Source organism: Xyrauchen texanus, unplaced genomic scaffold (genome assembly GCF_025860055.1).
Source record: "Xyrauchen texanus isolate HMW12.3.18 unplaced genomic scaffold, RBS_HiC_50CHRs HiC_scaffold_158, whole genome shotgun sequence".
Classification (NCBI taxonomy): Eukaryota; Metazoa; Chordata; class Actinopteri; order Cypriniformes; family Catostomidae; genus Xyrauchen; species Xyrauchen texanus.
Window position 1 is genome coordinate 5,001 of NW_026265960.1, and position 55,472 is coordinate 60,472.

Consider the following 55,472-nt stretch of genomic DNA (forward strand, 5'->3'; position numbering starts at 1 on the left):
CACGTGCTGGTGGTTGGGAGCAGAGGGATTCAAGCCTTTAAGTTGCATTTTTAAACTTTGAAGGGTCGTTACAAATGTAAATCTTTGTGCGCTCCCTAGACGTTTACAATTCGAGAGCCCGCTGGTGGATTGTTCCCTTCAATCGATTCCTTGAGTTTTCTTCAGTTGGTCTTAAAAAGGCTTTGAAGTGTGAAAACCCGTCGCAAAACCACAAAGTTACAATTTTAACTCACTGGAGCCTCAGCCATTTCACGTATCGCTATTTATTGTTATTATATTGTTTTTAAAGCTCCTCTTGTCACAATAAAATTCATCATCCCTTCACTTGTGAACTCATTTCTAAAATGCAACGGTTATCCGGCTTCATCAAGTTGGCAGAGGTGTGGACTCGAGTCGCGTGACTTGGACTTGACTTGGACTTGACTCGGACTCGAGTCACTAATTTGATGACTTGCGACTCGACTCGATAGAATTAAAAAAGACTTGCGACTCGACTTAGACTTTGACAGCAATGACCTGCAACTTGACTTGGACTTCAGCCGTCTGACTTGGAAATACTTATACTTTTTAAAACCAAAGATAAGAGTTGTATAATTAAAAAATTTGCAGTAAATCAACGATTAATTTCCCAAATAGACGATTCATTTGATTTTCAAATCTGCATTTCAACGCTCCATATTCAACCAATCAGCTTCCACGAAAGCTGGACCAAGTTTGAAGACCATGGCTCATTTAAGGACTAGGACACAGCAAAAATTATACCAAAGGTGATATAATTGGGATATATTGAATACAGCGTTAAAGGCAACAAAAGGATTGCGACATGTAGAACCTGTGGTTACAAAATTACAGACACCTCGTCGACAACGTCCAATTTTGTGAGGAATCTGAAAATCCACAGACAGAGGTAAGTTGATTTACAGGCTAACAAAGTCTGCATATTGAACCGCAAACTTTTACTGCGGTCGGTAGCATTTAACGTTTTATAGCAATTGGTGTAATGGACAAAATCTTCCCGGTGTTTTATTACCCTGTTGTATGACCTCGATAAAGGAACGCCATTTATTGTGACCACACACGTTGGTGCTTTTTGAGCATAACTGGTTAAAATGTGCATGTAAACACACTCATTCTTTTGCGGACGTGCTGGTCCTCTGTCACGCGTTTAGCTATATTTATTTAATTATATTGGTCGTGGTTCTAAAAATCACAAATCCGATCATTTACTCGGTTTGCGGCACTTTACAGTATAGAACTCGTATATGCAACTTAAATGTCTGCCCTTAGCCACTGCCTGGTAATATTTCAGATTTCACTCACCAGTTCAGCACGTTCAGCGTCCTTTCACAGCGTGTTTATAGTAAAAGTTTGGTTTGCCTTAATGTGTGTCCAAAGATAAGATCCATGTATCATCTTTATTACCCTCTTTGGTCTTTACGGGTAGATATCGATAAAAAAAAAGAAAGATAAAATTAGATTTTAAATTAGAAACTTCTAGATAAAATTAGTATACATTTACTATAGTAATTAATACTCTGACACTAATTTGGGCAAAGCGCACTAATGACTTCTTTAAGACTTGAAGCTAAAAGTTGACGATTTGTAAATTGACTTGGACTTGACTTGGGACTTGCCTGCCTTGACTTGGGACTTGCCTGCCTTGACTTGGGACTTGCCTGCCTTGACTTGGGACTTCACTCGGGACTTTAATGCAATGACTTGAGACTTACTTGTGACTTGGAAAACAATGACTTGGTCCCACCTCTGCAAGTTGGACACGTGGAGAGTTGCAATGTCAAGTCACTTTTTCTGGTTGACTGTAACTTCTATATTATGTCTTTGACGGGCATAAAAAACAAAAAATCATTGAAAAGTCAAAAAATGCTTTCATTGTTCAACCTTATATTATTTTTATTATTTATTATTATTTTTTGGCTGTTCATGTTCTGCAATTTTGGACACAATTTAATGTAAGACCTTGGCATGATTATTAATAAAAAAAATAAATAAAAAAAAGTTATCTTTAAGGAAATCTGAATTGATGTGTTGTTATTGTAATCGATGACTCAGCGATTGAACCGCGAATGGGCTTTATTGGATTTCGCAGATTTCATTTCAAAGGGCAAAACGCCCCTAACAAGTGTGTCATCTCATTATCGTGGCAAGATTCGATGCCGTTTTTATTCTTAAAAGTTTTTCAAGTCCTTCGGTTATTTTCTGATGCATTTGTTTTTGGAACAATTTCTTTAATAGGCTATATTTACTGGACTCAAGTCTGCTCTGCTCGCAACACAATAATCTCCTCCTCACAAGCATGCCCCGATAAGTTTCATGAAATGATAATAATAATAAAGGATTGAGTTTATCCCACCCAACAATTCCTACAAAAACATTTCAGCGTTCTTGTGAAAAATGCGTTCATTACCACGTCTCCATTACAGTCGTATTCATGCAAATCTTAAAGGCGTGCATGTGACATTTTTAAACCACTCACAACCTACGTGCAAAAGACTCTTCTACCTTTTCAGCGCTACATTTCCATTGCTCTCTTCTTCTGTTCATCTCTCCTCGTCACATGAATGCAGACGGAATTCTGAATTCGATGACACCAAGCTTGGCAAAATCGGACCGACCGTCCTAAAGATTTATCTGTGAAACAATCCAGCCAATCAGATTCGATATGCAAATGAGGGTGGACATAATGAGGGTGGAAGTCGTTTTTACCTCTATACCTACAGACTTTTTAACCCCAGAGGGCTAGGGGTTAGGGTCAACTAGTGATTTAACCCCAACTAACCCCAGCGGACTGGGGCTAACCCTAGTGGACTGATGGAGAATTACACTTTACTACTTACAAATTTAAACCTATGCAATATTTGAAGCAGTTTATTTTCAAAACATTTTGTTTTCTACAAAATATCCTTCTGTTATTTGTTTTTCATTTATTTCATTTTTGGAAACATATCTTTGATCAAATTAACTGGACTCAAAAATACTCCTCACATACAAGTAAAAGAAATATTGTGAAATAATAATAATAATGATAAAAAAGTTTAAACATTATTTAAAAGCTTTATTAGTTAGTTAGTTAATTAGTTACATAGAGACACACAAAACCAGACACAGACAGACAGACAGACAGACTGATAGATAGACAGAGAGACAGACAGACAGATAGTCAAGTCAATTTTATTCAGTATAGCGCCTTTCACAACACACATCGTTTCAAAGCAGCTTTACAGAAGATCAGCATTAACAGACGATAAAACTGTAATGTCGATGAATCATCATTGTGCAATTAGATAAAATACGATTCTTAATCGTGTTTAAAAATAATTAAATAATAATTGTATTAATAACCCCAGTGAGCAAGCTGTAGGCGACTGTGGCAAGGAACACAAAACTCCATAAGATGTGGATTAATGGAGAAAAATAACCTTGGGAGAAACCAGACTTACTGTGGGGGCCAGTTCCCTCTGGCTAACATCATGAATATAATGTAAATATTACTTGTGTATAGTTAAAATCATGGTTTAAAATTATTAAACTAAGTAAGGGTTAAGGGTCATTGTTTAAACATTGATTGTGTTTGAACTGTAAGATTAATGACCACAGGCTTTGAAGTCCATCTAGATTAATTGCAGAAGTTCACATAGATGCAATTGTCCTTGTTAATTGGCTGATGAAGGCTTTTGTTGGCAATAGCTAGTCTATGCATTCCATTTCAAGATCGTAGTCCATCAATAGACCGAGGTGATGCAGGTTGGAGTTGGTATCAGTTCATCCTCTGAAGTCCATCATAATAGACCGAAGTGATGTTTGGCTGGCACCGGCTGCATTTAGTCATCATCATTCAGCGACATGAAGCAGTGGAGTCCAACACGAAGCAGGAATGGTGCTGGATCCAGCCGGTTCTGGTGACCTCAGGATAGGAGTCCCGAGGTTGAGACAAGGAAACAAATAAAAAGATGTAAGCATAGATGCCATAAAATGTATTGCAGAGTTAGAGATCATGATCACTGTTTCTGGTTCCGGAGACCCAACTAAAGCAGCCTAATTGTGGGTTGGAGGATAAATTAGGTGTATGTCTGGCTAAATAGATGAGTCGTTAGTCTAGACTTAAACTGAGAGGGTGTGTCTGCATCTCGAACAGTGTTTGGGAGACTATTCCATAGTTTAGGAGCCAAATATGAAAAGGATCTACCTCCTTTTGTGGATTTTGATATTCTAGGAACTATTAACAGGCCAGAATTTTGCGATCGTAATGAACGTGATGGAATATAGCGTGACAGAAGATCATTTAAGTACTGCGGAGCTAGACCATTCAAAGCTTTGTATGTAGTTAACAGAATTTTAAAATGCTGATGCATTTTGAACCAATTGAAGTTTATTTATTGATCTTGCTGGACATCCTCCCAGTAATGCATTACAATAATCTAGTCTTTAGGTCATGAGCGCATGAATTAGTTTTTCGGCATCAGCAACAGAGAGCATATGCCTTCATTTAGCACTATTTCTGAGGCGGAAGAATGCTGTGCTACAAACATCTGTAATTTGATTTTCAAAGGACAGATTGTATCAAACATAACACCTAAGTTTTTCACTGTTGAAGATGATGTAACAGAACATCCATCTAGAGTCAAATTATATTTTAGCGGCTTATTTTTAGAGGTTTTTGGTCCAATAATTAGAACCTCTGTTTTGTCAGAATTGAGTAGAAGGAAATTTCTGGCCATCCAATCTTTTATTTAATTGATACACTCTGCTAATTTTGAGAATTGTGAAATCTCATCAAGTTTTGAAGAAATATAAAGTTGTGTATCGTCAGCATAGCAGTGGAAACATATTCCACGATTCCTGATAATATCTCCCAGGGAAGCATATACATGGAGAAAAGCAGAAGCCCTAAAACTGATCCCTGTGGCACTCCATATTTAACTTTTGTTTGGTTTGACGATTCCTCATTTACATAGACAAAGTGGTAGTGGTCTGCTAAATATGACCTAAACCATGCTAATGCAACTCCACAAATTCCAACATAATTCTCCAGCCTATTCAAGAGAATGTCGTGATCTATCGTGTCGAATGCAGCACTTAGATCTAAAACTACTAGAAGAGAAATGCAGCCGCGATCAGATGATAGATAGAAAGATAGATAGATAGATAGATAGATAGATAGAAAAGACAGATATATAGATAGACAGACATATAGACAGACAGACAGAGATAGATAGAAAAGACAGATAGACAGACAGACAGATAGATAGATAAGACAGACAGACACAAAGACAGACTGACAGACAGATAGATAAGACAGATAGATAGAAAGAAAAGACAGACATATAGATAGACATATAGATAAACAGAAAGATAGACAGATAGATAGATAGATAGATAGATAGATAGATAGATAGATAGATAGACAGATAGACAGATAGACAGATAGATAGGATACATACATACATACATACATACATACATACATAGACAGACAGATAGACAGACAGACAGATAGATAGACAAAGAGACAGACAGTGAATAGATAGATAGACAGAGAGTGGAGAGAGACAAAAAGTGGTGTAACATGTGCTCTCTTAGGTTCATTAAAGACCAGAAGTGCTGCTGCATTCTGGATCATTTGGAGAGGTCTAATAGCACATGCAGGAAGGCCTGCAATGAGAGCGTTACAGTAGTCCAGTCTAGTTATGACAAGGCGACTGAACGAGCAGTTGTGTGGCATGTACAGAGAGGAAGGATCTTATCTTCCTGATATTGTCGAGTGTAAATCTACATGATCTTGCAGTCTTTGAAATGTGGTCAGTGAAATTTAGCTCATCATCAATGGTTACCCCTAGATTTCTGACCGTTTTGGAAGGTGAAACTGTAGTTGGACCCAGCTGCACGGTGATGTTGTGTTCAACAGCAGGGTTGGCTGGAAAGACAAGGAGTTCGGTCTTGGCTGAGTTGAGTTGAATGTGGTGTTCCTTCATCCAGGCTGAGATGTCTGCCAGACAGGCAGCGATTCGAGCAGTCACTGTGGTGTCGTTGGGCTGGAAAGACAAGTAGAGTTGCGTGTAATCAGCATAGCTGATAGATAGATAGATAGATAGATAGATAGATAGATAGATAGATAGATAGATAGATAGATAGATAGATAGATAGACAGACAAAGAGACAGACAGACAGACAGACAGACAGACAGATAGATAGATAGATAAGACAGATAGATAGAAAGAAAAGACAGACATATAGATAGACAGACAGACAGACAGACAGACAGACAGACAGATAGATAGATAGATAAGACAGATAGATAGAAAGAAAAGACAGACATATAGATAGACAGACAGACAGACAGACAGACAGACAGACAGATAGATAGAATACATACATAGACAGACAGATAGACAAACAGACAGAGATAGATAGAAAAGACAGATAGACAGACAGACAGACAGACAGACAGACAGATAGATAGGACAGATAGATAGAAAGAAAAGACAGACATATAGATAGACAGACAGACATATAGACAGACAGACAGACAGACAGATAGATAGACAGACAGACAGACATATAGATAGACAGACAGACAGACAAGAAAAGAAAAGACAGACATATAGATAGACAGACAGACAGACAGACAGACAGACAGACAGATAGATAGATAAGACAGATAGATAGAAAGAAAAGACAGACATATAGATAGACAGACAGACAGACATATAGACAGACAGACAGACAGACAGACAGACAGACAGACAGATAGATAGAATACATCTCAGTGATCAGAACTACACTAGATGGGACAGACATCCAACAGAAGCCCTACACACAGAATTCTGCAAATTAATTTTGAAATTACAAAGGAAAACACCCAATAATGCATGCAGGGCAGAATTAGGACGATTCCCATTGATCATTAACATACAAAAAAGATCTCTAAATTTTTGGATGCATTTAAAATCAAGTCCCACAGAGTCGCTTCATTATAAAGCTACAAACCCAAGAACTGAACCCTGAAAACAGTCCCTCAGTCAGCTGGTTCTGAGACTCACTAACCCGGTTAACAGTACTAACAGTAACCAGCCTCAGACCAGCACTGCTTTACAACCAAACATCAGAATAAATCAGATCATCAAACAATCTCAAATCACCTATCTGGAACATTGGGATCAAGAAACTAAAACACAAAGCAAATTACAATTCTATCGGACTCTAAAATCAAAGTATGAATTGGAAGAGTATCTCCTGACTGTCAGAGATACAAAGCAGAGACAGATCCTGAGCAAGTACAGGCTCAGTGAGCACAGTCTCGCCATCGAGAGAGGCAGACACAGAAAAACATGGTTACCCAGAGAAGAAAGGGTGTGTGCTCACTGTACGACAGGTGAGGTTGAGACAGAGGTGCACTTTCTCCTTCACTGCCCAAAATTTAAAAATACAAGGGACATTTATATGGATAAATTAACACACAGCATAGACACATTTATAACAATGACAGAACAAGAACAAATTAATATAATACTTGGAGAGGGACACACAGCAGCACTGGCTGCAAGATACGTTTTAACGTGTCACAGTCTGAGAGACAGTGGGTGAATCTGTGTTATGTGTTTTACCCCGTGTGTCACCCCAATGTTCCCCACAGTGACCCTCAGTGTATGTGTGTATATTCATTTATGTGTCAGTATATGTCAGTTCTCTTCAGTTATTTAAACACTGTGGTCTTCAGCAGTTCTGAACCTGTTCTGTATTTATTTTTATATGTGTTAAATTTGTTAAACTAAATGTATAGATTAAGATGTAGTTCTGCTTTGGCAATATTGTATTGTTTACATTCATGCCAATAAAGCCCCTTTGAATTGAATTGAATTGAATTGATAGATAGATAAGACAGATAGATAGAAAGAAAAGACAGACATATAGATAGACAGACAGACAGACAGACAGACAGACAGATAGATAGATAGATAAGACAGATAGATAGAAAGAAAAGACAGACATATAGACAGACAGACAGACAGACAGACAGACAGATAGATAGAAAGAAAAGACAGACATATAGATAGACAGACAGACAGACAGACAGACAGACAGATAGATAGATAAGACAGATAGATAGAAAGAAAAGACAGACATATAGATAGACAGACAGACAGACAGACAGACAGACAGACAGATAGATAGATAGATAAGACAGATAGATAGAAAGAAAAGACAGACATATAGATAGACAGACAGACAGACATATACAGACAGACAGACAGACAGACAGACAGACAGATAGATAGAATACATACATAGACAGACAGATAGACAAACAGACAGAGATAGATAGAAAAGACAGATAGACAGACAGACAGATAGATAGATAAGACAGACAGACACAAAGACAGACTGACAGACAGATAGATAGAAAGAAAAGACAGACATATAGATAGACATATAGATAGACATATAGATAGACAGAAAGATAGACAGATAGATAGATAGATAGATAGATAGATAGATAGATAGATAGATAGATAGATAGATAGATAGATAGATAGGATACATACATACATACATACATACATAGACAGACAGATAGACAGACAGACAGATAGATAGACAAAGAGACAGACAGTGAATAGATAGATAGACAGAGAGTGGAGAGAGACAAAAAGTGGTGTAACATGTGCTCTCTTAGGTTCATTAAAGACCAGAAGTGCTGCTGCATTCTGGATCATTTGGAGAGGTCTAATAGCACATGCAGGAAGGCCTGCAATGAGAGCGTTACAGTAGTCCAGTCTAGTTATGACAAGGCGACTGAACGAGCAGTTGTGTGGCATGTACAGAGAGGAAGGATCTTATCTTCCTGATATTGTCGAGTGTAAATCTACATGATCTTGCAGTCTTTGAAATGTGGTCAGTGAAATTTAGCTCATCATCAATGGTTACCCCTAGATTTCTGACCGTTTTGGAAGGTGAAACTGTAGTTGGACCCAGCTGCACGGTGATGTTGTGTTCAACAGCAGGGTTGGCTGGAAAGACAAGGAGTTCGGTCTTGGCTGAGTTGAGTTGAATGTGGTGTTCCTTCATCCAGGCTGAGATGTCTGCCAGACAGGCAGCGATTCGAGCAGTCACTGTGGTGTCGTTGGGCTGGAAAGACAAGTAGAGTTGCGTGTCATCAGCATAGCTGATAGATAGATAGATAGATAGATAGATAGATAGATAGATAGATAGATAGATAGATAGATAGATAGATAGATAGATAGATAGATAGATAGATAGATAGACAGACAGACAAAGAGACAGACAGATAGATAGATAGATAGACAGACAAAGAGACAGACAGACAGACAGACAGATAGATAGATAGATAGATAGACAGACAAAGAGACAGACAGACAGACAGACAGACAGACAGACAGATAGATAGACAGACAAAGAGACAGACAGACAGACAGACAGACAGACAGACAGATAGGTAGATAGACAGACAAAGAGACAGACAGACAGACAGACAGACAGACAGACAGATAGATAGATAGACAGACAAAGAGACAGACAGACAGACAGACAGACAGACAGACAGATAGATAGATAGATAGATAGACAGACAGACAGACAGACAGACAGACAGACAGACAGACAGATAGATAGATAGATAGATAGATAGATAGATAGATAGATAGATAGATAGATAGATAGATAGATAGATAGATAGATAGATAGATAAGACAGACAAAGAGACAGACAGACAGAGAGATATTTAGGTAGATAGAAAGATAGATTTACGACTTGCAGATACAAATATATACACACATATACACATAGTGAATTTATTTTGATTAGTTATTTTTATATTTGTTAAACTAAATGTAATTATAGATTAAGGTGTAGTTCTTTTTACACAGCCTCTGCTTTGGCAATACTGTATCGTTTATATTCATGCCAATAAAGACCCTTTGAATTGAATTGAATAGTGGACATATTGAAAACTGCACTGTGCAAAACTGCTAAAAAGTGGATATTTTAACAGAGAATCACAGACAGTTTCAATGCTGAACCTTTAGGGGCGTCCACGTGTTTTTAAACATGCAGATTTTATAAATATCTATATGGCCAGTTAAATGGACAGCCTTTGCGGTCTCTCATCCGTGTCTAGAAAAGCACTTCATAAATTAAATGAATTATTACTATTATTAATGTTATTATTAGTAGTATTATAGTTTTCTTGTTATTATCCTTATAAGTCCATCAATACAATTTTCTCGTGTTATTGTATAATTCCACCTGAATTATTCACTTTAATACTGTGCTTGCAAAATTTAGAATGACATTAAAAATCATTTCTGCAACAGTACATCTCAGATGTAAAAAACTCTTTATCATTTGTGAGCACTTTTCCATAGACTCACATTGTATACCAGTGGGGGAAAACAATAAAGGGCCAAGGAGTACGTTTTAGGCCGCTGTGTTGGCTACTGAACGAGCGATCGTTCCCAAACTTTGCACACACAATCGGGGTCTTTCCACGAGAAACATATTACACTTTTGTGTGCCCAGGCCCATGGGAACCCGTTTTATTACAGTAATAATATGCTTAATATAGTCTGATTCTATTAAGCCTCTGTTAAATGATTACATTTAAGGCCGCCGCGTTGGCTACTGAACGAGCGATCATTCCCAAACTTTGCACACACAATCGGGGTCTTCCCACGAGAAACATATTACACTTTTGTGTGCCCAGCCCCATGGGAACCCGTTTTATTACAGTCAAAATATGCTTAATATAGGCGGCATGCTTAATATGGAGTGGTGGTGGCGTAGTGGACTAAAGCACATCACTTGTAATCAGAAGGTCACTGGTCCGATCCCCATAGCCACCACCATTGTGTCCTTGAGCAAGACACTTAATCCAAGTTGCTCCGGGAATTGTCCCTGTAAAATCTGGTTGTGGTTCGAAAAATCACAAATCCGATCATTTACTCGGTTTGCGGCCCTTTACAGTATATAACTCGTATATGCAACTTAAATGTCTGCCCTTAGCCACTGCCTGGTAATATTTCAGATTTCACTCACCAGTTCAGCACGTTCAGCGTCCTTTCACAGCGTGTTTATAGTAAAAGTTTGGTTTGCCTTAATGTGTGTCCAAAGATAAGATCCATGTATCATCTTTATTACCCTCTTTGGTCTTTACAGGTAGATATCGATAAAAAAAAAGAAAGATAAAATTAGATTTTAAATTAGAAACTTCTAGATAAAATTAGTATACATTTACTATAGTAATTAATACTCTGACACTAATTTGGGCAAAGCGCACTAATGACTTCTTTAAGACTTGAAGCTAAAAGTTGACGATTTGTAAATTGACTTGGACTTGACTTGGGACTTGACTGCCTTGACTTGGGACTTGACTGCCTTGACTTGGGACTTGACTGCCTTGACTTGGGACTTCACTGGGACTTTAATGCAATGACTTGAGACTTACTTGTGACTTGGAAAACAATGACTTGGTCCCACCTCTGCAAGTTGGACACGTGGAGAGTTGCAATGTCAAGTCACTTTTTCTGGTTGACTGTAACTTCTATATTATGTCTTTGACGGGCATAAAAAACAAAAAATCATTGAAAAGTCAAAAAATGCTTTCATTGTTCAACCTTATATTATTTTTATTATTTATTATTATTTTTTGGCTATTCATGTTCTGCAATTTTGGACACAATTTAATGTAAGACCTTGGCATGATTATTAATAAAAAAATAAAATAAATAAAAAAAAAAAAAAGTTATCTTTAAGGAAATCTGAATTGATGTGTTGTTATTGTAATCGATGACTCAGCGAGTGAACCGCGAATGGGCTTTATTGGATTTCGCAGATTTCATTTCAAAGGGCAAAACGCCCCTAACAAGTGTGTCATCTCATTATCGTGGCAAGATTCGATGCCGTTTTTATTCTTAAAAGTTTTTCAAGTCCTTCGGTTATTTTCTGATGCATTTGTTTTTGGAACAATTTCTTTAATAGGCTATATTTACTGGACTCAAGTCTGCTCTGCTCGCAACACAATAATCTCCTCCTCACAAGCATGCCCCGATAAGTTTCATGAAATGATAATAATAATAAAGGATTGAGTTTATCCCACCCAACAATTCCTACAAAAACATTTCAGCGTTCTTGTGAAAAATGCGTTCATTACCACGTCTCCATTACAGTCGTATTCATGCAAATCTTAAAGGCGTGCATGTGACATTTTTAAACCACTCACAACCTACGTGCAAAAGACTCTTCTACCTTTTCAGCGCTACATTTCCATTGCTCTCTTCTTCTGTTCATCTCTCCTCGTCACATGAATGCAGACGGAATTCTGAATTCGATGACACCAAGCTTGGCAAAATCGGACCGACCGTCCTAAAGATTTATCTGTGAAACAATCCAGCCAATCAGATTCGATATGCAAATGAGGGTGGACATAATGAGGGTGGAAGTCGTTTTTACCTCTATACCTACAGACTTTTTAACCCCAGAGGGCTAGGGGTTAGGGTCAACTAGTGATTTAACCCCAACTAACCCCAGCGGACTGGGGCTAACCCTAGTGGACTGATGGAGAATTACACTTTACTACTTACAAATTTAAACCTATGCAATATTTGAAGCAGTTTATTTTCAAAACATTTTGTTTTCTACAAAATATCCTTCTGTTATTTGTTTTTCATTTATTTCATTTTTGGAAACATATCTTTGATCAAATTAACTGGACTCAAAAATACTCCTCACATACAAGTAAAAGAAATATTGTGAAATAATAATAATAATGATAAAAAAGTTTAAACATTATTTAAAAGCTTTATTAGTTAGTTAGTTAATTAGTTACATAGAGACACACAAAACCAGACACAGACAGACAGACAGACAGACTGATAGATAGACAGAGAGACAGACAGACAGATAGTCAAGTCAATTTTATTCAGTATAGCGCCTTTCACAACACACATCGTTTCAAAGCAGCTTTACAGAAGATCAGCATTAACAGACGATAAAACTGTAATGTCGATGAATCATCATTGTGCAATTAGATAAAATACGATTCTTAATCGTGTTTAAAAATAATTAAATAATAATTGTATTAATAACCCCAGTGAGCAAGCTGTAGGCGACTGTGGCAAGGAACACAAAACTCCATAAGATGTGGATTAATGGAGAAAAATAACCTTGGGAGAAACCAGACTTACTGTGGGGGCCAGTTCCCTCTGGCTAACATCATGAATATAATGTAAATATTACTTGTGTATAGTTAAAATCATGGTTTAAAATTATTAAACTAAGTAAGGGTTAAGGGTCATTGTTTAAACATTGATTGTGTTTGAACTGTAAGATTAATGACCACAGGCTTTGAAGTCCATCTAGATTAATTGCAGAAGTTCACATAGATGCAATTGTCCTTGTTAATTGGCTGATGAAGGCTTTTGTTGGCAATAGCTAGTCTATGCATTCCATTTCAAGATCGTAGTCCATCAATAGACCGAGGTGATGCAGGTTGGAGTTGGTATCAGTTCATCCTCTGAAGTCCATCATAATAGACCGAAGTGATGTTTGGCTGGCACCGGCTGCATTTAGTCATCATCATTCAGCGACATGAAGCAGTGGAGTCCAACACGAAGCAGGAATGGTGCTGGATCCAGCCGGTTCTGGTGACCTCAGGATAGGAGTCCCGAGGTTGAGACAAGGAAACAAATAAAAAGATGTAAGCATAGATGCCATAAAATGTATTGCAGAGTTAGAGATCATGATCACTGTTTCTGGTTCCGGAGACCCAACTAAAGCAGCCTAATTGTGGGTTGGAGGATAAATTAGGTGTATGTCTGGCTAAATAGATGAGTCGTTAGTCTAGACTTAAACTGAGAGGGTGTGTCTGCATCTCGAACAGTGTTTGGGAGACTATTCCATAGTTTAGGAGCCAAATATGAAAAGGATCTACCTCCTTTTGTGGATTTTGATATTCTAGGAACTATTAACAGGCCAGAATTTTGCGATCGTAATGAACGTGATGGAATATAGCGTGACAGAAGATCATTTAAGTACTGCGGAGCTAGACCATTCAAAGCTTTGTATGTAGTTAACAGAATTTTAAAATGCTGATGCATTTTGAACCAATTGAAGTTTATTTATTGATCTTGCTGGACATCCTCCCAGTAATGCATTACAATAATCTAGTCTTTAGGTCATGAGCGCATGAATTAGTTTTTCGGCATCAGCAACAGAGAGCATATGCCTTCATTTAGCACTATTTCTGAGGCGGAAGAATGCTGTGCTACAAACATCTGTAATTTGATTTTCAAAGGACAGATTGTATCAAACATAACACCTAAGTTTTTCACTGTTGAAGATGATGTAACAGAACATCCATCTAGAGTCAAATTATATTTTAGCGGCTTATTTTTAGAGGTTTTTGGTCCAATAATTAGAACCTCTGTTTTGTCAGAATTGAGTAGAAGGAAATTTCTGGCCATCCAATCTTTTATTTAATTGATACACTCTGCTAATTTTGAGAATTGTGAAATCTCATCAAGTTTTGAAGAAATATAAAGTTGTGTATCGTCAGCATAGCAGTGGAAACATATTCCACGATTCCTGATAATATCTCCCAGGGAAGCATATACATGGAGAAAAGCAGAAGCCCTAAAACTGATCCCTGTGGCACTCCATATTTAACTTTTGTTTGGTTTGACGATTCCTCATTTACATAGACAAAGTGGTAGTGGTCTGCTAAATATGACCTAAACCATGCTAATGCAACTCCACAAATTCCAACATAATTCTCCAGCCTATTCAAGAGAATGTCGTGATCTATCGTGTCGAATGCAGCACTTAGATCTAAAACTACTAGAAGAGAAATGCAGCCGATGATCAGATGATAGATAGATAGATAGATAGATAGATAGATAGATAGATAGATAGATAGATAGATAGAAAAGACAGATATATAGATAGACAGACATATAGACAGACAGACAGAGATAGATAGAAAAGACAGATAGACAGACAGACAGATAGATAGATAAGACAGACAGACACAAAGACAGACTGACAGACAGATAGATAAGACAGATAGATAGAAAGAAAAGACAGACATATAGATAGACATATAGATAAACAGAAAGATAGACAGATAGATAGATAGATAGATAGATAGATAGATAGATAGATAGATAGATAGATAGATAGATAGACAGATAGATAGATAGATAGGATACATACATACATACATACATACATACATACATAGACAGACAGATAGACAGACAGACAGATAGATAGACAAAGAGACAGACAGTGAATAGATAGATAGACAGAGAGTGGAGAGAGACAAAAAGTGGTGTAACATGTGCTCTCTTAGGTTCATTAAAGACCAGAAGTGCTGCTGCATTCTGGATCATTTGGAGAGGTCTAATAGCACATGCAGGAAGGCCTGCAATGAGAGCGTTACAGTAGTCCAGTCTAGTTATGACAAGGCGACTGAACGAGCAGTTGTGTGGCATGTACAGAGAGGAAGGATCTTATCTTCCTGATATTGTCGAGTGTAAATCTACATGATCTTGCAGTCTTTGAAATGTGGTCAGTGAAATTTAGCTCATCATCAATGGTTACCCCTAGATTTCTGACCGTTTTGGAAGGTGAAACTGTAGTTGGACCCAGCTGCACGGTGATGTTGTGTTCAACAGCAGGGTTGGCTGGAAAGACAAGGAGTTCGGTCTTGGCTGAGTTGAGTTGAATGTGGTGTTCCTTCATCCAGGCTGAGATGTCTGCCAGACAGGCAGCGATTCGAGCAGTCACTGTGGTGTCGTTGGGCTGGAAAGACAAGTAGAGTTGCGTGTAATCAGCATAGCTGATAGATAGATAGATAGATAGATAGATAGATAGATAGATAGATAGATAGATAGATAGATAGATAGATAGATAGATAGATAGATAGATAGATAGATAGATAGATAGACAGACAAAGAGACAGACAGACAGACAGACAGACAGATAGATAGATAGATAAGACAGATAGATAGAAAGAAAAGACAGACATATAGATAGACAGACAGACAGACAGACAGACAGACAGACAGACAGATAGATAGATAGATAAGACAGATAGATAGAAAGAAAAGACAGACATATAGATAGACAGACAGACAGACAGACAGACAGACAGATAGATAGAATACATACATAGACAGACAGATAGACAAACAGACAGAGATAGATAGAAAAGACAGATAGACAGACAGACAGACAGACAGACAGACAGACAGATAGATAGGACAGATAGATAGAAAGAAAAGACAGACATATAGATAGACAGACAGACATATAGACAGACAGACAGACAGACAGATAGATAGACAGACAGACAGACATATAGATAGACAGACAGACAGACAAGAAAAGAAAAGACAGACATATAGATAGACAGACAGACAGACAGACAGACAGACAGACAGACAGATAGATAGATAGATAAGACAGATAGATAGAAAGAAAAGACAGACATATAGATAGACAGACAGACAGACATATAGACAGACAGACAGACAGACAGACAGACAGACAGACAGACAGATAGATAGAATACATCTCAGTGATCAGAACTACACTAGATGGGACAGACATCCAACAGAAGCCCTACACACAGAATTCTGCAAATTAATTTTGAAATTACAAAGGAAAACACCCAATAATGCATGCAGGGCAGAATTAGGACGATTCCCATTGATCATTAACATACAAAAAGATCTCTAAATTTTTGGATGCATTTAAAATCAAGTCCCACAGAGTCGCTTCATTATAAAGCGCTACAAACCCAAGAACTGAACCCTGAAAACAGTCCCCTCAGTCAGCTGGTTCTGAGACTCACTAACCCGGTTAACAGTACTAACAGTAACCAGCCTCAGACCAGCACTGCTTTACAACCAAACATCAGAATAAATCAGATCATCAAACAATCTCAAATCACCTATCTGGAACATTGGGATCAAGAAACTAAAACACAAAGCAAATTACAATTCTATCGGACTCTAAAATCAAAGTATGAATTGGAAGAGTATCTCCTGACTGTCAGAGATACAAAGCAGAGACAGATCCTGAGCAAGTACAGGCTCAGTGAGCACAGTCTCGCCATCGAGAGAGGCAGACACAGAAAAACATGGTTACCCAGAGAAGAAAGGGTGTGTGCTCACTGTACGACAGGTGAGGTTGAGACAGAGGTGCACTTTCTCCTTCACTGCCCAAAATTTAAAAATACAAGGGACATTTATATGGATAAATTAACACACAGCATAGACACATTTATAACAATGACAGAACAAGAACAAATTAATATAATACTTGGAGAGGGACACACAGCAGCACTGGCTGCAAGATACGTTTTAACGTGTCACAGTCTGAGAGACAGTGGGTGAATCTGTGTTATGTGTTTTACCCCGTGTGTCACCCCAATGTTCCCCACAGTGACCCTCAGTGTATGTGTGTATATTCATTTATGTGTCAGTATATGTCAGTTCTCTTCAGTTATTTAAACACTGTGGTCTTCAGCAGTTCTGAACCTGTTCTGTATTTATTTTTATATGTGTTAAATTTGTTAAACTAAATGTATAGATTAAGATGTAGTTCTGCTTTGGCAATATTGTATTGTTTACATTCATGCCAATAAAGCCCCTTTGAATTGAATTGAATTGAATTGATAGATAGATAAGACAGATAGATAGAAAGAAAAGACAGACATATAGATAGACAGACAGACAGACAGACAGACAGACAGATAGATAGATAGATAAGACAGATAGATAGAAAGAAAAGACAGACATATAGACAGACAGACAGACAGACAGACAGACAGATAGATAGAAAGAAAAGACAGACATATAGATAGACAGACAGACAGACAGACAGACAGACAGATAGATAGATAGATAAGACAGATAGATAGAAAGAAAAGACAGACATATAGATAGACAGACAGACAGACAGACAGACAGACAGACAGATAGATAGATAGATAAGACAGATAGATAGAAAGAAAAGACAGACATATAGATAGACAGACAGACAGACATATAGACAGACAGACAGACAGACAGACAGACAGATAGATAGAATACATACATAGACAGACAGATAGACAAACAGACAGAGATAGATAGAAAAGACAGATAGACAGACAGACAGATAGATAGATAAGACAGACAGACACAAAGACAGACTGACAGACAGATAGATAGAAAGAAAAGACAGACATATAGATAGACATATAGATAGACATATAGATAGACAGAAAGATAGACAGATAGATAGATAGATAGATAGATAGATAGATAGATAGATAGATAGATAGATAGATAGATAGATAGATAGATAGATAGATAGGATACATACATACATACATAGACAGACAGATAGACAGACAGACAGATAGATAGACAAAGAGACAGACAGTGAATAGATAGATAGACAGAGAGTGGAGAGAGACAAAAAGTGGTGTAACATGTGCTCTCTTAGGTTCATTAAAGACCAGAAGTGCTGCTGCATTCTGGATCATTTGGAGAGGTCTAATAGCACATGCAGGAAGGCCTGCAATGAGAGCGTTACAGTAGTCCAGTCTAGTTATGACAAGGCGACTGAACGAGCAGTTGTGTGGCATGTACAGAGAGGAAGGATCTTATCTTCCTGATATTGTCGAGTGTAAATCTACATGATCTTGCAGTCTTTGAAATGTGGTCAGTGAAATTTAGCTCATCATCAATGGTTACCCCTAGATTTCTGACCGTTTTGGAAGGTGAAACTGTAGTTGGACCCAGCTGCACGGTGATGTTGTGTTCAACAGCAGGGTTGGCTGGAAAGACAAGGAGTTCGGTCTTGGCTGAGTTGAGTTGAATGTGGTGTTCCTTCATCCAGGCTGAGATGTCTGCCAGACAGGCAGCGATTCGAGCAGTCACTGTGGTGTCGTTGGGCTGGAAAGACAAGTAGAGTTGCGTGTCATCAGCATAGCTGATAGATAGATAGATAGATAGATAGATAGATAGATAGATAGATAGATAGATAGATAGATAGATAGATAGATAGACAGACAGACAAAGAGACAGACAGATAGATAGATAGATAGACAGACAAAGAGACAGACAGACAGACAGACAGATAGATAGATAGATAGATAGATAGATAGATAGATAGATAGACAGACAAAGAGACAGACAGACAGACAGACAGACAGACAGACAGACAGATAGACAGACAAAGAGACAGACAGACAAAGAGACAGACAGACAGACAGACAGACAGACAGACAGACAGACAGATAGGTAGATAGACAGACAAAGAGACAGACAGACAGACAGACAGACAGATAGATAGATAGATAGACAGACAAAGAGACAGACAGACAGACAGACAGACAGACAGACAGATAGATAGATAGATAGATAGATAGATAGATAGATAGATAGATAGATAGATAGATAGATAGATAGATAGATAGATAGATAGATAGATAGATAAGACAGACAAAGAGACAGACAGACAGAGAGATATTTAGGTAGATAGAAAGATAGATTTACGACTTGCAGATACAAATATATACACACATATACACATAGTGAATTTATTTTGATTAGTTATTTTTATATTTGTTAAACTAAATGTAATTATAGATTAAGGTGTAGTTCTTTTTACACAGCCTCTGCTTTGGCAATACTGTATCGTTTATATTCATGCCAATAAAGACCCTTTGAATTGAATTGAATAGTGGACATATTGAAAACTGCACTGTGCAAAACTGCTAAAAAGTGGATATTTTAACAGAGAATCACAGACAGTTTCAATGCTGAACCTTTAGGGGCGTCCACGTGTTTTTAAACATGCAGATTTTATAAATATCTATATGGCCAGTTAAATGGACAGCCTTTGCGGTCTCTCATCCGTGTCTAGAAAAGCACTTCATAAATTAAATGAATTATTACTATTATTAATGTTATTATTAGTAGTATTATAGTTTTCTTGTTATTATCCTTATAAGTCCATCAATACAATTTTCTCGTGTTATTGTATAATTCCACCTGAATTATTCACTTTAATACTGTGCTTGCAAAATTTAGAATGACATTAAAAATCATTTCTGCAACAGTACATCTCAGATGTAAAAACTCTTTATCATTTGTGAGCACTTTTCCATAGACTCACATTGTATACCAGTGGGGAAAACAATAAAGGGCCAAGGAGTACGTTTTAGGCAGCTGTGTTGGCTACTGAACGAGCGATCGTTCCCAAACTTTGCACACACAATCGGGGTCTTTCCACGAGAAACATATTACACTTTTGTGTGCCCAGGCCCATGGGAACCCGTTTTATTACAGTAATAATATGCTTAATATAGTCTGATTCTATTAAGCCTCTGTTAAATGATTACATTTAAGGCCGCCGCGTTGGCTACTGAACGAGCGATCATTCCCAAACTTTGCACACACAATCGGGGTCTTCCCACGAGAAACATATTACACTTTTGTGTGCCCAGCCCCATGGGAACCCGTTTTATTACAGTCAAAATATGCTTAATATAGGCGGCATGCTTAATATGGAGTGGTGGTGGCGTAGTGGACTAAAGCACATCACTTGTAATCAGAAGGTCACTGGTCCGATCCCCATAGCCACCACCATTGTGTCCTTGAGCAAGACACTTAATCCAAGTTGCTCGGGGAATTGTCCCTGTAAAATCTGGTTGTGGTTCGAAAAATCACAAATCCGATCATTTACTCGGTTTGCGGCCCTTTACAGTATATAACTCGTATATGCAACTTAAATGTCTGCCCTTAGCCACTGCCTGGTAATATTTCAGATTTCACTCACCAGTTCAGCACGTTCAGCGTCCTTTCACAGCGTGTTTATAGTAAAAGTTTGGTTTGCCTTAATGTGTGTCCAAAGATAAGATCCATGTATCATCTTTATTACCCTCTTTGGTCTTTACAGGTAGATATCGATAAAAAAAAAGAAAGATAAAATTAGATTTTAAATTAGAAACTTCTAGATAAAATTAGTATACATTTACTATAGTAATTAATACTCTGACACTAATTTGGGCAAAGCGCACTAATGACTTCTTTAAGACTTGAAGCTAAAAGTTGACGATTTGTAAATTGACTTGGACTTGACTTGGGACTTGACTGCCTTGACTTGGGACTTGACTGCCTTGACTTGGGACTTGACTGCCTTGACTTGGGACTTCACTCGGGACTTTAATGCAATGACTTGAGACTTACTTGTGACTTGGAAAACAATGACTTGGTCCCACCTCTGCAAGTTGGACACGTGGAGAGTTGCAATGTCAAGTCACTTTTTCTGGTTGACTGTAACTTCTATATTATGTCTTTGACGGGCATAAAAAACAAAAAATCATTGAAAAGTCAAAAAATGCTTTCATTGTTCAACCTTATATTATTTTTATTATTTATTATTATTTTTTGGCTATTCATGTTCTGCAATTTTGGACACAATTTAATGTAAGACCTTGGCATGATTATTAATAAAAAAATAAATTAAATAAAAAAAAAAAAAGTTATCTTTAAGGAAATCTGAATTGATGTGTTGTTATTGTAATCGATGACTCAGCGAGTGAACCGCGAATGGGCTTTATTGGATTTCGCAGATTTCATTTCAAAGGGCAAAACGCCCCTAACAAGTGTGTCATCTCATTATCGTGGCAAGATTCGATGCCGTTTTTATTCTTAAAAGTTTTTCAAGTCCTTCGGTTATTTTCTGATGCATTTGTTTTTGGAACAATTTCTTTAATAGGCTATATTTACTGGACTCAAGTCTGCTCTGCTCGCAACACAATAATCTCCTCCTCACAAGCATGCCCCGATAAGTTTCATGAAATGATAATAATAATAAAGGATTGAGTTTATCCCACCCAACAATTCCTACAAAAACATTTCAGCGTTCTTGTGAAAAATGCGTTCATTACCACGTCTCCATTACAGTCGTATTCATGCAAATCTTAAAGGCGTGCATGTGACATTTTTAAACCACTCACAACCTACGTGCAAAAGACTCTTCTACCTTTTCAGCGCTACATTTCCATTGCTCTCTTCTTCTGTTCATCTCTCCTCGTCACATGAATGCAGACGGAATTCTGAATTCGATGACACCAAGCTTGGCAAAATCGGACCGACCGTCCTAAAGATTTATCTGTGAAACAATCCAGCCAATCAGATTCGATATGCAAATGAGGGTGGACATAATGAGGGTGGAAGTCGTTTTTACCTCTATACCTACAGACTTTTTAACCCCAGAGGGCTAGGGGTTAGGGTCAACTAGTGATTTAACCCCAACTAACCCCAGCGGACTGGGGCTAACCCTAGTGGACTGATGGAGAATTACACTTTACTACTTACAAATTTAAACCTATGCAATATTTGAAGCAGTTTATTTTCAAAACATTTTGTTTTCTACAAAATATCCTTCTGTTATTTGTTTTTCATTTATTTCATTTTTGGAAACATATCTTTGATCAAATTAACTGGACTCAAAAATACTCCTCACATACAAGTAAAAGAAATATTGTGAAATAATAATAATAATGATAAAAAAGTTTAAACATTATTTAAAAGCTTTATTAGTTAGTTAGTTAATTAGTTACATAGAGACACACAAAACCAGACACAGACAGACAGACAGACAGACTGATAGATAGACAGAGAGACAGACAGACAGATAGTCAAGTCAATTTTATTCGTATAGCGCCTTTCACAACACACATCGTTTCAAAGCAGCTTTACAGAAGATCAGCATTAACAGACGATAAAACTGTAATGTCGATGAATCATCATTGTGCAATTAGATAAAATACGATTCTTAATCGTGTTTAAAAATAATTAAATAATAATTGTATTAATAACCCCAGTGAGCAAGCTGTAGGCGACTGTGGCAAGGAACACAAAACTCCATAAGATGTGGATTAATGGAGAAAAATAACCTTGGGAGAAACCAGACTTACTGTGGGGGCCAGTTCCCTCTGGCTAACATCATGAATATAATGTAAATATTACTTGTGTATAGTTAAAATCATGGTTTAAAATTATTAAACTAAGTAAGGGTTAAGGGTCATTGTTTAAACATTGATTGTGTTTGAACTGTAAGATTAATGACCACAGGCTTTGAAGTCCATCTAGATTAATTGCAGAAGTTCACATAGATGCAATTGTCCTTGTTAATTGGCTGATGAAGGCTTTTGTTGGCAATAGCTAGTCTATGCATTCCATTTCAAGATCGTAGTCCATCAATAGACCGAGGTGATGCAGGTTGGAGTTGGTATCAGTTCATCCTCTGAAGTCCATCATAATAGACCGAAGTGATGTTTGGCTGGCACCGGCTGCATTTAGTCATCATCATTCAGCGACATGAAGCAGTGGAGTCCAACACGAAGCAGGAATGGTGCTGGATCCAGCCGGTTCTGGTGACCTCAGGATAGGAGTCCCGAGGTTGAGACAAGGAAACAAATAAAAAGATGTAAGCATAGATGCCATAAAATGTATTGCAGAGTTAGAGATCATGATCACTGTTTCTGGTTCCGGAGACCCAACTAAAGCAGCCTAATTGTGGGTTGGAGGATAAATTAGGTGTATGTCTGGCTAAATAGATGAGTCGTTAGTCTAGACTTAAACTGAGAGGGTGTGTCTGCATCTCGAACAGTGTTTGGGAGACTATTCCATAGTTTAGGAGCCAAATATGAAAAGGATCTACCTCCTTTTGTGGATTTTGATATTCTAGGAACTATTAACAGGCCAGAATTTTGCGATCGTAATGAACGTGATGGAATATAGCGTGACAGAAGATCATTTAAGTACTGCGGAGCTAGACCATTCAAAGCTTTGTATGTAGTTAACAGAATTTTAAAATGCTGATGCATTTTGAACCAATTGAAGTTTATTTATTGATCTTGCTGGACATCCTCCCAGTAATGCATTACAATAATCTAGTCTTTAGGTCATGAGCGCATGAATTAGTTTTTCGGCATCAGCAACAGAGAGCATATGCCTTCATTTAGCACTATTTCTGAGGCGGAAGAATGCTGTGCTACAAACATCTGTAATTTGATTTTCAAAGGACAGATTGTATCAAACATAACACCTAAGTTTTTCACTGTTGAAGATGATGTAACAGAACATCCATCTAGAGTCAAATTATATTTTAGCGGCTTATTTTTAGAGGTTTTTGGTCCAATAATTAGAACCTCTGTTTTGTCAGAATTGAGTAGAAGGAAATTTCTGGCCATCCAATCTTTTATTTAATTGATACACTCTGCTAATTTTGAGAATTGTGAAATCTCATCAAGTTTTGAAGAAATATAAAGTTGTGTATCGTCAGCATAGCAGTGGAAACATATTCCACGATTCCTGATAATATCTCCCAGGGAAGCATATACATGGAGAAAAGCAGAAGCCCTAAAACTGATCCCTGTGGCACTCCATATTTAACTTTTGTTTGGTTTGACGATTCCTCATTTACATAGACAAAGTGGTAGTGGTCTGCTAAATATGACCTAAACCATGCTAATGCAACTCCACAAATTCCAACATAATTCTCCAGCCTATTCAAGAGAATGTCGTGATCTATCGTGTCGAATGCAGCACTTAGATCTAAAACTACTAGAAGAGAAATGCAGCCGCGATCAGATGATAGATAGAAAGATAGATAGATAGATAGATAGATAGATAGATAGAAAAGACAGATATATAGATAGACAGACATATAGACAGACAGACAGAGATAGATAGAAAAGACAGATAGACAGACAGACAGATAGATAGATAAGACAGACAGACACAAAGACAGACTGACAGACAGATAGATAAGACAGATAGATAGAAAGAAAAGACAGACATATAGATAGACATATAGATAAACAGAAAGATAGACAGATAGATAGATAGATAGATAGATAGATAGATAGATAGATAGATAGATAGATAGACAGATAGACAGATAGATAGATAGATAGGATACATACATACATACATACATACATACATACATAGACAGACAGATAGACAGACAGACAGATAGATAGACAAAGAGACAGACAGTGAATAGATAGATAGACAGAGAGTGGAGAGAGACAAAAAGTGGTGTAACATGTGCTCTCTTAGGTTCATTAAAGACCAGAAGTGCTGCTGCATTCTGGATCATTTGGAGAGGTCTAATAGCACATGCAGGAAGGCCTGCAATGAGAGCGTTACAGTAGTCCAGTCTAGTTATGACAAGGCGACTGAACGAGCAGTTGTGTGGCATGTACAGAGAGGAAGGATCTTATCTTCCTGATATTGTCGAGTGTAAATCTACATGATCTTGCAGTCTTTGAAATGTGGTCAGTGAAATTTAGCTCATCATCAATGGTTACCCCTAGATTTCTGACCGTTTTGGAAGGTGAAACTGTAGTTGGACCCAGCTGCACGGTGATGTTGTGTTCAACAGCAGGGTTGGCTGGAAAGACAAGGAGTTCGGTCTTGGCTGAGTTGAGTTGAATGTGGTGTTCCTTCATCCAGGCTGAGATGTCTGCCAGACAGGCAGCGATTCGAGCAGTCACTGTGGTGTCGTTGGGCTGGAAAGACAAGTAGAGTTGCGTGTCATCAGCATAGCTGATAGATAGATAGATAGATAGATAGATAGATAGATAGATAGATAGATAGATAGATAGATAGATAGATAGATAGATAGATAGATAGATAGATAGATAGACAGACAAAGAGACAGACAGACAGACAGACAGACAGATAGATAGATAGATAAGACAGATAGATAGAAAGAAAAGACAGACATATAGATAGACAGACAGACAGACAGACAGACAGACAGACAGACAGATAGATAGATAGATAAGACAGATAGATAGAAAGAAAAGACAGACATATAGATAGACAGACAGACAGACAGACAGACAGACAGACAGATAGATAGAATACATACATAGACAGACAGATAGACAAACAGACAGAGATAGATAGAAAAGACAGATAGACAGACAGACAGACAGACAGACAGACAGATAGATAGGACAGATAGATAGAAAGAAAAGACAGACATATAGATAGACAGACAGACATATAGACAGACAGACAGACAGACAGATAGATAGACAGACAGACAGACATATAGATAGACAGACAGACAGACAAGAAAAGAAAAGACAGACATATAGATAGACAGACAGACAGACAGACAGACAGACAGACAGACAGATAGATAGATAGATAAGACAGATAGATAGAAAGAAAAGACAGACATATAGATAGACAGACAGACAGACATATAGACAGACAGACAGACAGACAGACAGACAGACAGACAGATAGATAGAATACATCTCAGTGATCAGAACTACACTAGATGGGACAGACATCCAACAGAAGCCCTACACACAGAATTCTGCAAATTAATTTTGAAATTACAAAGGAAAACACCCAATAATGCATGCAGGGCAGAATTAGGACGATTCCCATTGATCATTAACATACAAAAAGATCTCTAAATTTTTGGATGCATTTAAAATCAAGTCCCACAGAGTCGCTTCATTATAAAAGCTACAAACCCAAGAACTGAACCCTGAAAACAGTCCCTCAGTCAGCTGGTTCTGAGACTCACTAACCCGGTTAACAGTACTAACAGTAACCAGCCTCAGACCAGCACTGCTTTACAACCAAACATCAGAATAAATCAGATCATCAAACAATCTCAAATCACCTATCTGGAACATTGGGATCAAGAAACTAAAACACAAAGCAAATTACAATTCTATCGGACTCTAAAATCAAAGTATGAATTGGAAGAGTATCTCCTGACTGTCAGAGATACAAAGCAGAGACAGATCCTGAGCAAGTACAGGCTCAGTGAGCACAGTCTCGCCATCGAGAGAGGCAGACACAGAAAAACATGGTTACCCAGAGAAGAAAGGGTGTGTGCTCACTGTACGACAGGTGAGGTTGAGACAGAGGTGCACTTTCTCCTTCACTGCCCAAAATTTAAAAATACAAGGGACATTTATATGGATAAATTAACACACAGCATAGACACATTTATAACAATGACAGAACAAGAACAAATTAATATAATACTTGGAGAGGGACACACAGCAGCACTGGCTGCAAGATACGTTTTAACGTGTCACAGTCTGAGAGACAGTGGGTGAATCTGTGTTATGTGTTTTACCCCGTGTGTCACCCCAATGTTCCCCACAGTGACCCTCAGTGTATGTGTGTATATTCATTTATGTGTCAGTATATGTCAGTTCTCTTCAGTTATTTAAACACTGTGGTCTTCAGCAGTTCTGAACCTGTTCTGTATTTATTTTTATATGTGTTAAATTTGTTAAACTAAATGTATAGATTAAGATGTAGTTCTGCTTTGGCAATATTGTATTGTTTACATTCATGCCAATAAAGCCCCTTTGAATTGAATTGAATTGAATTGATAGATAGATAAGACAGATAGATAGAAAGAAAAGACAGACATATAGATAGACAGACAGACAGACAGACAGACAGACAGATAGATAGATAGATAAGACAGATAGATAGAAAGAAAAGACAGACATATAGACAGACAGACAGACAGACAGACAGACAGATAGATAGAAAGAAAAGACAGACATATAGATAGACAGACAGACAGACAGACAGACAGACAGACAGATAGATAGATAGATAAGACAGATAGATAGAAAGAAAAGACAGACATATAGATAGACAGACAGACAGACAGACAGACAGACAGACAGATAGATAGATAGATAAGACAGATAGATAGAAAGAAAAGACAGACATATAGATAGACAGACAGACAGACATATAGACAGACAGACAGACAGACAGACAGACAGATAGATAGAATACATACATAGACAGACAGATAGACAAACAGACAGAGATAGATAGAAAAGACAGATAGACAGACAGACAGATAGATAGATAAGACAGACAGACACAAAGACAGACTGACAGACAGATAGATAGAAAGAAAAGACAGACATATAGATAGACATATAGATAGACATATAGATAGACAGAAAGATAGACAGATAGATAGATAGATAGATAGATAGATAGATAGATAGATAGATAGATAGATAGATAGATAGATAGATAGATAGATAGATAGATAGATAGGATACATACATACATACATAGACAGACAGATAGACAGACAGACAGATAGATAGACAAAGAGACAGACAGTGAATAGATAGATAGACAGAGAGTGGAGAGAGACAAAAAGTGGTGTAACATGTGCTCTCTTAGGTTCATTAAAGACCAGAAGTGCTGCTGCATTCTGGATCATTTGGAGAGGTCTAATAGCACATGCAGGAAGGCCTGCAATGAGAGCGTTACAGTAGTCCAGTCTAGTTATGACAAGGCGACTGAACGAGCAGTTGTGTGGCATGTACAGAGAGGAAGGATCTTATCTTCCTGATATTGTCGAGTGTAAATCTACATGATCTTGCAGTCTTTGAAATGTGGTCAGTGAAATTTAGCTCATCATCAATGGTTACCCCTAGATTTCTGACCGTTTTGGAAGGTGAAACTGTAGTTGGACCCAGCTGCACGGTGATGTTGTGTTCAACAGCAGGGTTGGCTGGAAAGACAAGGAGTTCGGTCTTGGCTGAGTTGAGTTGAATGTGGTGTTCCTTCATCCAGGCTGAGATGTCTGCCAGACAGGCAGCGATTCGAGCAGTCACTGTGGTGTCGTTGGGCTGGAAAGACAAGTAGAGTTGCGTGTCATCAGCATAGCTGATAGATAGATAGATAGATAGATAGATAGATAGATAGATAGATAGATAGATAGATAGATAGATAGATAGATAGACAGACAGACAAAGAGACAGACAGATAGATAGATAGATAGACAGACAAAGAGACAGACAGACAGACAGACAGATAGATAGATAGATAGATAGATAGATAGATAGATAGATAGATAGATAGATAGACAGACAGACAGACAGACAGACAGACAGACAGACAGACAGATAGACAGACAAAGAGACAGACAGACAAAGAGACAGACAGACAAAGACAGACAGACAGACAGACAGACAGACAGACAGATAGGTAGATAGACAGACAAAGAGACAGACAGACAGACAGACAGACAGATAGATAGATAGATAGACAGACAAAGAGACAGACAGACAGACAGACAGACAGACAGACAGATAGATAGATAGATAGATAGATAGATAGATAGATAGATAGATAGATAGATAGATAGATAGATAGATAGATAGATAGATAGATAGATAGATAGATAGATAAGACAGACAAAGAGACAGACAGACAGAGAGATATTTAGGTAGATAGAAAGATAGATTTACGACTTGCAGATACAAATATATACACACATATACACATAGTGAATTTATTTTGATTAGTTATTTTTATATTTGTTAAACTAAATGTAATTATAGATTAAGGTGTAGTTCTTTTTACACAGCCTCTGCTTTGGCAATACTGTATCGTTTATATTCATGCCAATAAAGACCCTTTGAATTGAATTGAATAGTGGACATATTGAAAACTGCACTGTGCAAAACTGCTAAAAAGTGGATATTTTAACAGAGAATCACAGACAGTTTCAATGCTGAACCTTTAGGGGCGTCCACGTGTTTTTAAACATGCAGATTTTATAAATATCTATATGGCCAGTTAAATGGACAGCCTTTGCGGTCTCTCATCCGTGTCTAGAAAAGCACTTCATAAATTAAATGAATTATTACTATTATTAATGTTATTATTAGTAGTATTATAGTTTTCTTGTTATTATCCTTATAAGTCCATCAATACAATTTTCTCGTGTTATTGTATAATTCCACCTGAATTATTCACTTTAATACTGTGCTTGCAAAATTTAGAATGACATTAAAAATCATTTCTGCAACAGTACATCTCAGATGTAAAAAACTCTTTATCATTTGTGAGCACTTTTCCATAGACTCACATTGTATACCAGTGGGGAAAACAATAAAGGGCCAAGGAGTACGTTTTAGGCAGCTGTGTTGGCTACTGAACGAGCGATCGTTCCCAAACTTTGCACACACAATCGGGGTCTTTCCACGAGAAACATATTACACTTTTGTGTGCCCAGGCCCATGGGAACCCGTTTTATTACAGTAATAATATGCTTAATATAGTCTGATTCTATTAAGCCTCTGTTAAATGATTACATTTAAGGCCGCCGCGTTGGCTACTGAACGAGCGATCATTCCCAAACTTTGCACACACAATCGGGGTCTTCCCACGAGAAACATATTACACTTTTGTGTGCCCAGCCCCATGGGAACCCGTTTTATTACAGTCAAAATATGCTTAATATAGGCGGCATGCTTAATATGGAGTGGTGGTGGCGTAGTGGACTAAAGCACATCACTTGTAATCAGAAGGTCACTGGTCCGATCCCCATAGCCACCACCATTGTGTCCTTGAGCAAGACACTTAATCCAAGTTGCTCGGGGAATTGTCCCTGTAAAATCTGGTTGTGGTTCGAAAAATCACAAATCCGATCATTTACTCGGTTTGCGGCCCTTTACAGTATATAACTCGTATATGCAACTTAAATGTCTGCCCTTAGCCACTGCCTGGTAATATTTCAGATTTCACTCACCAGTTCAGCACGTTCAGCGTCCTTTCACAGCGTGTTTATAGTAAAAGTTTGGTTTGCCTTAATGTGTGTCCAAAGATAAGATCCATGTATCATCTTTATTACCCTCTTTGGTCTTTACAGGTAGATATCGATAAAAAAAAAGAAAGATAAAATTAGATTTTAAATTAGAAACTTCTAGATAAAATTAGTATACATTTACTATAGTAATTAATACTCTGACACTAATTTGGGCAAAGCGCACTAATGACTTCTTTAAGACTTGAAGCTAAAAGTTGACGATTTGTAAATTGACTTGGACTTGACTTGGGACTTGACTGCCTTGACTTGGGACTTGACTGCCTTGACTTGGGACTTGACTGCCTTGACTTGGGACTTCACTCGGGACTTTAATGCAATGACTTGAGACTTACTTGTGACTTGGAAAACAATGACTTGGTCCCACCTCTGCAAGTTGGACACGTGGAGAGTTGCAATGTCAAGTCACTTTTTCTGGTTGACTGTAACTTCTATATTATGTCTTTGACGGGCATAAAAACAAAAAATCATTGAAAAGTCAAAAAATGCTTTCATTGTTCAACCTTATATTATTTTTATTATTTATTATTATTTTTTGGCTATTCATGTTCTGCAATTTTGGACACAATTTAATGTAAGACCTTGGCATGATTATTAATAAAAAATAAATTAAATAAAAAAAAAAAAAAGTTATCTTTAAGGAAATCTGAATTGATGTGTTGTTATTGTAATCGATGACTCAGCGAGTGAACCGTGAATGGGCTTTATTGGATTTCGCAGATTTCATTTCAAAGGGCAAAACGCCCCTAACAAGTGTGTCATCTCATTATCGTGGCAAGATTCGATGCCGTTTTTATTCTTAAAAGTTTTTCAAGTCCTTCGGTTATTTTCTGATGCATTTGTTTTTGGAACAATTTCTTTAATAGGCTATATTTACTGGACTCAAGTCTGCTCTGCTCGCAACACAATAATCTCCTCCTCACAAGCATGCCCCGATAAGTTTCATGAAATGATAATAATAATAAAGGATTGAGTTTATCCCACCCAACAATTCCTACAAAAACATTTCAGCGTTCTTGTGAAAAATGCGTTCATTACCACGTCTCCATTACAGTCGTATTCATGCAAATCTTAAAGGCGTGCATGTGACATTTTAAACCACTCACAACCTACGTGCAAAAGACTCTTCTACCTTTTCAGCGCTACATTTCCATTGCTCTCTTCTTCTGTTCATCTCTCCTCGTCACATGAATGCAGACGGAATTCTGAATTCGATGACACCAAGCTTGGCAAAATCGGACCGACCGTCCTAAAGATTTATCTGTGAAACAATCCAGCCAATCAGATTCGATATGCAAATGAGGGTGGACATAATGAGGGTGGAAGTCGTTTTTACCTCTATACCTACAGACTTTTTAACCCCAGAGGGCTAGGGGTTAGGGTCAACTAGTGATTTAACCCCAACTAACCCCAGCGGACTGGGGCTAACCCTAGTGGACTGATGGAGAATTACACTTTACTACTTACAAATTTAAACCTATGCAATATTTGAAGCAGTTTATTTTCAAAACATTTTGTTTTCTACAAAATATCCTTCTGTTATTTGTTTTTCATTTATTTCATTTTTGGAAACATATCTTTGATCAAATTAACTGGACTCAAAAATACTCCTCACATACAAGTAAAAGAAATATTGTGAAATAATAATAATAATGATAAAAAAGTTTAAACATTATTTAAAAGCTTTATTAGTTAGTTAGTTAATTAGTTACATAGAGACACACAAAACCAGACACAGACAGACAGACAGACAGACTGATAGATAGACAGAGAGACAGACAGACAGATAGTCAAGTCAATTTTATTCAGTATAGCGCCTTTCACAACACACATCGTTTCAAAGCAGCTTTACAGAAGATCAGCATTAACAGACGATAAAACTGTAATGTCGATGAATCATCATTGTGCAATTAGATAAAATACGATTCTTAATCGTGTTTAAAAATAATTAAATAATAATTGTATTAATAACCCCAGTGAGCAAGCTGTAGGCGACTGTGGCAAGGAACACAAAACTCCATAAGATGTGGATTAATGGAGAAAAATAACCTTGGGAGAAACCAGACTTACTGTGGGGGCCAGTTCCCTCTGGCTAACATCATGAATATAATGTAAATATTACTTGTGTATAGTTAAAATCATGGTTTAAAATTATTAAACTAAGTAAGGGTTAAGGGTCATTGTTTAAACATTGATTGTGTTTGAACTGTAAGATTAATGACCACAGGCTTTGAAGTCCATCTAGATTAATTGCAGAAGTTCACATAGATGCAATTGTCCTTGTTAATTGGCTGATGAAGGCTTTTGTTGGCAATAGCTAGTCTATGCATTCCATTTCAAGATCGTAGTCCATCAATAGACCGAGGTGATGCAGGTTGGAGTTGGTATCAGTTCATCCTCTGAAGTCCATCATAATAGACCGAAGTGATGTTTGGCTGGCACCGGCTGCATTTAGTCATCATCATTCAGCGACATGAAGCAGTGGAGTCCAACACGAAGCAGGAATGGTGCTGGATCCAGCCGGTTCTGGTGACCTCAGGATAGGAGTCCCGAGGTTGAGACAAGGAAACAAATAAAAAGATGTAAGCATAGATGCCATAAAATGTATTGCAGAGTTAGAGATCATGATCACTGTTTCTGGTTCCGGAGACCCAACTAAAGCAGCCTAATTGTGGGTTGGAGGATAAATTAGGTGTATGTCTGGCTAAATAGATGAGTCGTTAGTCTAGACTTAAACTGAGAGGGTGTGTCTGCATCTCGAACAGTGTTTGGGAGACTATTCCATAGTTTAGGAGCCAAATATGAAAAGGATCTACCTCCTTTTGTGGATTTTGATATTCTAGGAACTATTAACAGGCCAGAATTTTGCGATCGTAATGAACGTGATGGAATATAGCGTGACAGAAGATCATTTAAGTACTCGTGGAGCTAGACCATTCAAAGCTTTGTATGTAGTTAACAGAATTTTAAAATGCTGATGCATTTTGAACCAATTGAAGTTTATTTATTGATCTTGCTGGACATCCTCCCAGTAATGCATTACAATAATCTAGTCTTTAGGTCATGAGCGCATGAATTAGTTTTTCGGCATCAGCAACAGAGAGCATATGCCTTCATTTAGCACTATTTCTGAGGCGGAAGAATGCTGTGCTACAAACATCTGTAATTTGATTTTCAAAGGACAGATTGTATCAAACATAACACCTAAGTTTTTCACTGTTGAAGATGATGTAACAGAACATCCATCTAGAGTCAAATTATATTTTAGCGGCTTATTTTTAGAGGTTTTGGTCCAATAATTAGAACCTCTGTTTTGTCAGAATTGAGTAGAAGGAAATTTCTGGCCATCCAATCTTTTATTTAATTGATACACTCTGCTAATTTTGAGAATTGTGAAATCTCATCAAGTTTTGAAGAAATATAAAGTTGTGTATCGTCAGCATAGCAGTGGAAACATATTCCACGATTCCTGATAATATCTCCCAGGGAAGCATATACATGGAGAAAAGCAGAAGCCCTAAAACTGATCCCTGTGGCACTCCATATTTAACTTTTGTTTGGTTTGACGATTCCTCATTTACATAGACAAAGTGGTAGTGGTCTGCTAAATATGACCTAAACCATGCTAATGCAACTCCACAAATTCCAACATAATTCTCCAGCCTATTCAAGAGAATGTCGTGATCTATCGTGTCGAATGCAGCACTTAGATCTAAAACTACTAGAAGAGAAATGCAGCCGCGATCAGATGATAGATAGAAAGATAGATAGATAGATAGATAGATAGATAGATAGATAGATAGATAGATAGATAGATAGATAGATAGATAGAAAAGACAGATATATAGATAGACAGACATATAGACAGACAGACAGAGATAGATAGAAAAGACAGATAGACAGACAGACAGATAGATAGATAAGACAGACAGACACAAAGACAGACTGACAGACAGATAGATAAGACAGATAGATAGAAAGAAAAGACAGACATATAGATAGACATATAGATAAACAGAAAGATAGACAGATAGATAGATAGATAGATAGATAGATAGATAGATAGATAGATAGATAGACAGATAGATAGATAGATAGATAGATAGATAGATAGATAGATAGATAGATAGATAGATAGATAGATAGATAGATACATACATACATACATACATACATACATACATAGACAGACAGATAGACAGACAGACAGATAGATAGACAAAGAGACAGACAGTGAATAGATAGATAGACAGAGAGTGGAGAGAGACAAAAAGTGGTGTAACATGTGCTCCCTTAGGTTCATTAAAGACCAGAAGTGCTGCTGCATTCTGGATCATTTGGAGAGGTCTAATAGCACATGCAGGAAGGCCTGCAATGAGAGCGTTACAGTAGTCCAGTCTAGTTATGACAAGGCGACTGAACGAGCAGTTGTGTGGCATGTACAGAGAGGAAGGATCTTATCTTCCTGATATTGTCGAGTGTAAATCTACATGATCTTGCAGTCTTTGAAATGTGGTCAGTGAAATTTAGCTCATCATCAATGGTTACCCCTAGATTTCTGACCGTTTTGGAAGGTGAAACTGTAGTTGGACCCAGCTGCACGGTGATGTTGTGTTCAACAGCAGGGTTGGCTGGAAAGACAAGGAGTTCGGTCTTGGCTGAGTTGAGTTGAATGTGGTGTTCCTTCATCCAGGCTGAGATGTCTGCCAGACAGGCAGCGATTCGAGCAGTCACTGTGGTGTCGTTGGGCTGGAAAGACAAGTAGAGTTGCGTGTCATCAGCATAGCTGATAGATAGATAGATAGATAGATAGATAGATAGATAGATAGATAGATAGATAGATAGATAGATAGACAAAGAGACAGACAGACAGACAGACAGACAGATAGATAGATAGACAGACAGACAGACAGACAGACAGACAGACAGACAGATAGATAGATAGATAGACAGACAGATAGACAGACAGACAGACAGACAGACAGACAGACAGACAGACAGATAGATAGATAGATAGATAGACAGACAGACAGACAGACAGACAGACAGACAGACAGACAGACAGACAGACAGATAGATAGATAGACAGACAGACAGACAGACAGACAGACAGACAGACAGATAGATAGATAGATAGACAGACAGACAGACAGACAGACAGACAGACAGACAGACAGATAGATAGATAGATAGATAGAAGAGACAGACAGACAGATATATAGATAGATAGATAGATAGATAGATAGATAGATAGACAGACAAAGAGACAGACAGACAGACAGATATTTAGGTAGATAGAAAGATAGATTTACGACTTGCAGATACAAATATATACACACATATACACATAGTGAATTTATTTTGATTAGTTATTTTTATATTTGTTAAACTAAATGTAATTATAGATTAAGGTGTAGTTCTTTTTACACAGCCTCTGCTTTGGCAATACTGTATCGTTTATATTCATGCCAATAAAGACCCTTTGAATTGTATTGAATTGAATAGTGGACATATTGAAAACTGCACTGTGCAAAACTGCTAAAAAGTGGATATTTTAACAGAGAATCACAGACAGTTTCAATGCTGAACCTTTAGGGGCGTCCACGTGTTTTTAAACATGCAGATTTTATAAATAAATATATGGCCAGTTAAATGGACAGCCTTTGCGGTCTCTCATCCGTGTCTAGAAAAGCACTTCATAAATTAAATGAATTATTACTATTATTAATGTTATTATTAGTAGTATTATAGTTTTCTTGTTATTATCCTTATAAGTCCATCAATACAATTTTCTCGTGTTATTGTATAATTCCACCTGAATTATTCACTTTAATACTGTGCTTGCAAAATTTAGAATGACATTAAAAATCATTTCTGCAACAGTACATCTCAGATGTAAAAAACTCTTTATCATTTGTGAGCACTTTTCCATAGACTCACATTGTATACCAGTGGGGAAAACAATAAAGGGCCAAGGAGTACGTTTTAGGCAGCTGTGTTGGCTACTGAACGAGCGATCGTTCCCAAACTTTGCACACACAATCGGGGTCTTTCCACGAGAAACATATTACACTTTTGTGTGCCCAGGCCCATGGGAACACATTTTATTACAGTAAAAATATGCTTAATATAGTCTGATTCTATTAAGCCTCTGTTAAATGATTACATTTAAGGCCGCCGCGTTGGCTACTGAACGAGCGATCGTTCCCAAACTTTGCACACACAATCGGGGTCTTCCCACGAGAAACATATTACACTTTTGTGTGCCCAGCCCCATGGGAACCCGTTTTATTACAGTCAAAATATGCTTAATATAGTCGAGCCTATATAAAGCCTCTGTGAAAGAAGTGCGTTTTAGGCGGCGTGTTGGCTACTGAGCGAGCGATCGTTCCCAAACTTTGCACACGCTATCGGGGTCTTTCCACGAGAAACATATTACACTTTTGTGTGTCCGCCCCAGGGAACCCCTATTATTACCGTATAAATATGCTTAATATGGTCGGGCCAATATAAAGCCTCTGTGAAAGGAGCACGTTTTAGGCGCCGTGTTGGCTACTGAACGAGCGATCGTTCCCAAACTTTGCACACGCTATCGGGGTCTTTCCACGAGAAACATATTACACTTTTGTGTGTCCGCCCCAGTGGAACCGTTTTATTACATTTATGCTTAATATAGGCGGCATGCTTAATATGGAGTGGTGGTGGTGGTGTAGTGGACTAAAGCACATCACTGGTAATCAGAAGGTTGCTGGTTCGATCCCCACAGCCACTACCATTGTGTCCTTGAGCAAGACACTTAATCCAAGTTGCTCGGGGAATTGTCCCTGTAATAAGTGCACTGTAAGTCGCTTTGGATAAAAGCGTCTGCCAAATGCATAAATGTAAATGTCAATTTCTGCTTGGCACCGCTGAGGTCACAAAGAGCTGCCGCTAGCATGTCAGGGAGTCACTTTACCTGATCGAGCTCACTCACAGACTGTGTCTGACCGCATGGCTACCTGTCGGTGCATCACAAAATGGGTGGTTTTCATCCCTATATCCCATAACCTAACCTAACTTCTTAACATAACCAACTTCTAAGCTAATAAAAGTCAAATGTATCATCAAGGCACCATGCTTACACAAATTAAGATTGCATCACTTTATTCATCTTTAACTGTAAACTTAACCAACTTCTGAACATGACACATTTCCAAACTAAATGCAAGTCACACTGATCAAAAAGACACAACATTTACACAATATAGAGCAAGTTAGACCGTAGGAGAAGTCTGTATTTGAGTCTAAATCAAAACTCTTAAGACCGATCGAGGACAAAGCCAATCAGACAGCTAGAGGATCACATATAGAACACGTATACAACGTTTAAAAAAAAATCGGACCAACGGAACCAAAGTTAAAGAAGATGGCGTGTTTGCCATCGGTGGTTTCTATCCTCTGTCCTGCTCTGGCCTGACCGAGGGCTGCCACGGGCCCCGAAAACACTCCACTCAAACCTCACCCGATCGACTCCAAACGCCCCCAAGCGCGCTCCTAGCACGGTCCCCGGGCGCCACCGGGCGCCAGCGGGAACCAACCACGCTGTCAAATTCGCTACAGCACGCACCATATATAATGCGGGCCATAGCGAAGCCCCGTATCTCCATGGCGTACCTCCCAGAGTCACGGGGCCAATGCTGGTCTTCTCGGCAACCCCAGGCCCACACCGCCAGCACCTTCAGAACAGCAGCCACCCACAGACAAACATTTTTCTATAGACTGACATTGTATGGACTGCCGCCCAGCGGCGGGGCTAAGCTATTACCACGTGCTGGTGGTTGGGAGCAGAGGGATTCAAGCCTTTAAGTTGCATTTTTAAACTTTGAAGGGTCGTTACAAATGTAAATCTTTGTGCGCTCCTAGGCGTTTACAATTCGAGAGCCCGCTGGTGGATTGTTCCCTTCAATCGATTCCTTGAGTTTTCTTCAGTTGGTCTTAAAAAAGGCTTTGAAGTGTGAAAACCCGTCGCAAAACCACAAAGTTACAATTTTAACTCACTGGAGCCTCAGCCATTTCACGTATCGCTATTTATTGTTATTATATTGTTTTTAAAGCTCCTCTTGTCACAATAAAATTCATCATCCCTTCACTTGTGAACTCATTTCTAAAATGCAACGGTTATCCGGCTTCATCAAGTTGGCAGAGGTGTGGACTCGAGTCGCGTGACTTGGACTTGACTTGGACTTGACTCGGACTCGAGTCACTAATTTGATGACTTGCGACTTCGACTTCGATAGAATTAAAAAAGACTTGCGACTCGACTTAGACTTTGACAGCAATGATTGCAACTTGACTTGGACTTCAGCCGTCTGACTTGGAAATACTTATACTTTTTAAAACCAAAGATAAGAGTTGTATAATTAAAAAATGTGCAGTAAATCAACGATTAATTTCCCAAATAGGCGATTCATTTGATTTTCAAATCTGCATTTCAACGCTCCATATTCAACCAATCAGCTTCCACGAAAGCTGGACCAAGTTTGAAGACCACGGCATGCATTTAAGGACTAGGACACAGCAAAAATTATACCAAAGGTGATATAATTGGGATATATTGAATACAGCGTTAAAGGCAACAAAAGGATTGCGACATGTAGAACCTGTGGTTACAAAATTACAGACACCTCGTCGAACAACGTCCAATTTTGTGAGGAATCTGAAAATCCACAGACAGAGGTAAGTTGATTTACAGGCTAACAAAGTCTGCATATTGAACCGCAAACTTTTACTGCGGTCGGTAGCATTTAACGTTTTATAGCAATTGGTGTAATGGACAAAATCTTCCCGGTGTTTTATTACCCTGTTGTATGACCTCGATAAAGGAACGCCATTTATTGTGACCACACACGTTGGTGCTTTTTGAGCATAACTGGTTAAAATGTGCATGTAAACACACTCATTCTTTTGCGGACGTGCTGGTCCTCTGTCACGCGTTTAGCTATATTTATTTAATTATATTGGTCGTGGTTCTAAAAATCACAAATCCGATCATTTACTCGGTTTGCGGCACTTTACAGTATAGAACTCGTATATGCAACTTAAATGTCTGCCCTTAGCCACTGCCTGGTAATATTTCAGATTTCACTCACCAGTTCAGCACGTTCAGCGTCCTTTCACAGCGTGTTTATAGTAAAAGTTTGGTTTGCCTTAATGTGTGTCCAAAGATAAGATCCATGTATCATCTTTATTACCCTCTTTGGTCTTTACGGGTAGATATCGATAAAAAAAAAGAAAGATAAAATTAGATTTTAAATTAGAAACTTCTAGATAAAATTAGTATACATTTACTATAGTAATTAATACTCTGACACTAATTTGGGCAAAGCGCACTAATGACTTCTTTAAGACTTGAAGCTAAAAGTTGACGATTTGTAAATTGACTTGGACTTGACTTGGGACTTGCCTGCCTTGACTTGGGACTTGCCTGCCTTGACTTGGGACTTCACTCGGGACTTTAATGCAATGACTTGAGACTTACTTGTGACTTGGAAAACAATGACTTGGTCCCACCTCTGCAAGTTGGACACGTGGAGAGTTGCAATGTCAAGTCACTTTTTCTGGTTGACTGTAACTTCTATATTATGTCTTTGACGGGCATAAAAACAAAAAATCATTGAAAAGTCAAAAAATGCTTTCATTGTTCAACCTTATATTATTTTTATTATTTATTATTATTTTTTGGCTATTCATGTTCTGCAATTTTGGACACAATTTAATGTAAGACCTTGGCATGATTATTAATAAAAAATAAATTAAATAAAAAAATAAAAAAGTTATCTTTAAGGAAATCTGAATTGATGTGTTGTTATTGTAATCGATGACTCAGCGAGTGAACCGTGAATGGGCTTTATTGGATTTCGCAGATTTCATTTCAAAGGGCAAAACGCCCCTAACAAGTGTGTCATCTCATTATCGTGGCAAGATTCGATGCCGTTTTTATTCTTAAAAGTTTTTCAAGTCCTTCGGTTATTTTCTGATGCATTTGTTTTTGGAACAATTTCTTTAATAGGCTATATTTACTGGACTCAAGTCTGCTCTGCTCGCAACACAATAATCTCCTCCTCACAAGCATGCCCGATAAGTTTCATGAAATGATAATAATAATAAAGGATTGAGTTTATCCCACCCAACAATTCCTACAAAAACATTTCAGCGTTCTTGTGAAAAATGCGTTCATTACCACGTCTCCATTACAGTCGTATTCATGCAAATCTTAAAGGCGTGCATGTGACATTTTTAAACCACTCACAACCTACGTGCAAAAGACTCTTCTACCTTTTCAGCGCTACATTTCCATTGCTCTCTTCTTCTGTTCATCTCTCCTCGTCACATGAATGCAGACGGAATTCTGAATTCGATGACACCAAGCTTGGCAAAATCGGACCGACCGTCCTAAAGATTTATCTGTGAAACAATCCAGCCAATCAGATTCGATATGCAAATGAGGGTGGACATAATGAGGGTGGAAGTCGTTTTTACCTCTATACCTAACCCTAACCCTAACCCTAACCCTAACCCTAACCCTAACCTAACCCTAACCCTAACCCTAACCCTAACCTAACCTAACCCTAACCCTAACCCTAACCCTAACCCTTTAAAATAAATATCCCCACAAGCCTGTATGCGCAGGAGGGGCATCGAAATGTTGTAATCCTATCTAAAAAATTCCATATCACTCCCCCACAACTTTGCCTGCTCAACAGGGGTTTGACTTTTATTCCATCGGGTAGAACGAGCAGAAAACGCCTCGAAATGCAGACGCGATACGACCTGCAACAATACCACAGGAGACTTAAATTGGCAGCCTATTTCCAAAATGAGACTGACTCAAATCCCCTCCGCTCACACCCAAATCGGACTGGGTCCCACCCTCAGACAAACTACCTGCAGATCTCCGCGACGTTATTCGAAAAGGATCTGGAATATCTTAAAAAACATTTTAGACCGTCCCAGGAAGAGCTTAACCTCACTCTGGAGGAAACGAACGCTCTAAAACAGTTAAAGGGCAATAAACAGATCGTCATTAAACCTGCAGACAAGGGCAGTGCGATAGTCATATGGGACCGAGAACAATATTTATGGGAGGGATATAGACAATTGAATGACCTAAAATATTACCAGAAATTGGATAGACCCATTTTTTTAGACACTGTACCTATGGTTAAAAATATAACCCAAACCCTATATCAGAAAAAACACATCAACGCAAAACAAAAGTCTAACCCTAACCCTAACCCTAACCCTAACCCTAACCCTTTTGTCCACTTCCCTGCTCGCGGGTGGGTTCTTAGTGGTCAGCGGAGGGAAGGACTGAGCATAACCAGGTCTGTGCCCTTTATTGGACCCAGGCCTTGGATTTTATATTTACCTAACCCTAACCCTAACCCTAACCTAACCCTAACCCTAACCCTAACCCTAACCCTAACCCTAACCCCCTAACCCTAACCCTAACCCTAACCTAACCCTAACCTAACCTAACCCTAACCCTAACCCTACACCCTAAGCCTAACCCTAACCCACCCTAACCCTAACCCTAACCCTAACCTAACCCTAACCCTAACCCTAACCCTAACCTAACCCTAACCCTAACCTAACCCTGAATTTCACACTGAAAGTGACCATATACACTGGACGGTGGACACAGCCAGAAACATGCGCCAGCACTGGCTTCAACATTTAAAATAAATATCCCCACAAGCCTGTATGTGCAGGAGGGGCATCGAAATGTTGTAATCCTATCTAAAAAATTCCATATCACTCCCCCACAACTTTGCCTGCTCAACAGGGGTTTGACTTTTATTCCATCGGGTAGAACGAGCAGAAAACGCTCGAAATGCAGACGCGATACTGACCTGCAACAATACCACAGGAGACTTAAATTGGCAGCCTATTTCCAAAATGAGACTGACTCAAATCCCCTCCGTTCACACCCAAATCGGACTGGGTCCCACCCTCAGACAAACTACCCGCAGATCTCCGCGACGTTATTCGAAAAGGATCTGGAATATCTTAAAAACATTTTAGACCGTCCCAGGAAGAGCTTAACCTCACTCTGGAGGAAACGAACGCTCTAAAACAGTTAAAGGGCAATAAACAGATCGTCATTAAACCTGCAGACAAGGGCAGTGCGATAGTCATATGGGACCGAGAACAATATTTATGGGAGGGATATAGACAATTGAATGACCTAAAATATTACCAGAAATTGGATAGACCCATTTTTTTAGACACTGTACCTATGGTTAAAAATATAACCCAAACCCTATATCAGAAAAAACACATCAACGTAAAACAAAAGTCTTACCTATTGGGTAACGCTGAACCTAGAAGCAGGAGGTTCTACATGCTCCCCAAAATACACAAAGACCCGACCAAATGGAGCAAACCTCACGAAATTCCCCAGGAAGGCCTATAGTATCCGATTGCGGCAGTGAAGCGTACTATACGGCAGAATTTTTAGATTTCTACTTAAATCCTCTTTCGACGGGCCACCCCAGCTATATAAAAGACACGTATGATTTTGTCCAGAAAGTCAAAAGACTAAAAATTCCCCAAAAGGCCATCCTGTTCACTATGGACATGGATGGCCTTTACACAAACATCGACATCCAAGAGGGAATTCGGGCCATTAAAAATATTTTTCAAAAAAACCCAGACACCTCCAGGCCCGACAAAGAACTCATCCAATTATTAGACATCAATTTAAATAGAAACGATTTTGAGTTCAATGGGGAATTTTTCCTGCAAGTAAAAGGCACGGCGATGGGCAAGAAGTTTGCCCCGGCCTACGCTAACATATTTATGGCAGAATGGGAGGCTTCGGCCTTATCCCGATGCCAAAAACAGCCCCTTCACTATTTTAGGTACCTAGATGATATCTGGGGAGTATGGACTCACTCTGAAGACGAGTTCATGGAATTTGTGGCGACACTAAATAACCATAACCCATCTATTAAATTAAAATCCACCACCAGTCACCTATCGGTAGACTTTCTGGACACCACAACTTACAAGGGTCCAGATTTCATTTCGTCGCACAAATTGGACATTAAAGTCTTCTTCAAAGAAACCGACACGCATGCCCTACTACATAAAAGCAGTTTTCACCCAAAACACACTTACTCAGGCCTCGTCAAGTCGCAACTCCTGAGGTTCCGTCGCATATGCACCCAGGAACGGGACTTCAGAGAAGCGACACGAATCCTCTTCAAAGCGCTCCGGCCCAGAGGATATAACAGGTCCTTCTTGAGAAAGGTTTTTAAATCATACTTGACAAGCAGGGTTAGGGTTAGGGTTAGGTCTTTGTCCTGACTTACTCCTCGGCCGCTCTGAAACTGACCAAAGAGGTAAAGTCCAACTTCCAGAACATATTGGGACAGACACAAATATTGAAGAACCACAGAGTTATAGCAGCATTTAGAAAAAACAAAAGTTTACAAGACTATCTAATTAGAGCCAAACTCCATCCTCTTCACAACACGAAACCAAAACATCAGGGACAATATTTGGAACAAAAAGGATTCGTACAAAACAAGTTTACAAAAGAGGTTTTCAGTACTTACCAATCAGGAACGGTACACTGTAAAAACTGCATTTACCTCATCACCTGCAAACAATGTGGAGCTCAATATGTGGGAGAGACGGGCAACACCATTCTGGTCAGAATGACACAACATAAATACAACATTCTGAGAGGAAGAGTAAATAACACTTACCTGGTCCAACATTTCCTTAAACACGGATGGGAATCCTTCCGGGTCACGGTCCTACAGGCCAACCCGCAGTGGTCCGTGCCCCAGAGAAAAAGAGCAGAGAGAATTTGGATCAATAAATTAGGCACTATATATCCCCAAGGCCTGAATGAGAAGTGAATCCAGTCGAGGGAGCGACATTGATGGCCTGTGCACACTGGTTAGCGCCTACCCTCCTTAACTAACACTTCCTAACCCCTTAACCTAACCCCTAAACTTAACCCCTTAACCTAACCCCTAAACTTAACCCCTAAACCTAACCCCTAAACCTAACCCCTTAACCTAACCCCTTAACCTAACCCCTTAACTCAACCCCTTAACCTAACCCCTAAACTTAACCCCTTAACCTATCCCCTAAACTTAACCCCTAAACCTAACCCCTAAACCTAACCCCTTAACCCAACCCCTAAACTCAACCCCTTAACCTAACCCCTTAACCTAACCCCTAAACCTAACCCTTAACCGCTAACCCTTACCCTAAACCTTACCAGCCCGTGCCTCATGCTTGCAAGTAGCTCGACTGTTTACAACTTCTTTCTAATAATCAGTCTACTTAAAATAATCATAATAAACCAGATACATGGGAAAATAGAAATGTGGGTCATTTACACAGTGTTTTAGTTATAATGATCATAAACAAATATAGATAAGGGTGCATTTATGCAATCCAAATTTAAAAATATATATATATAATAATTTATCCTTTTAAATACATTACATAATATAACTATAATTTAAAATGAAATATATATAGTTATTTATCCTTTTAAATACATCACACAATATAACTATAATTTAAAATCAAATATATATAATAATTTATCCTTTTAAATCCATTGCATCTATATAACTATAATTTAAAATTAAATATATATAAATAAAGTATTTCTATAATTTTTTTGAAAAGACAGCTAATGTTCTGACTGGCTGGAAATAGTTTATTTTCAAACCAAAAATATGGAAAAGGCTCCAATTGGCTCATTCAAACTGAGTCTCACCTCCATCACTATGATTTACATTCAAATTTTTAAAAAAAGCCCCTCTGAAATTATTTTGAAAAGACAGCTACTTTTCTGATTGGCTGAGAGCTGTTTCTTTTTAAACCAAAAGTATGGGAGAAGCTCCTATTGACTCATTCAAATTGAGTCCCGCCCCCCACACTATAAAAAGGGACAACTGAGGATGCAGAAGCTCATTTTTTTTTTATTTAATTTTTTTATTATTCTTTTTGGGATTTACATTTTTCAAAATTAGAACAAGCCTGCCTGAAGAAGGTTCTAAGAGAACCGAAACGTTGCAACGGCTTGTTCAGTTTACAAATTTTTCACATAAAAAAACTTAAGAAAAGCTATTTTATTTTATTTGTTTACATTCAAAAAAATATTGACATATAAGCCACAACAATTTTTTTTGTTTTACTTACCTTAAAATCCTTGCTTTTATTTTCACATTTAGAATAACAGCCTGTTCATATAAAAACATAGAAGACATATAACCCAAAAAAAACTTAGTTTCACTTACCTTAATTTCTTTGCTTTTATTTTCACATTTAAAGCAACAGCCTGTTCATATAAAAACATAAAAGCATTTTTATTTGATTAACTCTATTTGACTCGCTTTGATTTATAAATTACAAAAAAACAAGACAATTTTTAGATTTACTTACCTGATTTCAATTTCTGCAAGAAAAATCCTTACTTTTACAGTTACAAATTCAAAACAACATTTCCTAAAACTATGGTTTGGCCAGAAAGGGACGGTTGGACGGTGGTCACACGTGGTCGCAGGCTTGCCAGGCATGGCACAGTCTGGCCTATGCCCCGTTCCTACCGCGACACTGAGCGTCATGCACAGGAGAGAGAGCGTTCTCCTATGCAGACCCAGTGAAATATGGGGGCCATCAGGCCCAGCGTCATGCACAGGGAGAGAGAGTGCATGCACGTGGAGTGAAATATGGTGGCCACATGAGGGCAGCACCGACTCACCATAGTCAGTCTTATCAGTGGTCTGGCAGACCACAATTTTTTGAACCCCGGGCCCGTTTGGGGCCCGGTACATTGATGTCCCACCAAAAATCCTTTACGAAGGAACCACGGGGATGGGTGCAGAACAAAACACAGACAGTTCGTTCACACCTGCAAAATAAAAACACACATCAGAAACAAAAAATAAAGCCCAAGCATTCAGATGACCCTGACTTTGTAGCAAAAACCCGTACCTTATTTAAAATCATCAAATTGGTGCATCACAAAAATAACATCAGTCAGGAACAGCCTCCTGCAATTGACAAAATTGAAAAACACCTGTCAGAGGTCATCAAACCAGCTTTGCCAAACCCCACAACACAAGCCCTCATTGAAGGCAATGCCAAAAACTGGGCCTATACCACTATGCTGATTCTTAAAAACCACTATGAAGACGCATTGGTAGAAGAAATGGCTAAACTCCAGCACATTCCCTCTCAGGGCTGGGATGAATGTTTTAATACTGGCTATATTATGGGCTAAACGTGGTATTGGTAAAAGACTGAAAGACAAAACAATACATGAGGCTCACGGGTTGGTAGGGGAGAGATGGCACACCTCCGTCCCTGCCTTGGATTCTGGAGAAACGAGGGAGGAAGCGGAGACCCAAAATCTCTCTCCGCTCCTCCTCTCCCAGAAAACACAACGACTAATAGAGTTATGGTGCAGGCTTTGGTGCACACCATGACGGACGCACAATCTCTGTCTGAAACATCCACCCCTTAGTAACAAAACCGACCAAAACAGCATGCACGATGACAGACCCACCGAACGATTGGTCTCCTATTAGAAAGGAGGACTCGGACAGTCATTCAGAGATTACCATAAATCTCCCTGCCTCCCCAAAAGAACAACGCACTCCTCGCGTTCGGTCCCAACCCCTGTATCAGACAGGAACAAGACCTCATCCTTATCGAGGATCAAGGAGAGTGCGAACGGGATAATCTCAGCTCACAAAGAGTCACCTTAAGCCCGAAAAAGTCACCAGCCTCAGGACAGCCACACAGGCTCGTTTAAGTGTCGAACTCAACACACCTTCTGGAGCACGACGTGACTCCCAGGAGGACGGACCGAATAGACACCTAAACACGTCCAGAAAAATGATAGAATGGAAGCTGAGTGTGCGAAAAAAATGGCTCGTTATCGGGGACTCCAATCTGTCCAAAATTCCACCTTTTAAGAATTCTGACCTCCAAATAGAAAGCTATCCAGGGGCCACGTTCAGACACATGGAGGCTGTGATCAATAAAAACGCAGTCTCCACTGACGTGGAACATGTCATCTTATCATTAGGGATTAACAGCCGGGCGCAGAACGCCAAAGACACTGCCATCAAACAGATGCAGGCGGCTTTAAGAGCGGCAAAAGTAAAATTTCCACTGGCAGAAATTTGGGTTCCAGAGTTGAACTTTTCAGGAATGCTCCCAACAAAGGAGCAAACACAATTGACCATCCTGAACGCCTATATTTCTGCCAATTTAAAACACATTCCGGCCCTGTCCAGATCTGAATTTCACACTGAAAGTGACCATATACACTGGACGGTGGACACAGCCAGAAACATGCTCCAGCACTGGCTTCAACATTTAAAATAAATATCCCCACAAGCCTGTATGCGCAGGAGGGGCATCGAAATGTTGTAGGTACACTGTAAAAACTGCATTTACCTGAATGAGAAGTGAATCCAGTCGAGGGAGCGACATTGATGGCCTGTGCACACTGGTTAGCGCCTACCCTCCTTAACTAACACTTCCTAACCCCTTAACCTAACCCCTAAACTTAACCCCTTAACCTAACCCCTAAACTTAACCCCTAAACCTAACCCCTTAACTCAACCCCTTAACCTAACCCCTAAACTTAACCCCTTAACCTAACCCCTAAACTTAACCCCTAAACCTAATCCCTAAACCTAACCCCTTAACCTAACCCCTAAACGCAACCCCTTAACCTAACCCCTTAACCTAACCCCTAAACCTAACCCTTAACCGCTAACCCTTACCCTAAACCTAACCCTAACCCTAACCCATTATGCTCCCAACAAAGGAGCAGACACAATTGACCATCCTGAACGCCTATATTTCTGCCAATTTAAAACACATTCCGGCCCTGTCCAGATCTGAATTTCACACTGAAAGTGACCATATACACTGGACGGTGGACACAGCCAGAAACATGCTCCAGCACTGGCTTCAACATTTAAAATAAAGATCCCCACAAGCCTGTATGCGCAGGAGGGGCATCGAAACGTTGTAATCCTATCTAAAAAATTCCATATCACTCCCCCACAACTTTGCCTGCTCAACAGGGGTTTGACTTTTATTCCATCGGGTAGAACGAGCAGAAAACGCCTCGAAATGCAGACGCGATACGACCTGCAACAATACCACAGGAGACTTAAATTGGCAGCCTATTTCCAAAATGAGACTGACTCAAATCCCCTCCGTTCACACCCAAATCGGACTGGGTCCCACCCGCAGACAAACTACCCGCAGATCTCCGCGACGTTATTCGAAAAGGATCTGGAATATCTTAAAAACATTTTAGACCGTCCCAGGAAGAGCTTAACCTCACTCTGGAGGAAACGAACGCTCTAAAACAGTTAAAGGGCAATAAACAGATCGTCATTAAACCTGCAGACAAGGGCAGTGCGATAGTCATATGGGACCGAGAACAATATTTATGGGAGGGATATAGACAATTGAATGACCTAAAATATTACCAGAAATTGGATAGACCCATTTTTTAGACACTGTACCTATGGTTAAAAATATAACCCAAACCCTATATCAGAAAAAACACATCAACGCAAAACAAAAGTCCTACCTATTGGGTAACGCGGAACCTAGAAGCAGGAGGTTCTACATGCTCCCCAAAATACACAAAGACCCGACCAAATGGAGCAAACCTCACGAAATTCCCCCAGGAAGGCCTATAGTATCCGATTGCGGCAGTGAAACGTACTATACGGCAGAATTTTTAGATTTCTACTTAAATCCTCTTTCGACGGGCCACCCCAGCTATATAAAAGACACGTATGATTTTGTCCAGAAAGTCAAAAGACTAAAAATTCCCCAAAAGGCCATCCTGTTCACTATGGACGTGGATGGCCTTTACACAAACATCGACATCCAAGAGGGAATTCGGGCCATTAAAAATATTTTTCAAAAAACCCAGACACCTCCAGGCCCGACAAAGAACTCATCCAATTATTAGACATCAATTTAAATAGAAACGATTTTGAGTTCAATGGGAATTTCTCCTGCAAGTTAAAGGCACGGCGATGGGCAAGAAGTTTTCCCGGCCTACGCTAACATATTTATGGCAGAATGGGAGGCTTCGGCCTTATCCCGATGCCAAAAACAGCCCCTTCACTATTTTAGGTACCTAGATGATATCTGGGGAGTATGGACTCACTCTGAAGACGAGTTCATGGAATTTGTGGCGACACTAAATAACCATAACCCATCTATTAAATTAAAATCCACCACCAGTCACCTATCGGTAGACTTTCTGGACACCACAACTTACAAGGGTCCAGATTTCATTTCGTCGCACAAATTGGACATTAAAGTCTTCTTCAAAGAAACCGACACGCATGCCCTACTACATAAAAGCAGTTTTCACCCAAAACACACTTACTCAGGCCTCGTCAAGTCGCAACTCCTGAGGTTCCGTCGCATATGCACCCAGGAACGGGACTTCAGAGAAGCGACACGAATCCTCTTCAAAGCGCTCCGGCCCAGAGGATATAACAGGTCCTTCTTGAGAAAGGTTTTTAAATCATACTTGACAAGCAGGGCCCAGGCGGAGGGGACCGGCGTCCCCTTTGTCCTGACTTACTCCTCGGCCGCTCTGAAACTGACCAAAGAGGTAAAGTCCAACTTCCAGAACATATTGGGACAGACACAAATATTGAAGAACCACAGAGTTATAGCAGCATTTAGAAAAAACAAAAGTTTACAAGACTATCTAATTAGAGCCAAACTCCATCCTCTTCACAACACGAAACCAAAACATCAGGGACAATATTTGGAACAAAAAGGATTCAGTACAAAACAAGTTTACAAAAGAGGTTTTCAGTACTTACCAATCAGGAACGGTACACTGTAAAAACTGCATTTACCTCATCACCTGCAAACAATGTGGAGCTCAATATGTGGGAGAGACGGGCAACACCATTCTGGTCAGAATGACACAACATAAATACAACATTCTGAGAGGAAGAGAAAATAACACTTACCTGGTCCAACATTTCCTTAAACACGGATGGGAATCCTTCCGGTCACGGTCCTACAGGCCAACCCGCAGTGGTCCGTGCCCCAGAGAAAAAGAGCAGAGAGAATTTGGATCAATAAATTAGGCACTATATATCCCCAAGGCCTGAATGAGAAGTGAATCCAGTCGAGGGAGCGACATCGATGGCCTGTGCACACTGGTTAGCGCCTACCCTCCTTAACTAACACTTCCTAACCCCTTAACCTAACCCCTAAACTTAACCCCTTAACCTAACCCCTAAACTTAACCCCTAAACCTAACCCCTAAACCTAACCCCTAAACCTAACCCCTTAACCTAACCCCTTAACTCAACCCCTTAACCTAACCCCTAAACTTAACCCCTTAACCTATCCCCTAAACTTAACCCCTAAACCTAACCCCTAAACCTAACCCCTTAACCCAACCCCTAAACTCAACCCCTTAACCTAACCCCTTAACCTAACCCCTAAACCTAACCCTTAACCGCTAACCCTTACCCTAAACCTTACCAGCCCGTGCCTCATGCTTGCAAGTAGCTCGACTGTTTACAACTTCTTTCTAATAATCAGTCTACTTAAAATAATCATAATAAACCAAATACATGGGAAAATAGAAATATGGGTCATTTACACAGTGTTTTAGTTATAATGATCAGAAACAAATATAGATAAGGGTGCATTTATGCAATCCAAATTTAAAAATATATATATATAATAATTTATCCTTTTAAATACATTACATAATATAACTATAATTTAAAATGAAATATATATAGTTATTTATCCTTTTAAATACATCACACAATATAACTATAATTTAAAATCAAATATATATAATAATTTATCCTTTTAAATCCATTGCATCTATATAACTATAATTTAAAATTAAATATATATAAATAAAGTATTTCTATAATTTTTTGAAAAGACAGCTAATGTTCTGACTGGCTGGAAATAGTTTATTTTCAAACCAAAAATATGGAAAAGGCTCCAATTGGCTCATTCAAACTGAGTCTCACCTCCATCACTATGATTTACATTCAAATTTTAAAAAAAGCCCCTCTGAAATTATTTTGAAAAGACAGCTACTTTTCTGATTGGCTGAGAGCTGTTTCTTTTTAAACCAAAAGTATGGGAGAAGCTCCTATTGACTCATTCAAATTGAGTCCCGCCCCCCACACTATAAAAAGGGACAACTGAGGATGCAGAAGCTCATTCACTGCTTCCAGCTCTTAATGAGAAAGCCTCTAACACTCTTTGCAATTTAAAAACTTTTTATTCTGATCCTCAACACACTTTGATCTCTTTTAATTTCTTTATTTGACAATTGATTTATTCATTTTGGGATTCATTTCTTTACTTTTAATTTTTTTATTATTCTTTTTGGGATTTACATTTTTCAAAATTAGAACAAGCCTGCCTGAAGAAGGTTCTAAGAGAACCGAAACGTTGCAACGGCTTGTTCAGTTTACAATTTTTTCACATATAAAAAAAACTTCAGATAAGCTATTTTATTTTATTTGTTTACATTCAAAAAAATATTGACATATAAGCCACAAAAAATTTTGTTTTACTTAAAATCCTTGCTTTTATTTTCACATTTAGAACAACAGCCTGTTCATATAAAAACATAGAAGACATATAAGCCACAACATATTTAGTTTTACTTACCTTTAAATCCTTGATTTGATTTTCACATTTAAAGCAACAGCCTGTTTATATAAAAACATAAAAACATTTTTATTTGATTAACTCCATTTGACTTGCTTTGATTTATAAATTACAAAAAAATCAAAAAAATTTTTTTAGATTTACTTACCTGATTTCAATTTTTCAAGAAAAATCTTTAGTTTTACATTTACAAATTCAAAACAACATTTCCTAAAACTATGGTTTGGCCAGAAAGGGATGGTTGGACGGTGGTCACACGTGGTCGCAGGCTTGCCAGGCATGGCACAGTCTGGCCTATGCCCCGTTCCTACCGCGACACTGAGCGCCACGCACAGGGAGAGAGAGCGTTCTCCTATGCGGACGCAGTGAAATATGGGGGCCATCAGGCCCAGCGTCATGCACAGGAAGAGAGAGTGCATGCACGTGGAGTGAAATATGGTGGCCACATGAGGGCAGCACCGACTCACCATAGTCAGTCTTATCAGTGGTCTGGCAGACCACAATTTTTTGAACCCCGGGCCCGTTTGGGGCCCGGTACATTGATGTCCCACCAAAAATCCTTTACGAAGGAACCACGGGGATGGGTGCAGAACAAAACACAGACAGTTCGTTCACACCTGCAAAATAAAAACACATATCAGAAACAAAAAATAAAGCCCAAGCATTCAGATGACCCTGACTTTGTAACAAAAACCCGTACCTTATTTAAAATCATCAAATTGGTGCATCACAAAAATAACATCAGTCAGGAACAGCCTCCTGCAATTGACAAAATTGAGAAACACCTGTCAGAGGTCATCAAACCAGCTTTGCCAAACCCTACAACACAAGCCCTCATTGAAGGCAATGCCAAAAACTGGGCCTATACCACTATGCTGATTCTTAAAAACCATTATGAAGACGCATTAGTGGAAGAAATGGCTAAACTCCAGCACATTCCCTCCCAGGGCTGGGAGGAATGTTTCAATACGGCTATATTATGGGCTAAACGTGGTATCGGTAAAAGACTGAAAGACAAAACAATACACGAGGCTCATGGGTTAGTAGGGGAGAGATGGCACACCTCCGTCCTTGCCTTGGATTCTGGAGAAACGAGGGAGGAAGCGGAGACCCAAAATCTCTCTCCCGCTCCTCCTCTCCCAGACAACACAATGACTAATACAGTTAAGGTGCAGGCTTTGGTGCACACCATGATGGATGCACAATCTCTGTTTGAAATATCCACCCCCTTAGTAACAAAACCGACCAAAACAGCATGCACGATGACAGACCCACCGAACGATTGGTCTCCTATCAGAAAGGAGGACTCGGACAGTCATTCAGAGATTACCATAAATCTCCCTGCCTCCCCAAAAGAACAACGCACTCCTCGCGTTCGTCCCAACCCCTGTATCAGACAGGAACAAGACCTCATCCTTATCGAGGATCAAGGAGAGTGCGAACGGGATAATCTCGGCTCACAAAGAGTCACCTTAAGCCTCGAAAAAGTCACCAGCCTCAGGACAGCCACACAGGCTCGTTTAAGTGTCGAACTCAACACACCTTCTGGAGCACGACGTGACTCCCAGGAGGACGGACCGAATAGACACCTAAACACGTCCAGAAAAATGATAGAATGGAAGCTGAGTGTGCGAAAAAAATGGCTCGTTATCGGGGACTCCAATCTGTCCAAAATTCCACCTTTTAAGAATTCTGACCTCCAAATAGAAAGCTATCCAGGGGCCACGTTCAGACACATGGAGGCTGTGATCAATAAAAGCGCAGTCTCCACTGACGTGGAACATGTCATCTTATCATTAGGGATTAACAGCCGGGCGCAGAACGCCAAGGACACTGCCATCAAACAGATGCAGGCGGCTTTAAGAGCGGCAAAAGTAAAATTTCCACTGGCAGAAATTTGGGTTCCAGAGTTGAACTTTTCAGGAATGCTCCCAACAAAGGAGCAAACACAATTGACCATCCTGAACGCCTATATTTCTGCCAATTTAAAACACATTCCGGCCCTGTCCAGATCTGAATTTCACACTGAAAGTGACCATATACACTGGACGGTGGACACAGCCAGAAACATGCTCCAGCACTGGCTTCAACATTTAAAATAAATATCCCCACAAGCCTGTATGCGCAGGAGGGGCATCGAAATGTTGTAGGTACACTGTAAAAACTGCATTTACCTCATCACCTGCAAACAATGTGGAGCTCAATATGTGGGAGAGACGGGCAACACCAGTCTGGTCAGAATGACACAACATAAATACAACATTCTGAGAGGAAGAGAAAATAACACTTACCTGGTCCAACATTTCCTTAAACACGGATGGGAATCCTTCCAGGTCACGGTCCTACAGGCCAACCCGCAGTGGTCCGTGCCCCACAGAAAAAGAGCAGAGAGAATTTGGATCAATAAATTAGGCACTATATATCCCCAAGGCCTGAATGAGAAGTGAATCCAGTCGAGGGAGCGACATTGATGGCCTGTGCACACTGGTTAGTGCCTACCCTCCTTAACTAACACTTCCTAACCCCTTAACCTAACCCCTAAACTTAACCCCTAAACCTAACCCCTTAACCTAACCCCTTAACCTAACCCCTTAACATAACCCCTAAACTCAACCCCTTAACCTAACCCCTTAACCTAACCCCTAAACCTAACCCTTAACTGCAAACCCTTACCCTAAACCTAACCGCTTAACCCTGTCCCTAAACCTAACCCCACACCTAACCCCGCCCCTGACCCTAACCACCTAACCCCGCCACTAACCCCTTAACCCTGCCCGTAAACCTAACCCCACACTTAACCCCGCCCCTGACCCTAACCATCTAACCCCACCCCTAACCCGAGACAGATAGATAGACACAGACAGACAGACAGACAGATAGACACAGACAGACAGACAGACAGACAGATAGATAGATAGATAGATAGATAGATAGATAGATAGATAGATAGAAAGAAAACAGAGACAGGTAGTTTTCTATCTGACACACAG

At 39.0% G+C, this 55,472-nt stretch overlaps 1 protein-coding gene across 4 annotated transcripts; it reads right to left on the reverse strand.

Moving 5' to 3' along the window:
• Nucleotides 1-8,285: 8,285 nt before the first annotated feature.
• On the reverse strand, nucleotides 8,286-50,398 carry LOC127641770 (uncharacterized). 4 transcript variants are annotated; one of them, XR_007970223.1, is made up of 2 exons: nucleotides 50,198-50,398; nucleotides 8,286-9,144 (listed from the first exon to the last, which is right to left on the reverse strand). XR_007970223.1 is itself a non-coding variant. In XM_052124637.1 (2 exons), the coding sequence occupies exon 2, from the start codon at nucleotides 18,668-18,670 to the stop codon at nucleotides 17,672-17,674; it is 999 nt and encodes a 332-aa protein (XP_051980597.1). In that variant the 5' UTR covers nucleotides 18,671-18,980; nucleotides 50,198-50,398; the 3' UTR covers nucleotides 17,458-17,671. The 4 variants fall into 4 exon arrangements, 1 of the variants encoding a protein (XP_051980597.1); XM_052124637.1 differs by lacking the exon at nucleotides 8,286-9,144 and adding an exon at nucleotides 17,458-18,980; XR_007970224.1 differs by lacking the exon at nucleotides 8,286-9,144 and adding an exon at nucleotides 28,671-28,762.
• Nucleotides 50,399-55,472: the final 5,074 nt, after the last annotated feature.

Coding starts and splice junctions, on each gene's coding strand:
- LOC127641770 (XM_052124637.1), bottom strand. CDS start 18,670: ATGCCACACAACTGCTCGTTCAGTCGCCTTGTCATAACTAGACTGGAC.